Raw genomic sequence first — 72,089 nt, forward strand, 5'->3', positions numbered from 1 at the left:
AGAAGGCATAGTCTAGAAAAGAATGACTTTTAATAAAAAAAATAAAAAGATAAGGGATATTAAATTAAATTTAAAACCAGAAGAATTGAAAAATGAGACATTTATGAGTAAAGTAAATAAGTTAATAAAATCTAAAAATCAAGAAAATGTGCATCTATAGCATTAGAAAAGAAACACCTTATAGAATCAACTTTAACTGAATGAGTATTAAGGATACCTCTAATTAGTAAGGCATTAATAGATGCAAAAATTAATAAGTTACCTTTTAAAGATGAAGTAACATAAATATATATTGTAGGTGTATAATTATTAATAAAAGCTTATTTTCAAGAAGGGAAAAATACACCAATAGAATTATTAATTATAGATGGAAGAATAATAAGTAATGTTGAAGATAGTATCCTAGAAATATTAATAAAAAATTTAATATCTGAAAAATTAAAATTTACAATTAATACTAACTTTTGTATGTCAAGAGCAGATGAAAACATGAATAAGACTTTACTAGTATATCATAAATTAGGGAGAATAAAATTATTATTAGGATCAATAACAATAAGTATTACTATAATGATAGGATTAGTATTTATAAACGAACATAAGATTTATAAAAGAAATAAAGAGAAACTAACAATAGATAAATATTTTATGCTAGTATTACAAAAAATTCCTTTAAATCCTACAAATATTACAATTCCTAAACAATTACAATTAGAATTAGATAATACAATACAATATTATGATAATAATAATTCACAAAGATTAATAACTAACGATAATATAGGATAAAGATCTTTAAGAATAAATACACCAACTTTAAACATAAATATTAATCAACCCAGAAGAAGTTTAAGTTTAGAAGAGAGACCTAAAACTAGTAGAGGAACATCTAGGAGAAAATTATCTAGATTACAAAGTATAAAAACACCACAAAACTATTTAGCAGAAATACCAATAACCTCAAATTTAGCATCTTTAAGACCAAAAACACCTAGAATAGATGTAACTGAAAACAATAATTATATATTAATAGAAAAAAAAAGAAGCTGTATGGAGAGAAGTTATAGAATTAGTAAACCTAGAAATAGAAAAAATAATATACAATTAGAATTAATAGATGATAATTTACAAATAACGGAAGAAGGAAATAAAACATCTATTATGATTAGAATAAATAAGAGAGATGTTGTAAATATAATATTATGGGTAGAAGAAAATAATAATAATAAGTGTAAAATGATATTAGGAAAAGATTTTTTAGATCAAGTAAAACCATATAGAATACAGCGGGATAGAATAATGATAAATATAAATTATCAAGCTATAATAATCTAAAAATAAATTTTTTATAAAATGGTAAAGCTATATTATATATTAATAAAATTTAATTATCAAACATATAGGTCAAGAAAATATTATGCCTTAATAGATATAGGAGCAAATATTTCAATAGCAAAAGCTAATGTATTACCAGATGAACTATGGAAAAGGAAAAATAAAATATTAAGAATACAAGGAGTCAAGAAAGAAATAAATATTATAGAATTAGAAGCAAAAGATATTCCAGTACAAATAGAAGAATATGAGTTAAAAATTAAAGAAAAAAATTAATATAATGAAACTTCATGTGATGTGATTTTAGGAATAAATTTTATAGAACAATATTATCCATTACATATATTTAAAAAAGCCATAGTATTTACAACACCTTGTAATCATGAAGCATGGGGAATAAGAATGACAAAACCTTATAGTAGGAAAAATGAAAATTTTCAAAAAAAAAACACAGAGAAGAACATGATATTCAATTCCTACCTAATAAAAAACTGCTATATTCAAAACAGGTAATAAATACATTAAAAATGATAGGAACTATGAAAATTATAGAAAAGAAAACAATTGAACAAAGATTATTAGATAATTATATTGAAAATTTCTTAATACATTGGGAAAAATCAAAACCTTTAACTAAAATAGAATTAAAAGATTATAGTAAAAAAATAAATTATAAACCTTACCTATGGATAGAAAATGATAAGAAAGAATTTATAATGCATATTAATGAAATGAAACAATATGATTTAATAAGAGAAAATAGATTTAAATATTCATCACCAGCTATGATAGTAGTTAACCATAATGAAGAAAAAAGAGAAAAAATTAGGTTAGTAATAAATTATAAAAATTTAAATGAATTAGCAATAAGAAATATATATCTAATCTAAAAAATAATTTTTTATTTAATTTAATAAGAGGAAAAATATATATTTAATAAATTTGATTGTAAATCATGATTTTTTTTAAATAAAATTAGAAGAAAGTAAAAAATATACTACCTTTAGTACATATGAAGGATTATATGAATGGAATATATTACCTACGGAGATTTTATAATAGCCTTAGTATATTTCAATAATATGTTACAAAACTATTATTACCTATAAAAAATTTTGTTGTAATATATACAGATGATATTTTAATATTTTCAAAAGATGAAAAGGAACATGAAAAATACTTAGAAAAATTTATAACACTAATAAAAAAATGATTAAATATATCACCTAAAAAAGCTGAGTTAAGAAAAGAAAGAATAGAATTTTTAGGACAATATATAACTAGTAATGAAATAGAATTATAAAAACATATTAGTAAAAAGATTTTAGAATTTCTTGAAATAAAAAATAAAAAAGAATTACAGTCATTTCTAAGATTAGTAAATCACGCTAGAAATTATACTCCTAACTTATCAAAATTAATAGTCAAAATTAGTAAATTAGCAAGAGAAAAAATAATATGGAGATGGGATAAAGAGCTAGAAAAAAATAATAAGTGAAATAAAATATTTATGTCAAAATTTACCTAAATTAACTATTCCAACTAATAATGATGTAATTTGGATTACATACACTAATGCTTCAGATAATTATTGGGGTGCAGCATTATATCATGAAAATAAAAAAGGAGAAAATTAATAACCAGATATTCTAGTGAAAAATTTAATAAATCTCAAACTAAATATCATTCTAATTGGAAAGAATTCTTACCAATAGTAAAAGCTGTAGAAAAATTTGAATTATTTATAGTTAATACTAGATTTATTATAAAAACTGATAACACTCAAGTAAAATACTAGTTGGATAAAGGAATAAAAATAAGTAAATTATGTAATAAAATGTTAATTAAATGGCAATATGATATGTCTTATTATGATTACGAAATTGAATATATAAAAGAGAAAAATAATCTTGCTATTGATTACTTGAGCAGATGGAACCAAGTAGTGGCTAAGGATCTCCTAGAGATATGACCCTACTAAAATAAGTAATTATGAAGGTAAATATTATTGAAATAAATATGACCCTTCTGACAAGCCAAGTAAATACAAGTATCCAGAGTTTATCTAGTTCAATAGCTCAACTCACTAATGACTTGAATAATTTGACAAGTAAGGTGGATTCTATGAAGGAACCATCAAAAAGACCAGTAGTTGATGTTTCAACCCAAACATATGAAATTCAACAATATCAAACCCATAGTCCAACTTCTTGATCGAGCCCACTAACACCTTTTACAGAAATAGTAAAGCAGGCCTAAAAAGTTCAAGCCCAAATAGAATTAGAACACTTCAAAATAGTCCTTCTGCTTCTACCTCTTCTATGAGAAGTAGTCTGGTATCACCTTCATCATTTAAAACCCTTGATCAATATAATTTTCTTAAACTTCTCATTTATAAGACCAATCATTTCTTACTTCCAAAATCCAATAACATTAAACATGTTTCTCATTATTCCATCAACAAAGTTATTGTATATCCAAGAACATTTTCAAAACTTGTAAACACCTTATTCAGTTATGGTATGAAATATAAGAATTAATGGAATTAGAAAAAAAGAAAAAAATAAAAGAATTAAAAAAAGAATATGGACATTTATTAAATAAAAATTATGAAGAAGCTATTATAAATATGCAAGATACACAATTAACAAATTTTAATCCCCTAAATATAAATAGTGAAGAATATACAAATATAAATTTAGAAACAAGTAGAATAACACAAGAAAATTTATCTAAGATGAGTAGAACTAGAATAAGAGATGAAGTAATGTTAAAACCAGGTGAAGAAGAAGTAGAAACCTCATTTAATATGAATAAAATATCTTATGAACCTTTTAAAGCAACTTTCAATATACCTGAAAAGAACATACCTACACTCTTAGCACAATATGAAAGTAGAAATATACCAAACACAGAAATATAGTTAGACTTAGACTATAATATAGATAATGAAAGAATATTAGAACCTTCATGTATGTTTGTACCTTTTATATTAGGAGGAGAAGGAGATAGTACTTTTAATCAAGTAAATTGGACTAATATGTATATAATGAAACAAGTAGGATGTTATATAAATGAAAATATAAATAATTTAGAACAAATATTTAGTTTGGATGAATAATAAAAATGTTATATGAGGAAGTACAAATAACAATAGAAAAAGAAAATCCTAAAGAAAAATTAAAAGACTAAGAGAATTAGCAAAACCATTAGAACAAAAAATATATGAAATGAAAAAAGATTGTTATGAAGAAATAAGAAAATTAAAATATGATACAGAAAATATCAAATATAATATTAGTTTAATAAAATATAATACTCAAAAAATAATGGAAGCTTAGGAATAAATTGTAAAACACAAATAGAAGATGAAGTTTCACAATTTATTCCTAAAGCCTTCATATTCATCATATTCACTAGTTTCATCCTAATTATTTTGCTTACTACTTTTGCCTCATCTCTATTCTATTCATCATATATATATAATATTCTTCTTCAGTTTTACTACTTTTTATGTCACTTACTATTTTTTATTTATATATTTATATATCTAAATTTTCAATTTCACTTTCTATTTTTGATAAATTTTCATTAAATTCTAATGGTTCTAAATTAAATTCATAGGCTTCTTGTAATATTTTAAAAGTTCTTTTACTTCTTTTTTTGGACAATTAGTCAAAATATGTCCTATTTTTTCACAATTATAACATTTACATTTTTTAAGTTTTTTATTATAATTTATTCTTCTTTTTCCTTTTTTCTTGAAGAATTTTCGTGGTTTATATTTTTTATATATGTGTATATATATATATATATATATAATTCATTCACCCTATATAACATTCATTGAATTTAAACATATTCCATATTCAATAAACTTGGACATTCATTGGGCTGTTCTTATGTGCGACCCTGTAAGCCATATAAAGTTGGTAATAGGCTAATTACGTTATTAGCCCACAAGTCACTAGTAGCCTCTAATAAGACATTGTAACTACCTAATTCATATGAGGATCAATGATCCAATGTAACCTATGATGCAACCATATCACATCCCTTTTGTCACACGATATTTTGGTCAAGTGTGAGATATGAAATTGTCATTCTCTTTTACCTAACCATTACTTTCTCGATCTCTGAGTGGATTGACTGTAGCATTAAAAAAAATCTTTCCATTGTAGTATGGCCATACATTTTCTCAATCTTACTCATTGAGGGACCTAGTAATATATCTCACTTAATGTAAGGGACAAATTCTATCTTGACCACTCATATTCCTCTGCATGAATACCACTAAACTCAATCATAACCTTTATGATCACTCGGTTAAAGGTGACTTTTGACTAGGTCAAAGTTCAATGGTCATCATGTAAGAATCCATGATGATCTCAAGTCAAAGGGCTTAATGATATGGTTACATATGAGATAAGCTTATGACTTGTACTATGCAGCTTTCTCCTAGTGAGTCGGTCCAACACCTTGTACTCTTTCAAGTGCCTTTGACTTTGATTTGTATCTCTATAATTAATTAAAGTCATATTAGTCTTGTATCATCTATGATCCCTTATAGATGACCGACTAGTGATATTTAGGACAATTACTATAGTTTGTTTAAGGATACAGTTATCATAGTAAACATGCAATTGATATGATAACAAAAGATAAATTCATTAAATAACAATGTGCATCGTACAATGATTGGCCCTAAGACACAATTTCTAATAATATGATGTAGGGTCCCCCTTGACTTCTTAACATACTTTTCAAGTGTAGGGCCAACTAATATCTATTATTAAATACCTTGGAAATCATACTTAGCGAACGCATATTTGCATGTACTTCCATAAATTTGATCTAGGTAATACATTCTTGGATATTTTACTCTATTAGACCTCTCCTCATTTTGCATGCTAAAACACTACACTAGTATAAATCCCTTCCACGACATTAATTGCCTTGACATTTGTGTCTTTACTTTCTGTGCATAATAATAATTATAACTTCTCCTTATTTATGCATGTATTTTTATTCCTTGCATCGTAAATCATACAATAACTCTCTTTTCTCTTCCCTTGATAATTTCTTGCCTTGTAAAGTGATAGGAATTATCGTTTATCCTCAAAATTAAACTAAAGCTAACCCTAATGCAATATAAGGCCAACCGTAGGTCATCTCGCAAGAAATGATTTTAAGTCTAATTTAAACATTATCTAGTGAAATAAATCACCTAAAGTTTGAAGTTGATTAACTAATTGCTAACCTAATTATCTAGTGAATTAAGCTAGAAAACTAATCCTAATTTTAAAAGAAGTGGCTTCTTAATTTAAGTAGGAACTCTAGGGTGTTGCTAATGGAAGAATCCTAGCCTCTAATTAATTATGGCAGCTCACTCAACTTCTCTTCCTTGGCTGAAAAATGTATTTACTTAAGACAACTATCTCAAACAACCTAGCCACACTAATTCAATTCCCTAAGTGCTATTACAAGCCCCTTAGGTAACCTCACTAGCTTAGCTCAAGAATTAACTAAGTTTTTAGTTAAAATTTATTCCCAATTGCCACTAGCCAAAGCTGTACCTAAGCTCAAAACTATGAAAACTCAAGCAACTCATCAAGTATTCACCACACAATTACATGCTAGGCTAATACAAGATATTCACCCATTGAAATCACATATTACCATGCAAATTCATAGAGTAGATGAAATTCCAGCAGCACATAGGTCATGAAATTTAACTCAAAAATCTTGTTTCAATATTACAAACTACAAACAATCATGTAACTAAAGTCAAATTGAACCACAATCAACAATAGTCATAGTATTCTAATGGAATTGAAACAAGATGAAGAAATAGTTGAGCTTAGCCAAGTGAAGACTTCAAAACTCCTCTTCCATCAACTCTCCACTAGGATTCCATGGGGAATTTAGCTAGAAACCATCAAAACCATCTTACTCCTCCAAGAACTAGACATAGCCAAGTAGAGCTCTATGGAAATGGTGGAATCAAGCTTTAAATCTCCTTGCAAGTAGTAGGGATAGGTTCATCCAAGTAAGAGGAATGGAATGGTGGTGGTTTTGTGGAGGTTTGATGGCTAATGTGGAGTTATAGGTGCTAGAAAAATGAATAAAGTAGAGAGAAGGTGGAGAAAAATGAAGAACAAGATGAACTAGAGAGAGAAAATGTGAAAGATGAATGAATGAGTGTTGGATCCGATTTTGGGGCTGAATGGACGTGCTCCCTGTTGTTTCCCATCAGCTGAAGGCTTAATTAAAAAATAAGAAAAGAAATTAAAATAGAAATGGGAGCCTTGTCACACTTACAATGTAGCAACCTCCTATTGATTTGTAGATGATTCCACAGTGTGTGTAATTTCTCATGTATCATCCACATCATTTAAGCTAATTTAATATTCCAAAAATAGCATAAACCACGTGCAAATGCTCAGCCATTGACCTCAAGGAGTGTTGACTTCAATTGCCCAATTGATGCATAAGTCACATGCCACCTATGTCACATAAATCACATAATTCAAGTAAATGGCATGTGATATAATAAAATCTAATTAATGTCCAAAATTAAATTTATAATTAGAAGGGAGAATTTATTAAATTAACCAAGTTTCAGGCTACCAAAATTATATAAAAATTTTCACACAAAGGCAAATCGAAAACTAGATCAAACTAAGACACTTAAGAAAGTGTTGACTTTTTTATTTAATTACTCCCAAACTAAAATTAATTTTAAAAATATAATTTCACCACTTATCAACTGGACATAAAATGCACTTTTTCAATTTTTCTTGTACATTTTCTCAAAATTTTATTTTTTGGACTAAAATGCCCCTAATGCACTGAACCTAGAAACTTAGGCAAAATTTCAAATCTAATACAATGTGTGCACTTGAAGGTGATAAGTCATTAATAAAAGGGTCCTAATTGGTAAATAAAAGTGGGTAACAAATGTGTTCTATCATAAAGCATGTAGTTGGCTATAGGTTTTACAAGGACAGTCATTGACATAAATAGATACCTTTAAGTTCTAAGCTAATGCATGAAATATAGGATATTACAAGGCATACAAAATTATTCAAGATCTACACACATATGCAAACCCAAAATTAGGTCAAATAAATACACTTGAGAAAGTCAATAAAAAATGTTGACTTTTATTTAATTACTCCCAAACTAAAATGAATTTGTAATAGCTAATTTGACCACTCTTCTTCTACACTTGAAATACATTTTGTCAATCTCTCCTATACATTTTCTCAAAAGTTTATTTTTAGACCAAAATACCTCTAATGCACAACACGTAGATACTTAGGCGAATTTCCAATTTCAATGCAATATGTGTACACTTTGAGCTAATAACACATGATTAATACTAAACTTCATAATTAAGTTAATGACTTTAAAGAAAAACACACTTGTACCACAGATAGCTCAATCTGTGGTGTGGTCAATTGACTATTCAACAGAAGCCAAAGTAAATCTTCCTGTTCAATCATCATTGTCTTGTCCTTCTTGCCCATAACCTCCAGATCCATTTCTAAAACTTTTAATTTGAAAGATGAATCATATGTCGTTAAGTCAACGGGCGTTTTATAAGTTTCAGGAGATTCAGTGAGGGAAGCTGCTACATAATGAAAATGCAAGAAATAGTTAACAAAAAACACATGTTAGGAAAAAAAAATATGTAACAAAATGTTAGAAATTTCATACCATAACTTGAATCATATTCACATATCCCTTGGGCCACGGGATAAAACTACCAATAGCTTTAATCATAATCTTCACATCATCAGTAAGGAATGGGAGTAGTGCATATAGCACTTTTGGATCTTCAACCACCACTCTCACTTGATCATCTTGAATTTGCTTGTGGTGAATGGTTGGCCCCAAGTTGTGAACAATACCAAGAGCAACCAAGTGTCTATTAGGGTTTTTTAGAAATATCTCGCATGGTTTACTAATATTGTCACCAAAAGGACCCTTTGACACATGCCTAAGAACATTACTCCTTTTTATGCTATGAAATCTAAGAGACGTATAAACGAGTTCAGTAGTTTTCTCCTATCATGAGCTCATCATTCTTATCATCATTTTCTTTTTCATTTTCTCTTTCATTTGTAAAAGTCAGACTACCAATGAAGCTTGAAACTTTTCTTTAGTATGTTTCCTCATAATAGATCACCATATCAAGCTCCTCTCTAGTCACTACACCTCCTGAGATAGGGGTGTGCAGGTTTTCTAAAGTAGTCTTTGATGCCCACACTATATCCAACAACTGTCACATGACTTAAATGCTTTAGTTTATCTATAGCAACTACTAAGATATTTTTCCTGCCCCTTAGAGTGAAGCTTCCTTAGGCTTATTGCTCCTTAAGAGCATCTAGTTATATAAGCCTACTAGTTTCAACTCTTTTACAAACACAGGCTTCCTAGTATTTGACAAATACCTCGAAGGAACTTTGATTTCATGTAAACACTTATAGAAACCTTTTTCTCATACTTGCACATTATAGAAGAGACTGGGGGACAATAAGTCCATTAACCTTCTGGACTTGTGTGTAAGTCCTCTCATATTCCCATCTCTTTCAAATCCAATCTTATGTTTATGCCATCCTTGGTCCTACCTAGTATGCTCAGAAACGCAACTTTTTTAATTCAAAAATATATTCTACTGGAAAGAGGACGTTTTACATCAATAGTGTTTTACCCAATATAAAAAGTATTTTTTACATTGGTTGTGAGGGCACCCAATGTAGAAAGTTCAATAGTTTGTGGCAAATATTATAAAAATACCACTGCTTGAACTTTCTACATTGTTTGCCTTTCAACCGATGTAGAAAGTCTTTTGTTAAATCATTATTTTGTATTAGTGCTTGATAAATTGGACCATAAAATGAGAAACCCAAGCCCAAGCTAAAAATTAATTAAAATTGGGTTATTTATTTATTTCATTAAATAATTATGGGTGGTGGTTACTAGAGGGGGAGCAGTTGTGTAACTACTTCTTAAAATATCTATCGTGATATACGAGAGGTTACACATTCTAAAAAAACATGATTGATTAAAAAAAATTCTCCCTCTCCCAGAAACTATCTTCATCTCTTTCTCTTTCAAAAGGAATGGTGTATCTACTGTATCTATCACACATCAAAAATTAAACATGAGCGGTATGAGATATATGCACAATCATACATCCTTTAAGCCTTGATCAAGGAAACTCTAATCTAATATTTTAATTCATTTGAAATAGGAATAGTATTCACTGCAACATTTTTATATAAATAAAAGATTTTTAGATTTTTTGAAAAAATGTTGACAGAATCTCCTCTCTTAATAAAGCCTCCAACAAAACAATTTATAACCATCTCACAAAGCAACAACAGCAACAAGGAACTCTATTCCCATCAATAGATGACAAAAACATAAATAATAAGGACAATGACCCTAACTACAGCTTATGTGAAGCATCTGACATAAAAATTTACAAAATATAATACATGAATTTAAGTTTGCATTAAGAGAAGCTTGATCTACAGTTCTTCATTTCAACTGAATACGATAGCCCCTTAATGGTCAATGGAAGGTACAACATTAACTAATGTATTTGAGACTAAAATAATAATTTTCAGTGAATAACATCTCAACATTTATAAAGTTTAAAAGGATAAGATGAATAAATAATAATGACTATACAAATTAAAGAGACAACAACTTCCTATAAAATATTTCATAAACTTTGAATTTAAGAAATTCTATATAGCCATAAATAAAATCTTAACTATGAAATTTATAATATCAAATATTCTCATCATATGATCTCAAGAAGACAAATAAATAGAATAAAAAAAATATAGTAACATTTACTAATTAAACCAATGGAGTATGTAATCACCAAATAATTTAAAAATCATGTTTGTAGGGACTTATCAGAATAATTAATTAACAAATGTGGATACATAGTCCATGAAGGTAACTAACCAGACATGGTTGAAGCAGCAAAACAGACGTAGACACATAGTCTATGAGGATAACTAACCAGACATGGTCGACACCACGAGACAGACACAAGTACAAGACCCACGAATAACAGACATGAGAATATAGCTTATGAAAATCAAACTAGCTAATCTTTGATTGCGGTGTGCTAAGGACTAACAAAACTGCCGTTTGCAACTAATGTTCTGTATAAAATTCTCTCCAAATTCATTTTTAAACATATGAAAACATCATCACTATTCAAATACAGTTTCCATTCTCAAAATCAAACTTGTATGAATAGTTTTTTTTAAGCATTAAAACTTGCTGAAATAAAATTTCATAACTAATTTTCATACTTGCATTTATTCAGAAACTAGAATTACTAAAGTTGAAAAAAATAATTTGCAAGATAAAGAAAATTAAATTACAAAATATCTCATACTTAACATAGTTATTATTAAAATAATCTACATAAAAATATAATATTTTAGAAAAATAATTTTATGGATAAATCAGTTAGGATGCTGTCCACTTATATGAAATATTCTCAAATATATAATTTACCCTTAATTAGCTATTTTGCATTGTCCGTGCCTTAATTACCTAATGCCCAAAGGACATTATTGTTATTTCCTTTATACACAATATAAATCCAAAATCTTCAACCTAAACAAATTTAGAGAATTGAAAAAGAGAATCTCAACATCCATCTTTCACAATTAAAAAGCCATATTGAATTTAATCAATAAATCTTCAACAAACATGTATATAAATAATATTCAAATTTCCAAGTCTACCTATACAAAATTAACAATTATGATTTAATCAATATTATCACTCAAGTATATCTAATTTCATAAACTTCCTTCACCCAAACATTTCATCAAACACTTTATATGGACCAAAAAGCTAATGTAAGAACAACAAACTTGGACATATAATTATTAACCAAATACCTTTTTCCAAAATTTTCTACCTTTATTTTCATTCTTTCATTATATTTACTATAATAATTTAGTTAATAGCAATACATTTCTTATATTAATTTATTATCATATCTAAAATTCTTCTATCAAATAATTTATCAAACACCATGTATGCATTCAAATCAAACTATATAACTACCACCCTACTCTTTAAATATTTCTCCCAAAAATTTTCTAATCATTTTTTAAATTTACTTTGCTTCAATTTATCAAAATTACCATAATACCCTTGTTTAAAAAACCCTCAATATATCTGATTTTTCTCTCCCCCCCAATTTGGATAATCATGTTCAGTAAAGCAGAGAGGGAGAGAGCTTCATATCCTCTTTGATCTTCCTCTTCACCACAATTTTTCTCCCATCCCTCACCGGCGAAGACATATTTGAAGTTTAAGACTATAAGCTAGATTCCATGTGGAAGGAGACTCAAGTCATTAGCAAAGGTATGTTTTCTAGTCTCTGGAACCTTACAAACCTAATGAAAATTCCTTTTTAATCGAAAACCAAAAGGCCTAGTCCTAGTATATTTGCTATCTCTAAATTTGTTTATGCTCCTTACACTAGTATAGATGGGCAAATTTACACCGGTTAAAATAGCTTATTTACATTGGTTATTTAACTGATGTAGATAAGACCAGTGTAGATATGATGAAGACATCTACACCGATTTTTTAACCAATGTAGTTAATGGGAAAATCTATACCAGTTCTTAACTCATTATGGATAACATTAATTATAAATATATTTTTTTAAAAAAAATTGATATCTACATTAGTTCTCGAAATAACTAGCGTAGATTATATATCATCTACATTGGTTGTTTCTAGAGTCGGTGTAGATTAAAACATATCAACACCTATTATTTTTCACAACCGGTATAGGTGACTTATATATCTACACTGGTTATTACCAGAACTGGTGTAGATAATATTATCTACACCGATTATGATCACAACCAGTATAGATGATTTAGATATCTACATTGGTTATTACCAAAACTGGTGTAGATATGGAATTTTGAAAAAAAAATTACTCCCATTTTTTTTTTCATTTACCTCAGTCATAGGTTGCAACTTAAATCCTGCACCAATCAAACACATAATAGCCAGATAATTGCCAGCCAGCCAAACAATCATATTATTCAAATCGAATGAATTGAAATTATGTATAATTCCAAACACTTAAAACATAAATTGTCAACTAAGTAATCCTACACACAACTATATATACCAATATTTACAATTACATAACTCACTCTTCTAAAGGATGATTATTATGAAGATCTAATATGAACAGTCCCCAATGTTGCTGAATTTGATGGATCTCTGAAATTGAAAATGGAGATGGATCATTGAACATCTGAAAAGATTGGGGATAAGGGAATTAAGTTAGCAATTTGAAGAAAAAAATAAATAACACCTAAAATTATATTTACCTCCTTAGTAAACTCAGTCAAGCTGGTGTGATGATATTGTATGCATGTCTCAACATATAAAAGCCGCACAAATAACACAACATTGTAATAATTATACTAAAAGAAAGCCCTATAATCAAAATTACATAAAGTAAAAACATGTACAACTTGTTACCTTTGGTGTTATCCATGTAGGATCCTTGACATTACGTGGGGCCTTGCCCAACCTAACTTTATAACTAATCTTCATAACCCTATCATCAACATAACATAGTTAATAACTTGATTACTAAGCAAAATGTATTATAAGACTCCTTAAGCACACTTACTGCTCACAAGATCTCTTCATTACTGGATTGAGTTTATGATGTATAGAGCATAAAAAGATTATAGAATTGCTCTTCATTGAAAAAACTATCAATTACTAGTGTGTACTGCAAAAAAATAAAGTAACTTAAGAAAATGTTCAATACCATTATGAATAAATTCAAACATATTTACTTACAGATTGAGAAACATGGAAAAGTAACACTTCTTTCCACCTTCACTGAGCCTTTGGTTCATATATTCCTCCTTTGCCTCTTTTATGATCTCCTTATCGTTAGTGTAATGATGGCAAAGAAATCCATATTATTTGTCTTTACCTAAGGAAACTAGCAATTGATGCAAAAACCTATGAAAATGAAAGCAAGTTAGTTTGAAAAGCTGAATTGTTTAATTTCATTTAAATTTACAATAGGACACTTAACATCATCCCAATTTGAATGTTCATCATAGTTAGGTCAGTATCAATGAAAATCCAATAGAGATTCTCATTCTCAATAAATATTTCATAGTTGTTTATGCCAGCAAGATCAAGAATCGCTTTAAAACATTGAGGTAGAAATGATCCACTATATGCCATCAATACAAATCAATCCCACAAACTTAGCTTAAATAATTGTGGCTTTGGACCTACTTTATGGGACAATGGAGTTTCTTATTAAATAAAAAAGTTAGTAACACATTGTTAAATATAAAGAATTCTTAATTAATAAAATTTGTTACCAAATCTTGAGGCTTCCCAACAAGTCTCTTTGGCTATAAGCAAAAAGTGCCCTCAACATCTTTCATTGTCTTGATCTCATCAGTAGGGAACGGGACAAGAGCATCATCAATTTTCACCTCTTCAATAGTGACCTTGACAACATCTTCTTAAACTTCCTAGAAGTGACATTTTGACCCCTCGTGGATGCGACCGTGTGCTACTAAGCATTTATCTGGATCCTCCACATATAAGTAGCATAGTTCATTCTCCGGATTGAGGTTATCCTTTGAAGGAAGTGGAACAATGTTGCTCCTTTTAGTGCTCTGATGGCAAGCAGGGGAGCGGGTCTATGGGCCATTTGGCTCCTTGATTGAGCTCATCATCATCATCATCATCATCATCATCATTTCTTCTTTCATCTTTTACAGCCTGGCTTCAAGAGTAGCCTTAGCCTAAGCCCTTGCCTTAGCCCTTGATTGAGTTAACATGACATCCAACTCCTCCCTAGTCATGAGTCTTGAAGAATGGCATCGATGAGGTGGTCCAAATACATCTCTTATGCTCACCCCTGATCCAAATCCTCAAGCACGTCTAGGATGCTCTCATTTCCCAGTAGCAACGGTCAGGATATCATTTCTTCCTTCTAGGATGAATAGTCCCTCGAATTGCTTATGTTTAAGCTCATCCTATAACATACAAATAATAATTAATTAGTAATATTTCATATTTAAAATAAGATTACAAATGACAATTGTACTTACCAATTTTTTGAGCAACCTTACAAGCATGCCCGCTTGAAAAGGAACCATCCTTCTTCTGGTGAGCGTAGATCCATATCTCATCGCAACGTATTAAAGATGGTGGAAACAATAGAATAGAAGGATCTGATTGAGCTTGTTCTTCTCTCTTCCTCCTCTTAGTGTCTATCAATTCCTTATCGACCAACACATAACCACTATGAGACTTTGTTCAGGGGCAATTATTCTTCCTTCCAACTTCTTGTGCCTTTCTCCTCCTTTCTTGTGAATTAGAATTATAAAATATTCATTATCTAATAAAGATAATGATATATATCTAAAATATATAAAAAATAATATATTATAATAAACTAACTTACTAGAGCATCTGACATAGTGTGAAGTTTAATGAATTCTTCAAAAGTAGCTACATTGAGAAACATGTATTGTGTACAAGGATTAGGCCACAATTGTTCTTTTGGCACCTCAATATACACAAATCTCTCAGCTGGTGATGTCTTGAAACCCCTTTAATGATAACAGGCCCAAGTCATCAACCTATGCTTAAAGTCCATATTGGTAGGGACACTGTATGTGACTTGCAATACATGTCATTGATATAGTTAGTGATATAGTGACAATAATTAGTAATAAATAGTAATAATAAGTGATAAAAGTAAGTTTTTCATACATTGATGGCTTCCCATATCTGTTTCTTCACTCATTCTAACCCATCGTCTTATATGGGTACCAATATACTTAGCTTGCTGCGAGCTTGGAGGCTTAAAAAACTAATAAACTTAGCCCTATTAGGCTCAATTAGCTTCCAATTGTCATCAAAACTAGATCGAAATCTTCTCACCTATACTCCAACTCAGAGCCAACTCTCTTAATCTTGTGCCACTTCTAGGTTTCCTAGATCATGTAGACTAGCTACTACCCACAGTTTGGGAACGAATAGGCACACTATCATCACCACTAGTAGACACAATCAGAGTAGAAGGGTCAAGTTGGTCCTGATTAATGCTCCGATCCTTCATGTTCCTATTTAGACAATAAGTAAAAATCATCAGTGATATAACTAATAAATAAAGCATGTTCTAGTATGAATAAAACACAAGAAATAACCACTTTAATAAATCATACATATTCTAAATAAATAACTAACTTTTAACATATTTTTAAATAGTAATATTCTCCCATATCCCTTCATGGTGATCATCTTTTATGCCATGTTCGTCATTCATTTCATCTTCTAGATCCTACTAAGAAAGAAGGAGTCTCGAAAATGTTAAAATTTGAGCAATCCTTCTCATCAATATTAACCTCCCTTTTTCCTTCAAGAACTACTGTCCATGTTTCACTTCTCGGATCCGCGACATAAAACACTTGTTTCGCTTGGTCTGCCATAAAAAAAGGTTCATCGCTAAAACTTAAAGTATTCAAGTTGACCAATGTAAATCCCATCCTATCTTGATAAAAATCATTTTTAACGTCAACCTGCTTGCATTTGAAAATAAGAATTTTAAATTTAATATAGTCAACCTCTCATATCTCTTCACTAACCCCATAATAAGGCATGGATGTGAATAAAGGATTTAGGTCTTTCGAGCTGGAGAAGTGCATGCCTTGTTGGATAAGGAAGCGCAGTGAAAGATTAAAATTCTAAAGTCCCTATCCTAATATGGACCGAACGAACTCGTTTAAGTCAAGGTGAATAGAAGAGTTAGCTTTTAATTCTTCAAACTTGGCGCACGTTCTCTTTAAGAGTTTGGATCTTAAGAGCTGATAGCATAGATCTGCTCTCTCTATTGGTATCCACACAAACAGCGTACTAACACTCTCAGCGTCCGTTCTTCTTTGAATGTTAGCTTTCCTTTCTATAGGGTGTTTTGTGGCTCTCAGAGTTTTTTTGCCGTCAGAACTTTTCTGACTCTCTCCTCCTTAATCAAGGACACCCTTATCTATATATAGTATATAGATAAGGATTTTCGTCTTCCACTTAAAAGCCCACAAAAATTTAATTAAATTTATCTCATAAATTTAATTCATAATATCACATCATAAATTCAAATTATTAAACTAATATGATATTCTCTCTTATCATGTTAGTGATTAAATTTAATCTATAATATAAAATTAAATTTAAAACTAACATAATATAATATAAGATAATATAATATACTATAATATAATATATATTACATATACATATTATATTTTTTATATATATGAATATATATATATATACACATATATGGATATATACATATATATATATATCTTATATATATACATATATGTATATTTTGAAAATATATATGTAAAAAATTATATTTTGAACTTTATATTTCATATAAATATATTTAAATATTTATCAAATAAATATTCAAATATATATATATATATATAATTAGTTCACCCTATATTACATTCATTGAATCTAGACATATTCCAGATTCAACGAACTTAAACATTATAGCTTGAGTTGGGCTGTTCTTGTGTGCGACCTTGTAGGCCCATATGAAATTGGCAGTGGGCTAATTATGCTATTAGCCCACAAGTTACAAGTGGCCTCTAGCAAGACATTGCAACTACCCAATTTACATGGGGATTGATGATCCAATGTAATCTATCATGCAACCATATCACATCCCCTTTATCACATGATATTTCGATCAAGTATGAGATATGGAATTGTCATTCTCCTTTACCTGACCATTACTTTCTCAATCTTAAAGTAGATTGACAGTAGCAATGGAAAAACCCTTTTCATTGTAGTATGGCTATACATTTTCTCAATCTTACTCATCGAGAGGCCCAATAATATCTCTCACTTAATGTGAAGGGACAAATTCCATTTTGACCACTCATATTCCTCTGTATGAATATCACTAAACTCAATCATAGCCTTTACGATCACTCGGTTAAAGGTGACTTTTGATTAGGTCAAAGTTCAGTGGTCATCATGTAAGAATCCATGATGATCTCAGGTTAAAGGGCTTAGTGATATAGTTACATATGAGATAAGCTTATGACTTGTACCATGCAGCTTTCTCATAAGGGGTCAATCCAGCACCTTGTACTCTTTTAATTGCCTATGACTTTAATTTGTATCGCTATAATTAATCAAAGTCATACTAGTCTTGTTTCATCTATGATCCCTCAAAAATGACCGACCAAGGACATTTAGGACAATCACTATAGTTTGTCCAGGGATACATTTATCATATTGAACATGCAATTGTTATGATAATAAAAGAGAAATTCATTAAATAACAATGTGCATAGTACAATGATTGGCTCTAGGGCACAATTTCCAACATGCCTGAGGCCAGTAGTGTAACACCACTGTTTTACACATTACTCCTGTTGTCTAGGGACCTTGCATAGAACAAATAGCCATTAATATCAAATGCAGTCTAGCATTCCGTTGGGGCTCACATCCTATCTTGAAGGCGTCCCTATGAAAGGTTCCCCTAGTCCTGGCGATGCTGAGTATTTAACGAAATAATTAAACTTGTCAGATGGTTCTCCCAGGCGGTCCCAGACCACTTTAGACTTGTTTGGGCCCTTTATAGGTAACTCCTTCGGACTGATGTCCCACCCTGAGGGTCGATTGCTATCTTGCCTTGTGGTATGCTAGTTTTTGAAATCTAACCTGCCCCTATGTTTTCTTAGGCGGTCCCAAACCACCATAGATTTGTCTGGGCTCTTCATACGCTGTCCTTCTGGACCAATGTCCCATTCCAAAGGTCAATTTTTGTCTTGCCTTATTGTATTGAAGTCTGACAAACCCATAAGTTCTTCCAAGTGGTCCCATACTGTTCTTGTGTTTTCTTGTTTTGCTTCCCCTAAGTCCAAATGTTCCAAGGTTGTGCACCTCTTCATCTATCATTGTTCTTCTTAGTTTGCCATCTATTAGAGTTTATTTCTACCATGTTGACCATGGCAAATGGAGGAAATAAGTCCTCATCTACAACCATGGACTCTGCTTTTGGAAACTTCAAGATACCTTTGTTAATCCTATCTTAGATGACATTCTTAAAGCCCCAACAGGACTTAGTATTATAACTCTAGGAGTGATAGTATTTGTAATATTTTTTCCCTTTCTGTTCTTCTTTGGAAGGGATCTTGTGGTTTTGGGTAGTGAGATGAACTTCTCCTTGAGCAAGAAATCAAAGATTTCCTTTATTTTAAAACTGTCGAAGGTATACTATATTGAGTTAGGCCTTTTAAGGGTCTCCCTAGCCTTCCTTATCAAGGTTAGGCATGTGTAGTTGCCTGTATTTTTTAATTTTGCAACTGCTACGTTAAGGTCACCAAAGTATGTGCCTGCTGTGGTTTGTCAATGATGGTTTTCTTCCCTCAACAACTCCTCATACCCACAGACCTTGGCTGTGAACTCATATAAGTCCTTAAATTCCATCCCTTGGAACTTTTTTCTTAGCTCTATACAAAGACTTGCTCGAGCCAGTTTGATGAACTCAACTTCTAGAAGCGGCACATGTCACCTGCTCCTCAGCTTTTAGAACCTCACCAAATACTGATCTGCTACTTCCCTAGCTCATTGGGTGAGCTTACAGAGTTTTACATACCATCTCCTGAGAACGAGGTAAAATTAGGAATTTTGTAGCCCCAAGGGTATAGGTTATATCTATTTATGTATTTAGCGTAAGGCTTTGAGAAAGTAAGACAGCCAATTAGCCTCAGTCCCAGTCCATATATGTCCTGAATGGTGTCCCTCAAAGCTTCCATATTCACCAATCAATTCAGCGATTTGTTCTGATATTCTGGGACTATTCTCATGCCCCTTAAGTCACTCATGCTAGGCTCCTGTAAATAATATAAGTGAGGGGTTAATATTAGTAAAAATGTGGGGATTAGGATGGTCCCTTATAGTCGTGTGGCCCCAAGGGCCTGCGTTTATATTAACTCCTACTTGTTGTCCTGTATGCTGCCCTGAGTTTGAGCTTGCTTCTAGAGGTGTCCCTCTTAATGATGCTGTTGAATTCCTCATTTCGTTGTACAAAGCCTGCATCATGAGTTGTTGTCTTTCCTTTTCCCTATTTTTGAATTTTTTAAGGAGATAGCAAAGAACTTCTGATTTTCCTCCAATTGTCTATCTATGTGGTCTTGAATTTCTTACAGCACTTCTGCTACTGGACCATTGGATATAATTAGCAGATTTACATGTTCACTTTTTGGTATTGGCTTAGGGCTCGTGCTGCTGCTATTTGTTGACATTGGTACTATGTGCTCACAATGTCTAGTCGTCTCAGCTTTAGGTATTAATGGTTCTAACCCCACAAGAGTAGAGTTTTCTTTTAGTTTATGAGAACTAACACCTATCTCATCAATCTTTATGTCCTTTCTTATTCTCGACATGTTGTTACATAGGTCCCACCAGTTGTGCTAAAAATTGTTCGTCAGGAATAACAAATTACCAAGCACGCCAAAGACGTTGAGTCTCAATTGATGACAAAGGGTTCTTGGGCTCTCTTACCACAGTTTATTCGGATATAAAAGATATGCAAGAATTGATATAACAAGTGTTTAATTAATACTAAAAGGCTATAAAGTGTAAATGATTACAAGTTTAAAATGAAAATAAAAACTAATTGATAAATGTAAGAACTATGGTGCAAAGTGCAAGTCTTTAGAGTGATGTTCATGTGTCCTTTCTACGATTTGGTGCTCTATTTATAATGATAGAGTAATGGTAGTCTCTCCCTTGGAATATGGAACGTTCTTGCAAATAATCAAGGATTCCTTACTCATGATCTGCGAAATTCATGGCATGGTCTTTTATCACTGCATTCCATTTTTGAGCAACTAGCTCGTTCCTTCGAGATACTTGGGCATAACAATTATGTTCCCGCGTGATCCGGGATCGTTTAGGATTGTGACTTTATGTACCAACGGCCTAAGGGGTGGGTTTGCAACAGGTAGGATTTCGACGTGCTTATCTGGCCGAGATTTTCTACTGAGATCGAGGTTGGTCCTTTTATTTAGATTGTTGATTGGGCCTGACTCTTCAATTACTTAACCCATGTGACTTTATGGCCTACTTAGACACTTTAGCAGGCAATGTTTCATATTTAACACAAATAATACCTTAAGGAAAACTAAATAACCCTTAGAGTTGTTTGGTATATTAGAAAAGTTTTAAAACCAATAATATAATATTAAAAACATAAAGCCACCTTCTTTTATGCCATGTCTTGCTGAATTCTAAAACTCCTCTTCCTTACATTCCTCAAGTCACCATAACTCCCTTTGCATAATTCTTCTTCCCATTTCTACATTCTGCTCCCTTTAAACTACTCACACTATTCATCCAAAACCTCCTAACTTTTTTGTTTGTAGTTCTACCTCTGCAAACTATTGGATACATCACTTTCAATAACTGTTGACCTCTAATAAGGGTGCTGTTGCATGCATTATTGAACAAATCTTCCTCCTTGTGACATATATTACTGGTCATTGATTATGAGTGTTGAACGAAATCACGTAGATGGTGAAGGCAAATTGTTCATTATAATGCATTGGCAACTTGTTTTTTAAATTTTAACAAGGAGTATCAATGTTCATATTTAATATTGAGAAATATTAAGTTTAATCGTTCCAAGAATTTGCAAGTTCAGCTCACTATTTTGTAATTTTATTATAATGCATTTGCAACTTGTTTTCCTAATTTTAATAGAAAATGCAAATGTTCATCTTTAATATTAAAAAGTATTAAGTCTAATAGCTCTAGGGATTTGAAAGTTGGGTTTCCAATTTTACAATTTCATTGTAATGAATTTACAACTTATTTTTCAGATTTTAACATAAAACACAAATGATCAAATTTAATATTAAAAAATTTAACTCTATTATTTATTCTTTACCTATCGCCTATTTATTAATAAAATAAATAGATCCTCTATTTCTCCATTTTTTATTATTTATTTTTTAACTTTGCTAAAATTTCTTCAACTTTGTTGTAAATGCATTACAACAAAGTTACAAAATTATGAGTTAAACTTATCAATTTTTGGATATGTTAGACTTATTACTATTAAATGACTAAGATACTTCATTGACATTCTAAAATTGGTTAGGATTTAACATAATTAATTAGTCCTCTTGAGACTTAACTGTCATTCTCTCTTAATTTCTTTTCTAATGAGGGTATAATGGTCAATTGAGTTTTTAGGTCTATGCTTAATTGTAATTTATATGTTTCTTCACAATAAGTCTTAGCACTTATACTGTAGCTTATTCCACAACTTTTTAGATAGAATGACCAATTTGCCATACTACTCATGAGTTATTGGAGGGGGATTTATGTTTTTTTCTTTTTTCTAAAAAAAGTTAACTAGATAATCATTAGTGATATGGCTTTTATTTATAATTTTTTATGCTTGAGAAAGACATCCAATAATAAGTTGTAAGCTTTGTTAGTGCCACCTAAGATACAAGAAGAAAACAAGAACTTTAAAATTCTAAATAATAAATTTTATTAGAATTCAATTGTAATTAATACTATATGACCTTTACACTAGTGCAAAAAACACATTTAACATTATATTTTTGATCATTATATAATTGGTGAAAATATTTATAAATATTTGTAAAAAAATTTAACTTTTTAAATTGGTTATATCATAACTAAGGTGGAAAATCGTTTTTACATTGAGTTAAATAGGAGCTGATCTAGATGAAAAATGAAATTATTTATTATAATTTATGAATTCAAAATAATTTTTTTTAGGATGATCTAAATTGGTTATCAAGCAATTTGGACTAAAAAATTATGGGAAAATATAATTCAAAGACCATCGAGGATATTTAATATCAATCAAAAATTAATAGATTTTAAAATATCACTACATGACTAAGGAATTGATTTAAAAATAATTCTAGATAAGAAAAGATTATAATACCCCCATCTTTCTTTTTTACTTAACAAGCAGTCATTTGTTAAATAACAAGTTTAAAAATTTGAAAGAATATGATTGTGGAAATGAATAAGTGTCTTATGTTTCAACAAGTAGCAGTTCGTTAATTAACAAATATGCATTAGCATTTAACAAGAAATTATTTGCTAATTAACAAATTTTAAAAAATAAAAAAAATAGAAAAGGTATTATAGTTTTTTTCTATAAAAATTATTTTTAGATCAATCCCTTGATTTTGTAGTGAGATTTTAATAATTTTTTGGTCCTTAATTGATATTAATTTGCCTTAGTGACCCTTAAATAATGGGGAGAATTTCAACTAAGGACCAGAGAAGATAAATATTTTCCAATTGGTCTACAAAAATGAAAAATTCTTTTCATTATTGCTGGATTAAATTGAAATAAAATTGATGACTAAAAAGACTAAAATGCCCTTCTACAAAATTAACAAGTACTTGTTTACTACCTAACTTTATTTGTTAATTGCTTACTTATACTTGTTAATTTTGTTACAATACTTGTTAAATAGTTAACTAGTTAATTACGTGATCTCATAATATTAAGAATGTCACTTATTAATTTCATAACTTTATTTATTAATTTGTCAACATGACTTATTAATACTAATTGACTTAAATTGTGAATCCTTTATAAGATTTGTTTACTCAATTTGATCACAAAATATTATCATTAATTGTTAATTTTCTTATTTTACTTGTTAATTTATCAATATCAGTCGTAAATTACATGACTTTACCTGTTAATAATCATATTAATATTAATTGTTAATTATCTAACTTTTACTTATTAATTTACCAATATTAATTATAAATTACATGACCTATCAATTATCATATTAATTCAATCATTTTATTCTAAATGCAAAATTATTAATTATTAATTTTTTAATTTTATTTATTAATTTATTAATATCGCTTGTCTTATTTTTTTCTTTCTTTTGCTGGGAACTTTTGAATCTTTTCACTTTCAGTTATATATTTTGTTTTAATTCTATCCAAAAATCCTGATATTTTTTAAATTTTTTGAGGAGTCACCAGTTTCTCCAAGGATAATTCAATTCATTCGCATCGCCCCAGTTCTCCACTTTTTTCTTTGCACTGCACGTTCGCGCAGTCGCTCTTCTCACCTTCACCTTCTTCGCTCTCCTTCAACCTCCATTAACCTCCATCGATTTCAGTCAACGGAGCCTTGTCTTGTCTTCAATCAACTTCAGTCACTGTAGCTCTGCTTTCGGTTCTTGTTGCCGCCTTCAATCTTTCACTGTTGAAGAGTTCTCAAACTCGCCGGATTCTGGAGAAGCTGCTGGTTGAAGCCGATTCCAGGCTGCTTCTCTCAAGATCGTTATATACATCTTTCAAATACTGCGTCGCAGGGCACGACGATGAATCTATTTGAAGGCATCATCGGTTTATTCTGGTATGGAAATGATCTGAGCGAATACGAGTAGGATACTAAAGCATGCTTGTTATTTGGCTGCTACGGCGCTAGCAGATGTGGTTAGGTGATTTGTGCAGGAGAAATATTGCACATTTTATTTTGTAACAAGCTCATATTTAATTCAATTTGAGCAGGAGAAATGTAGGCTTAGGAAGCAAAACAAATATGCACCAAAGGCATTATTGAGGCTTCCTGTTAATTGAAGGTGATTTTGAACATTATCCGTTTTTATTACATATTACTAAACTCACAATCCTTTGCTCCCTGAATATCTTGACCTAGAACTTTCTCTTGAATCTCAAAGATGTATGTAAAAGAACGCTGCCTTGTATTTTTGGTCTCTAGAATCTGTCAAATAATCGATATTTTTCACTACTTTTTAAGTATATGCGAGGCCTACTTTAAGAAGTATCCAGCAAAAAATGGGTGAGATTTATCTTGTGTTTGACTGTACTTTGTTATTCATTTTTATCCTATTTATCATTTCCATTAATTTTGGTATGATGTGATACTGTGACAGTTTGATTGTCTTCTTTCTGCTGTAAGTATTTTTTTTCTAGCATCTATATAAGACGCATGCATGAGCCCTGATGTTGATTTGTACAACTTTTTGTGTCATAAGTTGGATTTAAATAATTTTTATCTTTCTTTTATGTGGTATGTTTTTACGGTTAGTATGTCCTTTGGAACATTTGATTATTTTTTCTATAATGACTATTTGTCTTAGAGAAATGGTGGGGAAATGAATTTATATCAAGTTGATCATGGGGAAGCACTAATTCTTCTGAAATAAACTTGTTGCCAAACATGCATCAATTATGAGTTTATGACACTAAACTGTGATGTACCAAAACCTCACTTGATTATCCAATTTCCAACTTCAGTATTTTTATGGTCTTTCTTGATTTTACTGTCTAGCGAACTGCATTGCACATCATATGGTGGAACTACTGGATATTATCATAATCAATGCATCTTTTTGGATTGATCCTGTTTTTCATTTGTCTAAGTGACAACTAATGTGGTGCCATTGCAGGTTTACTTTGCTCTTGTTGCCGATGTTTTGCTTGTTTGACTCGTGCTGAGTGGCTGGTTGAGGGAATATATGTAAAGGTTGATTCAACATCTTTCCGCTGAACCTTACGTAATCAAGATGTCTGGGGTCAATTCATCTGCTGCACCTACTGGTGGCCAAAAGCTTTCCATGCTTGCTGCCAAATCTGGATTTGTTATCCCTAAAAACAAATTATCAGGCTCGTTAGTTCCAATCTTCAAGGGGGCTAAGAATCATGGGGCCACTGGAACTACCAAAGAAGAAAGTTCTAAACAAATGCATAGGAAAACAAAATGGGGACCTGATCTGACACAGGATGCAGCTGTCAGAAGGGGAAGAACTTTAGCTTTAAAGGTCCTTTTAGGAATTCTTAAAATCAATTTTTATTGGCATTCCTGTTCTAATTTTACATTTGGTATATCGGTTTTCTTACATATATTCCATTATTAGTTTCTTTAATATATTATTTTTGAAAGGTTTAGATTTCATTTTGTTGCTTTATGGATTTGAGTGAAACAGTCACATGTTTGTGTGCCACCGCTTTCATTTGTTTTTCATCATCATTTACTTTTGTTATAAAAAATGGTTTGATTAAGATTGGTACGGATGGGTTCATTGCTAAATGTGCTTCAATGTGGAATGTACAATACTTGTCTGCTAGTTTCTAAAATTTCCTTACAAGTTGGAGCCAATGGGTAAATAATCAGCTGAGCGTGGGTTCTTTCTTACGCTGTCAATAATTGATACCGCTTCTCTGTTTTCTAGATTCGAGTGGATCAAATTACACATCAGCTAAAATCACAAAAGTCAGAGGTTGAGGATACTGAAGACTCATCATTAGAAGCTAAAAATCTAGTTCATAGCTACGCTGATACTGAAATTGACAGCAAGGTTACCATTGACACTGTTCTCTTCTGCATGTAATTTTTGTTGCTACCTGTTTACTTCTTATTTAAGTTACTGATGTGTAATTTTTTTTTTATATGGATAAACTATCTAAGAAGTCAGAAATGCTTGAGCATGAAAAGCAGGCAGCAATAGGTTTGTGTTCCTTGAAATGTATCTTTTCTTTGCACATGCACGCGCAGACACCCATTGACAAAAAGATCCTTTTTTTTTTTTGGTCATTCCTTAAATTCATATGCTGTACATTTGGGATAATCTTGATCTAAATAATATCCAGGTGAAATACTAAGATTAGATCCAAGTTACAAGCCTCCACTTGGTTTTAAACTATTGTTGAAAGAAGCCAGTGTCCCACTGCCTGTAAGTATCAATTCCAGAAATTCTGTTGGATCTCCTTTCTATTTAAATGCCATTGTTGATTCCTTGTACTTTTGATGGAAAATAAAGGTGCATTTCCAAAATCTTAATTTATTGTCTGCGTGCCTGTCATGGGTGTATAATTCTATTTCTCCTTTAATTGATGAACCAAGAAATTTTGAGTATTTCTCTTTATTTTAAAATTTATGTCGTCTGTGATCATTCAGGGTAAGGTTGAGGTTCCTTGGGCCTTATTTTATTGTTTCACGAGATCGCAGTTGATGTGATGATTTTCAAGAAAAAGATTAGGATTGTTTTCAATGCCTATGAGATTGTTAATTGGTTTGACCTTACTTTATTGTCTGCGTGCCTGTCATATTGATGAACTAGAAATTTTGAGTATTTCTCTTTATTTTTAAATTTATGTCATCTATGATCATTCAGGGCAAGGTTGATGTTCCTTGGGCCTTATTTTATTGTTTCACGAGATCTCAGTTGATGTGATGATTTTCAAGAAAAGTATTAGGATGAGATTGTTTTCAATGCCTATGAGATTGTTAATTGGTTTGATCTTAACTTTAACATCGATTGTTAATTTGTTTGATCCTAACTTAAACATTGATGGCTTGGTGCATTTGATTTGAGCAATGTCACAACAATTGAAATGTGACAAGTATGTCATAATAAATTTGTTCCTATAATCTTTTTTAAACCATGCATGTTCTATTTTGGCTGTGACAAGTATTGGAAAGAGCATTAATTTACTGAAAACATCACCTTTCTCAAATTTGGATTCTAAGAAAGAATGTGGAGGAAAGAATTTTCTTCTGAAAGAAAATCAACTGCACAATTTTATCATTAGAAATATGAAGGTCAATGAGAAACAATAATTTTGTTCTTGAAATACTTGATATTTCTTATTTTTTCTAGTTTAGTCCACGGATGTGTGTCGCATTCATTTTTCTCTTATCTACAATAAATAATCCGTGGTTGCTTTCTTGAAGGTTCATGTCTTTGCACGTTATAGTCTTGAGAGTTGAGATGATATTGGAAACTTCTTGTATTCATGATATGCATGTGTGATTGAGCTGGACTCTTAAATAGAGTAGAAACTCTGTAGAATTAGTCATTATCTGCATGGTAATAATATCTCAAAAGAGCTAGGACTGTCCCTTGACTTGATCTTTGCTTACTGTATGCATCTGTGTTATAACTTTGACATCCTTCTTGACAATTGCAATATTAGTAGTAGGATATAGTTATTGCACTAAAGAGTAGATACTATTAAACGACATCTCTCACTTCTGACTTATGCTTTCACATTCCTTTGGTGCTTCAATTAATATCAATATATTAATATAAATTTGAATCCTATTACTATTCATGTAAGTTTAAATATTTTATTAAATTTTTCTTAAGCTACATGCTACACTTTTATTTTTTCCAATATCAAGTGCCTTCTACACTTCAAAACTTCTATGTAATTGGGATGCATTTCTCTAGTTTAATGTGAAAACGATCTGTTGTAATTTGTCAAATGATGTCCAAGTTATCTGAGTGTGAAGCTCTAATGCTCTAGTTATTCATGATTCTATGTGCAATATGATTTATACAGGTAAAAGAATATCCTAGATTCAATTTTATCGGCCTAATATATGGGCCTGAAGGTGATAATCATAAGCGTCTAGAAAAGGTAATAGTCTTCAGTTCTTTTTTCTTATTATTCATTCTAGCTTGTGTTAAAGGTAATATTAATGATCTTGTGAGAATATTGTGTATGTATTAGTTATTGTTGTATAGCATTTATCAGGAGATATTGCATATTTTTGGCTGTACATCATATGTTCACCTTCACCAAAGTCCTAAACTCGAACCTTATGCAGTTAAATGTCTTTTCTTGGGTTACTAACCTACTCAAAAGGGATACAAATGTTATGATCCTGTTTCTAAATGCCTCTTTGTATTGATGTTGTTATTATTATTTTTTTTTTGCCCCGAGGATACCCCATCTAAATGCCTCTTTGTATTGACGTTAGTTTTTTTTCCCCCCCTTGAGGATGCCCCATTTTATTCCAAGCCTTCAATTAAGGATGAAAGTTTGGGTGAATTTTAGACTTGGGAGAGTGATGAACTGATAACAATCCACTGTTATTGTACAGCAGGAAGAAGCAACCTAGACTTGAAACACCTTCATTGGATAAGGAAGTTATTTATTTAACTAAATATGTTGTGTTGTCAGTATTTTAGACTTGCAGTGTATTTTAAGTGTTGTGCTATCATCTTAGTGTTGTGCTGTTAATTCATTAGGATTAGCAAGTGTCATATAGCAGTTATTGTAACTACTATGCGTTTTCTAATATAAACATGTACGATCAGTATTATGAATGACAAGTTGATATTCTGATAATATTTGGAAATTCTCCAAACTGTTAGTTAGTTTATTGTAGTAAGATTCTTACAACCTAAATTAATTAACTTTATTCCCTTACTGTATTTTCTCATTTGGATTCCAATAGGAACCTAAGACAGATATCACTTCAAACTTCCTTGAATCTTGTTCAATTATGCTTGATCCTAGTTCACAGTGCATGATCTCAATCTTCCATTATTAGTCCATTCTCTTGTGCCAGAAATTGAGGAAAACAAGAAAACAGGGAGAGATGTAGGAAGATTGGAACAAGGAGAGTTGTCTCTTTATACTCGAAAGAAAATAAAATAAAAAAATGGTGAGCCACTGGTACTTGAAGCACCAAGAGAATGAACACTAGAGGTAATTCCTAAAGCTAGGTGCCTTAAAACCTCAGATTATTGTTGAACTCCCAAAGACCACTTTATCTAATGAGTAAGATGTTCTAGAACTTGAAAATGAATCTACTAATCTTGATCTACCTATTGCTCTCAGGAAGCAACCTTGATCTTGTACCTTGTATCCAATACAGTAGCATTTGTCCTTCAAGGTTTCTCTCCTAGATATTGGGCCTTGATCACCAACTTGGATAAAGATAGCATTCCCAACAACATCTAAGAGGCATTGGAAATACTAGAATGGAGAAATGTAGTTATGGAGGCAATGAAAGCTTTATAGATGAATGGAGCATTGGAGATTGTTGAAAGGCCTAGAGGCAAGAAACTTGTTAGCTACAAATAGGTCATTACCCCAAAATATAACGCTAATGGTACTCTTGCAAGTTAAAGGCGCTTTTGGTAGCCAGTGTTTACTTAGACATATGGCCTTGATTGCAATGATACTTTTGCACTAGTGGCAAAACCGAACGCCATTAGAGTTCTATTATACGTGGAAGCCAACCTAAAATAGCTACTTTATCAACTTGATATCAAGAATGCATTTCTTCATGGAGAACTAAAAGAAGTCTACATGACTCTACCTGGGGTTTGATAAAAAAAACTAACCAAGTATGCGGGATGAAGAAATCCCTAAATAGCTTGAAACAATTTCCTTGGGCATGGTTTGGTAGGTTCTTGAAAGTTCTTAAGACAGAAGGCTCTAAATAGGGATTGCCAGGCCATATGATGTATGTTAAGGCTGAAGGAGATAAGAACTTCATTCTTATTGTGTATGTTGACAACACAACCCTAAGAAGAGATCATATTGAAGAAATAGCAAGAATAAAGACCCCTCTTGGAAAAGAATTTGAAGTCAAGAATTTTGGGAACTTGAAATACTTTCTTGGGGTGGAAGTTGCAAGGTCAAAGTAAGATATCTATGTATCTAAGAGGAAGAATATTTGATCTTCTAAAAGAGATAGGCATGCTAGGTTGTAGATCCAAGGAAATTCTTCTTGTGGTCTTGAGAAAGAAGAAAATGAAGCCTAAGAAGAATGGTAAGGAAGAGTCAAAAGAAGAGGAAGATAACTTTGATGGTGATGCTGAAGGAGAAAATGAGAAGGAAGAGACTACTGATAAACAAAGATATCAAAGACTTGTTGGGAAACTAATTTATTTTTCTCACACAAGACTTGATATAGCCTTCACAATAAGTGTAGCTAGTTGATACATGAGTAAGCTAAAGGAGAAGCATATGGATGTAGCTTATAGAAACGAGTTAGGGGATAATGGAAGAGCTATGGTTGAAATGAGTCTTGATTGAGACACAAGTTACAATGATAACAAGGTTGTTATTGGTATGTTCTTAAATCCTATTTAGCATGCAAGATATAAAAATGTGGAGGTGGAAAGACATTTCATTAGAGAAAAAGTGGAAAAGGGAATCATACATCTGAATTCTTTGCCTACCAATCTTCAAGTTGCTGATGTATTAACTATGGGGCTACTTAAGCTTGCTTTTGAGAATTTTATAAGCAAGTTGGAAATGATTAGCATACATTATCTAGAGTTATTAGGCTTTACTTGATTTTATTGTTTTTTCCTCTAATGTGTTTATATATACGGTTGTATCTTGATATTGAGATGAAAAGCATTTTTCTCTTCCAAAATTCCATGGATCTGCAGTATGCAGGCTGTATGTTTTGCTAATTGAGATAATTGAATTGATATATATATATATATATATATGAATTAAAAGATTACTTTTTTTTTTCTTCTATGTGGATCAGGAAACTGGAGCCAAGATTGAAGTTCATGGAATCAAAGCAGGAGAGAAGGTTAGTTTGCTAATCGATAGCTTGTTTTAGACAATATTTTGATAAGAATCATTTTTTACTGTTATGCCTTTCAATTTTCTTTTTGAATAATGTGATGCCATGATTAGTTGCTTTCATTTATCGATATGTACAGGTATACAAGGACCTTTTGTGTCAGATTACAATATCAGAAAGAAAACTACTAAATCTAATCAAATCTTCTAAAATCATAAACTGATTTACCCTAGATGTGTTGCAACTGAGGTCCTAGGAATTGATTAAACCCTAAAAACATAAATAATGAAAGTAATAGGGCTTGGGCCTAATAAGCCCATGCAATGTTAATTGTAAATATTTACTGAATAATTCCTTGTATTTTACTGAATTGAATCGAGGTACATATATAGATGAGGGAAGGAGAGGATAATCTGATTCGGATCCCTCAAATCATTGCTATAGTATCTAATCTAATAAAGATAAAACTAATTACAGAATATAAAAGGAAAAAAAAACGTTATTATCTTAAAAAAGGAAAAAAACCCTTGGTTTTGTGTCGTGTGGGTCTAAGCCCAATAAGACTGAAGGCCCACATCTAACACTCCCCCTCAAGCTGGTGAGTAGATGTTGATCATTCCCAGCTTGCTCCTAAATGCTTCAAATTTCTCTTGAGTTGGTGCTTTAGTCATCACATTTGCAATTTGTTTTCCTAAAGGGATGTATGACAATCAAGCAACTTTGTGTCCAACTTTTCTTTGATGAAGTGTCAATCGATTTCCATGTGCTTTGTGCGATCATGATGTATAGGATTGTTTGCGATCTTGATTGTTGACATATTGTCACACCATGCTTTGATTGGTCCAATTGTCTCAATTTTAAGTTCTTTTAGAAGTCTAATAATCCACATTCTTTCACAAGTTCCTAGGGCAAGCGCTCTATGTTCGAACTCAGTGGAGCTTCTCAAAACCACTGGTCGTTTCTTACTTCTCAAGTTACCAGATAACCCCAAATGTATGAGCAATATCTTGTAGTTGATCATCTGTCTATTTTTGAACCAGCCCAATTTGCATCTGTGAATAATTCTATGCCCCTAGTATCACCTTTTGCGAAGAATAAGCCCAAACTTGGGGTCTTCATTAGGTATCTGAGTATCCGATAGAGAGCAGCCATGTGTTCTTTTTGTGGACAGTTGGCAAATTGACTTACCACACTCACAAGAAAATAGATATCAGGTCGCGTGTGAGATAAGTAAATTCAGCTTTCCTACCAGCTTTGGATATTTTTCTTTATTCACTGCTACACCATCAGATCTGATAGTTAACTTTTGATTCTGCTCCATGTGCAAGTGTTACACGTTATTGTTATTTGAGGGCTTTATTGTCTTTTATGCCATATTATTGTTGTCTTTTATGGGTTGTTGAATTCTAGGGTAGTTATTGATAGACTAGTACTATTACCTATTGGGGCACGTGTCTAGGATAGGATGTATGCTGTATCTTGCTCCCTGACCAATTTTGTGAAATGAATTAGCCTTTTTTCTTCTATCTTCTTCTCTCTAACATTAAGGTATAAGAGCTGTCTCTTTGGCCATTGTTTTGCTGGAGATGCAGTCCTTTATTAAAGGCGTTGGTGATATCGAACATCGTCGGGAGATGCAATTTTCCTTGGTCCAAAGCACTCAACAAGTTTTGGACAAACACACCTAGGAGATTTTTGAAATGAAACAGACCATGACTTAGTTTTCTACATAGTTGAATGACATTTCGGCGAAGTTTTCTATGCTCATCAATCAGCTTGTTCGTTATCGTACATTTGAGGTTGGTGAGCCTTCCAACAATCCATCTGTCCCACCCTCACCACCTCGACCAATGACCTCTTCTCCTCTACCACCTACATTGCCCCTCCTCCACAATTTTCACGACTAGTGACCCTTCAGCAGCAACCCCTTACCCTCGTATACTCACCCGTCCACCTTAGTTTGGCTCTTTCCAAGGATTGTGTCCAACACCAACATCCTCTTGCTCTGTTTTGACCAAGCATAGCAGGGTAGAGTTTTCTAAGTTTGATGGTATTGATTTTAGATGATGGGCTTATCGTTGTCGTTAGTTTTTTGATGTTGATGAACCCTTGTTGAACATCGAATTCGTCTCTTGAGCATACATCTGGAAAAGTGTGCTTTGCATTGGCACCTAACCTTTATCAAGTAGGGACGCTTATTTGAGCTCTCTTGGGATGCTTATTTTTGAGATGGAAGCTAAATTTGGGGACATCGAGGATGAGAATCTGATGATTGTCGTTAAAAAACTTTAGATTGAAGGATTCTGTTGAGCATTATGAGGAAAAGTTTGATGAGTTGCTCACAAAGTGAATTTATCTAAAGAAGTCGTTATGAATTGCTTCATTGGGAGGATATGTAACGACGTTCAGCAGAGTGTTTTGAGTCTCCAACCAACTTCCTTAGCCAGCATGATGGTTAGATGGTGATAATTGGTGCCATCCACAACTATGCCTTAAGCTTGACGGTGACTTGCAGATTCAATCCTATCAAAGTTGCTTTGTCTTTAGTGTTGCAACTTGGGTATTCTTTTTCTTCAAGTCATAAACCCGACCTAAGTGCTAAACCTACCCCAACTCCAACCCCATTACTCTATAGGCTCAAAATGAACCTTTCAACCATTATGATGAGTGTAGTGTTGTCCAAGCCCTCAAGACCATTATCCATGCGCTAGACAAAGGACATAGCCAAGGGTTATGCTATTGGTGCGGAGACAAATAAAGTAGCATGCATCATTGTAAAGAATCACAAGTGTTTGCTCTGTTGGTGGAAGGCGACTGTGAATAATTCGTAGATGCTCAAGAAATGTTGAGCTAGAGGAACCCATTGGGATGATTAATGTGATGGAGGGAAAAGAAGGCATGTCTACCTTAAGATTACTCAATCATTTTAAGAGATAGAGGGTAATTATCTCAATCGATACGGGAAGTAGTCATAATGTGATTGATGATAGGTTGGCTAAAAGACTAAAGTTAAAAATTCAAGAGGAGGGCATTCGATTTCAGTCATGCCCCTATATTGCTTAGACTTGAAATGGATCATGGGAGATTCTTTCTTCTATTTTGATTTTATGGTCATGAAAATTGGGGCATATGACATGATTTTTGGAGCATAGCGGTTGGAGACTATGGGTCACTTCACTAAGGATATGGATGAACAATTATTTGAATTCAAGAAGAATGACAAGCTGATCGTGTTGAAAGGCAATGGATATAAGGATCAATTTTTTTTCCCCAGCCTCTCTATCTAGTCAAGATATGTTTTCGGGCAATCATCTTTACTTGATTCATGAGCCACACCACTTTTAGCTACAATTACCACTTTCTTTCTATTGATCAACAGTTGCAATTACAATGTCTCTTAGATTCTTTCATGGATGTATTTACTGAGCCCTCTACACTTCCTTCTTCTAGTGCATTTGATCATTCAATCCCATTAAAGGGGATCAACCTATCAGTTGTAGGCCTTATCGTTATGGGCTTGTACAAAAGTTTGAGATTGAGAAACAAGTTCAGTAGATGCTCCATAATGGACTTATTAGAGAGAGCAATAGCTCCTTTGCAGCCCTTGTGTTTAGTTCAAAGGCAAGTCATGTCATGTCATTTTTGTGTGGATTATAAAAAGCTAAATGAGGCCACTTTTAAGAATAAGTTTTCAATTCCAGTTATAGAGGAACTCTTAGACGAACTTATAGGGACCTGATTCTTCTCTGAACTAGATTTAAGGGTTGGGTATCATCAAATCCAGATGAAAGATAAATATTGCTAAAACAATTTTTTACTCATGAATACTATGAGTTTATGGTTATGCCTTTTGGTCTCATGAATGTATCATCCCCCTTCTAAGGGCTTATGAATTTGGCATTCAAGCATTTCTTATGGAAATTCATTATGGTATTTTTTGATGACATTTTGGTGTACTGTACTAGTTGGGTAGCCTATTTAGATCATTTAAGGGAAACATTATTAGCCTTGTGGAAGCACTACCTTGTGGCTAAGTTCTCTAAATGTACCTTGGCTACAACTTAGATTAATTATCTTGGCCATTTGATCATAGCCAAGGGAGTTGAGGTAGACCCAAAGAAGTTAGAGGCAATTGCTTCTTGGCCAGTTCCTTCTACTGTTAAGGAGTTGAGAGGGTTTTTGTGGCTTACTTGTTACTGTTAGCATTTTGTTTAAAGCTATGGTTCTATTAGCAGCCCCTTAACTAAATTGTTGAGGAAAAATGAACCTTTGTATGGTTTGAACAGGCCTAAGCTGCTTTTGACTCTCTTAAGTGCGTTATGGTCTCTCCTCTAGTTCTTGCTCTACCTAACTTGGAAGCTTTGGGATGTGTTAGGAGCTATATTATCCTGAAATGGTCATCCCTTGGCTTTTGCTAGTAATGCTTTGTCTCCACTCAAGAGGCAACAATCCATATAAGCATGAGCTTATGGCCATTGTTTTCATGTCAAACAATGGCATCTTACTTTTGGGGATGTAATTTTTTCATAAAAAATGATCATTTGCCCTTGAAACATCTCCTCGAATGGTGTGATTTGAGTCAAGAACAATGCAAGTGGCTTCATAAGTTGTAGGGATTGGATTATGAGATTTTTGTATTGTAAGGATAGTGACGATGCAGCAACTAGCTTTATGTTGGTGCTCTGATGGAGTTTCTTTGGCCCTTTCAACACCTATCTTGCCTCTTTATGATAGAGTAAATGATTCTTGGCTCCTTGATGAGCGTTTATAGCAACTAGTTAAGACTCTTGAAAGTGACCCCTCTTTTAATCCCATATACACTTGGGAGCATCAATTTTTGAAGCAAAAAGGTAAGCTTGTGGCTGGGGTTGAACGTGGAGTTACGAAGGAATTACTTGAGTTTTTTTCATGCAAATAGCATAGGAGGGCAATTTGGTAAGACTTCAACATATATAAGACTAGCTTCTTTCTTTTATTAGAAGGGAATGGAGAAGGATGTTCATAACTTTGTGCGCCAATCCAATGAACCACATGCCTATGCTTTAAGCCTGAGCTAGTGGCTTCTCCGAGACTTCTTCAACCCTTGCCCATCCCTAAGCTTATTTGGTTGGAGCTTTCGATGGACTTTATTAGCAAGCTCCCAAGTCTTACTCTAAGACCACTATTCTAGCAGTAGCTGATCGTCTTTCTAAGGCTACTTACTTTATGGCTCTTAAGCATCTTTATTGCTGCAGATATGGCCAATGTTTTTATGGATAATGTTAAGTTACATGACTTTCCTAAGTCTAGTGTGTCCGGTAGGTAGAGCCGGGAATAAGGGTTGGGCCTGAAGGGCTAGGCTTGGAAGCCTTATTTAAATAAGTGTTCGGACTTTGAAAATAATTTTTTTTTAAAGTAATCGGGCTTGAGGGCTTGGCCTTAATAAGTCTTGTAAAATAGGGCTCGGGCCTGGGCAGCCCTTCAAGCCTTGTTATATTATTATTATTATTATTATTATTATTTCCTTTAGTGAAACACATATTTGAAACTAATGACCTGCTCACCTAATCCTACACGCATTATATTATTATTAATTAATTTATTCTAAAATTAATTTAATATAATTTAATAAATATCAGTGTATAGTATAAAATTTATGATATTTTTTATTTTTCTATAATTATTATGTTTGTGTATTTATAAAAAAAATAAAGTGTTTTTTAATCAAAATTTAAATTTTATTACTAGACTTCTAAATGTGTGTTATTTAATTTCTAAAAAATTATGAGGATTTTAATTTTTTTAATTTTAAAATATTTTAATTAATTTATAATGTTTAATTTTATTTTAATTTTTTTATTTTTTGAAAAAGGGCTTGTGGGCCTGACCCTGAGCCTTAAGCATAAGGGTCGAGCTTGAGAAATGAGATTCAAAATGGGAAACCGGGCTTTAGGGCTCAGGCCCTTAAGGGCCGGGCCCACCCGTATTCTCAGCTCTACCGGTAGGACTCGATTTTTTGTGGCAAATTTTGGAAGGAACTCGCTCGGTTGTATGGAGTCAATTGCAGTTCTCTTCAGCCTATCATCCCCAAATCGACAACTAGACTGAGGTACTCAATCGATGCTTGAATTGCTATTTTTGTCGCATGACTGGTGACTTCCTAAAGCAATGGGTTAAAATGGCTTCCGCTAGCTAAGTTGTGGTATGACACCACTTGTCACTCTTCAATTAGGCTGCCTCCCTTTGAAGCTATGTATGGAGTTTCTCTCCCTACTCATCTACCTTATATTGTGGGTGACTCACCTAATGAAGTAGTTGACCAGACTTGCTTTCTCATGAGCTCAATGTGTAGATTTTGAAACAACACCTATTAAAGGCTCAACACCAAATGATTCAACTAGTTAATAAGCACAGATCTAAATGCCAATTTGTTGAAGATGACATGGTTTTCTTGAAGATGCACCCCTTCAAGAATAATATCTTGAACAATTCTTCCTTACATAAGGTAGTTGCTTGCTACTTTGGTCCCTTCAAGGTTGTGAAGCGTATAGGGATAGTTGCATATGAGTTGGATCTCCTTCTTGACGCTAGGGTGCATCTAGTTTTCCATGTTTCCTTGTTGAAGAGGTATGTCAATCTAATTGCTCCCACTAATGCCGCCTTACTTCCAGTGGACGATCAGGGTCAATTTTTGTTGGAATCAGAAGAAATATTGGGAAGGAAAATTATGAAGCATCATAGTTTTCCTGTTACTCAATTCCATACTAACGTTCCAACTTCTATAGCTATCCTTATGGATACGAATGTTTTTTGGTTGCCTCAGGGGGGAGTATTGTTACACATTATTATTTTAAGGGCTTTATTGTCTTTTATGTCATCATGTTGTTGTTGTTTTTTTATGTGTTGCTGAGTTCTAGGGTAGTTGTTAACATACTATGACCCTTACTTATTGAGGCATGTGTTTAGGTTAGGATATATTTTGCATCCTGCTCTTTCACCAATTCTGTGAAATGAATTAGCTTTTTCTATCATCTTCTCTCTAACAACAATAGCTCTAAGTTCTACTTGTGGACTGTTTCTAGATACAATTGTTTGCTTTTTGCTCCTCTAGGTTACTAGATTTCCCTAAACAAGAGTGCAATATCTAGAGGTAGATCTTCTATTTGGTAGGAATCCTACATGATCAATATTTATAAATACTTTGACCCTTCTTGAACTTTCCTTTATAGAGTAGAGTCCTCTACTTGGTGTCATTTTTAAGTAGTGCAAAATACTATAAACCGCCTCCATATGCACCTCAAGTGGTTCATTTGTAAATTTGTTGACCACCCTTACAGCATGGCTTATGTTCGGGCGTGTGTGGGATAAATAAAGAAGTTTACCCACTAGTCTTTTAGATCTTTTTGCATCAATGGGAACTTGTTTTGGTTTTTCCCTTTGTTCTTTCTTTAGATTCTGTCTCCTTTCCATCTTCTCTTTCCTCTTCCTCCTTATCAACTAGCTCGCATGAATGTTCCAGAGGAGTTGCTGCTGGTTTGGTGCCCAAAATATCTATTCCTTTAAATAAGTCAAGGGTGTATTTATGTTGTGATACCATTATTCCCTTCTTGGATTGGATCTAGTCACTTCCATTACAAGGAAGCGGCTTCCTAAATCCCTCATCTCAAATTTAGTTTCTAAAGGCTGCATCATCACCGGTTAGAATAATATCATCAAAGGTAACATTCATGGTGATAGAGAATTTCTTGAGGGTAGGAGAATAGCACTTGTAACCCTTCTGAGTGAAGGAGTGTCCTTGGAAGATGCATTTAAAGGCTTTAGGATCAAGTTTCCCTCCATGATCATTGTGGACATAGGCAATACAATCAAAACTTCTCTTGGGTATGTTATCATATGTGAGGTAGGATAGTTTGGGAAAGAATCTAAAGTAGGGTCTAAAAGTTGATAGTTTAGGGTGGTAGTCTATTGATTAAGGAAGTTGCTGTCAAAATGGCCTCCCCTATTAGTATTTTGGTACATTGTAAGTGAACATTATGGCATGGGCAATGTCTAAGAGGTGTCTATTTTTTTTCTTTCAGCTATCCTATTTTGTTAGGATGTATTTACACAACTTGTTTGGCAGATGATACCCTATTTGAGGAGGATTGTGGGGTAGAACTTGTGTACTCCCTTCCATTATCACTCCTGAGCACTTTAATGGTTGTTGAAACTGATTTTGGATCATGGTGTGAAAATTTGTGAAAATTTTAAACAAATTAGACTTGTCTTGCATAAGATACGATATGTGATAGTCAATGAATGTAACAAACCAGTTTGCATGGGATAAAGATGCGATATGGGCTGGCCCCCAAATATCACTATTGTGAGAATATTTGGTATAGTCTTTATTAGGTTTTATTAGACATTATTAATAAATATTTCCTCTTTGTGTATATATAGTGAGCTTGTACTTAGTATTCAAATCAATGAGAAACATTGTTTTCTCTCAAATGCACATGGTATAGAGTCTGGGTTCATTAGAGACCTGTAAGCCCATTATTGCATACTCGTTCGAAGTTCAAAAATGGGATTGGCCCTAGCTGTAATAGGGACCTGTCTGCGCCACACTGTTTGAAGCCCAAAAATTGGGTTGGCTTGAAAAAATAGGGACTTGGTATTTGGGAGGAGATTGTTAGGTTGTTTAAATGTGAGGGTATGAGAGCAAATGATTCGAAATCATCATTAGGGTTTTTTTGCTTATGTATCATGTAAGGTATTCTGTAAAGCATCCTATGGCTGTAGTGTAGGTGCTGTTTGAGACCGTTATGGCTATCATCGCCCCCTAGGTGTGTTCGGATAGCTTCGATTGGTGCAACCCCCAGAGGACATGATGATTGTTGGCGCGTGTAGGCCACACGTGCCACCTGAAGGTTCAACATTAGTGCTTGCCTAGTGGCGCGTAGGAGCACATGCAACCTTTATTTTGGCTACGACTCCCCTTTCCGTCAATGTAGACCCTTTTCTGGCAAGATCTAGGCCTCGTTCACGACTAGGTACTCCTTGCTCGACATTCATTTATCCCTACGGTGTGTTTGAGGGTTCGTTTGAGGAAGTTTGGAGTGCTCTTGGGATGTGGCTATTGATTCTTCTATGCTATATGGATTTTGTCTCATGGAAAGCCTTAGGAGTGGTTATTTGGACTTCTAAATATTAAGGTGACCAGAGATGAGACCCTAGTTTTAGTGGCAAAATATGGGCCTAAAGCAACAATTGCCAAAAGAGAATGTTTCTTTAGGCCTTAAAAGACATCTCGCAATGCCATAGTTTGATTGTTGATTTGGGAGCCTCTGACGATATGACTTGTTCTCATGAGTTGTTTACAACTTACACTCCATGTGTTGAAAATGTTGAAGTCAAATTTGTAGATGGCTCCGTAGCACCTCTAGCGGGAAAGGGGAGTATTCGGATTTCTAATTTTATAGTGTTGGCATCTGTTCTTCATGTACCTAAACTTGATTGCAACTTTCTTTCAATCACTCAATTGACTACCCAGTCAAATTGTTATGCTAAATTCCTTCTATCCCATTGTGTGTTTCAGGATCTATCATCTAGAATGACAATAAGAAGTGCTAAGGAGTATGAGGAGTACTTCTACTTCGAAGCCATCACCAGAGTGGGTAACTCTCCGATTGTTGGTAACTTTGCATCTATCTCTAAAGTTAATGATTTTCTATTATGGCATAAAAGGATGAGTTATCCCAATTTTCATTGCCTTCAACGTTTGTTCCTAACTCTATGTCCAAACCTAAATATAAATGACTTTCAGTGTGAGGTGTATGTATTGGCCAAACACCACAAAACATCCTTTCCTAGAACCAAATACATGCCCACCAAATCTTTCATAACCATTCATAGTGACTTGTGGGGACCATCCTGTACACCTAATTGTACTAAAGCCACATGGTTCATTTCCTTCATTAATGACCACACTCGTCTTAGTTGGGTTTTTTTTTTACGAAACAAGGCTGAGACTGCATCCATGTTGATGACTTTCTTCAATATGATCAAAACCTAGTTTAATACCACCATCCAAGTCTTGTACACCGATAATGGCACCAAATACTTTAACCAATTTTTGAGTACTTTTCTCCACATGCACGGTATTGTCTGTATTAGTTCTTGTGCCCATACACTCTTAACAGAATGGGGTTGTGGAAAGGAAACATCATCATATGCTTGATGTTGCTAGAGCACTCATGTTTACCTATAATGTGCCAAAATTTTATTGGGGGGATGCTATTTTGATCGCAACTTGCCTCATCAATCATATGTCCAGTCAAATTTTATCCTTTGAAACTCCTCTCCATAAATTGCAAAGTATTTTTTTCACATCCCATATTGAAAGCAATCTTCCACTTCATGTAATTGTACAACCTTTGTCCATAACCACCAAAGCACCTAACTTGAACCTCAAGCCATCAAATGCATATTCCTTGGCTATTCTCTTACCCAAAAAGGATATAAATGCTTTGATCTTGTCACAAAACACAAATTTGTTAGCCTTGATGTCACCTTTCATAAAGCTACTCCATTCCATCTCAATTCTTCAATTCAGGGGTAGAGCATAGGTCAATTTTAGACTTGGGAACAAGAATCTAACAGAGAACTAATGCTTCTTAAGCCATGGTTTGTACCAGCTAAACCTGAGTATGACCTTCATCTACCCTTCCAACATCCCTTCTAGCACCATCTCCTCTTATGCCACAATTTGAGGAACACAGGAAAACAGGAGGAGATGTAGAAAGACCACAAAAGGGAGAATTTTTAGTTTACAATGGAAAAAAGAAATGAAAAGATAGTGAGCAACTTGTACCTGAAGCATCAAGAGAGTCGACACTAGAGGTAGCTCCTGAAGGAGAAACTCATGGTGACTTAGAATTTAGGGTAACTCTTGAAACCCCAACGCTTGATGGTACAAAACAAGTAAGTGAATCTATTGATCTTGATCTTCCTATTGCTTTGCGGAAGCAACCTCACTCATGTACTTTCCATTTGATAGAGAGATTTGTTTCATACAACGCATTCTCTCCTCAATATCAGGCTTTTGTTACTAATCTTGATAAATTGAAGGTACCTGAGACTATGCAAGAAGTTCTAAGCGTCCTTGAATGGCAAAGTGTTGTCATGGAGAAAATGAGGGATTTAGAAAAGAATGTGATGGGACTCTACTGCAGAACAGATAAATATGCAGTAATAATAGAGATTAATGACCAATAAATCAGGAGAAATACTGGGGTTCGATAATAATAATTCCAAAAGGCTGAATCAATGTTACAAAAGACACTTCATTGATTCAGACAAACCCTATTCTCAAGTTACAGCCGGAACTCACAACAACCACTATGGAACCCAAACACATCCAATGCTATCTAAGCATGCCCTCTGGTTTTTGAGAGCCAGTCTCTCCCTTGAACAAAACCCAACAGTAATGACTAACTCCCCAAGTGAAACTAACGGCTATTATAACCTAAAAGCAAAGTGCACAGTCTCCCACACCAAGTTCTGCTAAAGCAACCTAAAACCACCATGAATCAATACTAGGTTTGACTAGCTTCCTCCTTAAGAGTAAGGAGAGCAAGGTCAACGTTCTACCCCTTAGAAAGATGCTTTCCCTTTTCTTGTATTTTTCTGAACCTCCTCTTATAGGTTTTTCCAGCAAAACAGAGTCTATCAGAATGAGACAGGGAAACTTGTTCAACTACCAAAAGGAAAGAAAACCGTGAGTTGTAAGTGGGTGTTCGCCCCAAAAAACAAGGCAGATGAAGCCCTTGACAAGTTCAAAGCATGCTTGGTTGCAAGTGGGTGTATCTAAACATATGGCTTGGACTATGAAGAAAGTTTTGCTTCGATGGCAAAATTGAACACTATTAGAGTCTTATTGTCTGTAGCAGCTAATCTTGAGTGGCCTTTTCACCAACGTGACATAAAAAATGCTTTTCTAAATGGAGAGTTGTAGGACAAAGTCTACATGACTCTACCTCCTGGGTTTGATAAAGACAGGGCAAATTAAGTTTGTAAATTGAAAAATCTATATATGGCTTGAAACAGTCACCAAGAGCTTGGTTTGACAGGTTCTCAAGAGTCTTAAAGTCTGAAAGTTGCAAGCAAGCCCTATCGGATTATACAATGTTTGTTAAGTTTGAGGGAAGCAAGAAATATATCCTTATTGTCTATGTTGATGACATAATACTCACCGGAGGTCACCTTGAGGAGATAGAAGGAGTAAAGGCTGCCCTTGGCAAGGAAATTGAAGTCAAAGATCTCGGGAAGCTAAAATACTTTCTTGAGATGGAAGTTGTCAGGTCAAGGAGAGGAATCTAGGTTTTTTAGAGAAAATATATACTTGATCTTCTTACTGAGATAGGTATGTGGGGTTGTAGATCTATTGAAACTCTTATTGAGGTAAAGAAATTGAAAAAGAAACCTAAGGACAAGAATGGAAAAGATAAAGAATTTGAGGAGGAAGAAAACTCAGATGAGGAGTATGAAGAAGAAAAGGAAAAAGCTACTAACAAGGAGAGATATTAGAAACTTGTTGGAAAACTAATATATCTTTTCCATACAAGGCCAAATATAGCATTCCCCGTTAGTGTAGCTAGTCAATATATGAGCTGCCCAATGAAGAGTCATATGGAAGTAGTCTATAGGATTTTGAGATATCTAAAAGGTGCTCTTAATAAATGGCTGTTCTTTAGAAAACATGAGCAAAGATCTGTAGAAGTTTACACTATTGCAAATTGGGGTGGAACTTGTACAGATCAAAGGTCAACCTCTTGCTATTGCTCATTTGTGTGGGGTAATCTAGTCACATGGAGAAGCTAGAAGCTAAGAGTTGTTTCAAGATGTAGTGCTGAATCTAAGTTGAGAGCTTTAGCTAAAGGAATAACACAGGAGTTCTGGCTGGTACGAGTCTTGAATGAAATACAAGTTAAAGCAACTTCACCATTGAAAGCTCTATTGTGATAATAAAGCTGCCATAAGCATGGCTTTAAATCCAGTATAACATGACAGGTTGAAACATATAAAGATAGACTGACATTTCATAAGAAAAAAGGTGGAATAAGGAATTATATGTTTGACATATTTGCCTACAAAGTTGCAATCAGCTGATGTTTTGACTAAAGGGTTACTTGGCCCTGCATTTGAGAATTGTATAAGCAAATTGGACATGATTAGCATCTATCATCCAACTTGAGGGGGAGTGTGGGGAACATTTGGTATTTTTTTTTTAATATTGTATAATTTTTGTTAGGTTTTATTAGACATTATTAGTAATTATTTCCTCCTTATGTTTATATAGTCAGCTCATACTCAGCATTCAAATCAATGAGAAATATTATTTTCTCTCAAATTCCACAAGGAAAAGGGTTGAGAAAACTGATGAGGATGGGAGATGTAAGAATTTTTCGTGTGCTTCAAAATTTGACAAATGTCCCGAGAGAAAGGAAAATTCTTATTAGAATTGGGAAACAATCTAGACATATATTTAAAATTTGAATGGCCTAACCTATGGTGCTATAACATGACATCTTTATTAATAAACTCAACTGGAGATTTCTTTGTTGCTACAAAGCGGGAGGTGCATGGAAAATTTTGTCCGTCTGGTTGAACCTCCAAACAGTAAAGTCCCTCTTAACAACTCAACAATGCCAATCACCTTCCTTGACTCCAAAGCCTTGAAATAAACTATTAGTGGCAGGGAAGTCAATATGGCACTGTTGATCCTTAGTAGCTTTGGGAACTGATAGGAGACTACATTTTTAATCAGGATCACATAACACATTTTTAAGTACTAAGACCTCCAAATACACATGCTTCACTAATTCTTAGAACCTTAATAAATTTTCCATCTGCACCGCCTATAAACATGGGGTGAGGACATAGTTTTACGTTTTTCAAGAGACTTCTTACCCCTCACATGATCAGTAGCTCTAGAATCAACCACTCACATTCTTTTATGATGGACAGGAGTTTTTAGTGTATAGATTGCATTACCTTTGAAAGCCACGTTACTGGAAGCAACCAATTGGCCATTCGTGCTGTACTTGTCAAGCAATTTCCGGAGAAAATCAACGTTCTCCTTGTTGAATTTGTCATCAGATTCTTATTTGTTATTTGGGGTTGTAGCAAATCCCCTACTATTGTGATTTTTGCCTTTTCCTTTGAAGTTAGGAGGCTTACCATGAATTTTCCAAAATTCATCATTTGTGTGGCCCCCTTTTTTTTATAGTGATCACACCATTTGTTGCTTTTTGTCGCTCGGTTATCACTGTTTTGAGGACCCTTGGACACAAGGGCACTAGCAGCAAGATCATCCGTTACCAAGGGTATGCTTGAGGTCAGTTTCTTCCTACTTTCTTCATGTTTCACAGTGAATTGGGTAACACATCAAGACTCATAATTCTCCCTCGAACTCCATCAAAGATTCCGTCAAGTCCCAACAGAAACTTGTAGATACACTTTTCTTCTTTGATTTTTTAGTAGTGGGTGGCATCTTGATTGCAAAACCACTCATGGGTTTCACATCCAGCTATCGCCAAAGAACAACTAGGTTAGTATAATACTAAGTAACATTTTGTGTACTTTTTTTCATATCTTGTAGTGCACCCTCAATCTCCAGAGTGGCGGCTTGGTTTTTCAGCAAAGCAAACACGTCCCTTGCTGCCTCTCAGACTTCTTGAGCAAAATGAAATGGTGCAAAACTTGCACTAGTGTCTGGTGTCACTGAATTCAAGAGCCAAGACTGCACAATCAAGTCATCAGCTTCCCATTCAGAGAACCTGGTGTCATTTTTGGCTAGTCTTGGCTTTGCTCCCATTCAGATGCTTGAACTTCCTTTTACCTGTAATGTAGAGACGTACCCCAGCTACCCATTCAATGTAGTTTTGACCATTCAATCAATGAATGGTGATGGTTGAGGAGTTGGCATCGTTTGGTGCTTGATGTTTCATGGCTGTCATCATCGAAGAAATAGGGTTTGTGTTCTTTGATGAACCATATCCATCCTAGGCTACAGTGTTGAGACGGAATCCAAATCGGATCATTTCTGCTCTGATCCCATGAATAATTTGATGCCAGAATTACATGCTTTCATTTATCAATATGTACAGGCGTATAAGGGCCTTTTATATAAGATTACAATATCAGAAAGAGAACTGCTAAATCTAATCAAATCTTCTAAAATCATAAACTGATTTACCCTACATGTGTTGCCACTTAGGTTCTAGGTTATTCTAACGTATTAAACCCTAGAAACATAAGTCATGAAAGCAATAGGGCTTCGGCCCATAAAGCCCATATGACGTCAACTATTTTGATGTCATTTGTAATTTAACTTGACAAGAAATAACTATTAAATTTGCATGTGCTCCCACTTTTCCAGTCATTTAATTGTTTCAATTTCAGGTTGAGATTAGACCAGGAAGTGATTGCAAAACTTACGAAGAAATGAATGTGTTGGTATCAGCTGATTGTTTGGAAAAAGTGGATGCGGCAGTGTCCATCATTGAACTGCTAATCACCTCCGTTACTGTAAGTTACACAATTTTACATGATAAGCTTTCTGCTTTATGGTTGTCATAGCTTTGGTTTAACATGTATTTTTACCTTTTCAACATGGTTATGTTATTTTTTGATTGTTGTAACTTGGAATAACAGTTGTTGTCAATTGTGCAGGGGAATTTGACTTCTGCTTCCACAACTGCAATGTCAGTTTCTGCGGACAACACTAATATTCCTAGTGAAAATGTGAACCATCGCCCTTCTCTCCCCGTTTCAGTATCAATGGAAAACCAGGCCATGACATACCCAATAGCTGGAGTTGCACAAATGGTTGGAGATCATTTTCAACACTCCGGTCAATGGTTTTCAGCCATGTCATCTCAAAACCCAGTATTTGCTTCTGGCAATACAGCTCCTTCAAATCCTAGGGGCCTCTCTAGACCTCTCCGTTTTCCATCACAATCAATGAATTCGTCAAATGTCACCTCAACTTTTACCGCTCAGCATGCATCTGTCACTGGATTCGACTCAGTTATTCCAAATCGACCTGCTGTGCAATCACAACTAACAAGAGAACATTTCCAGTATTCACATATAACACAGACAAGTCCTGTGGGACTCACTGGACTACCAGGAAATCCTTCTATGTTATCTATGCAGACTTCATCGATTCTAACAAATATTTCAGTTTCATTTCCAGCAAATATTCCAACAAATATTTCAGTTTCAGGACATCAGACATCAGTGCCTTTGATGCCTCAATCTATGTCTGGTATTTTGTCTGCATCAGTACCTGACAAGTCATTGACATCTTTTGGTGCCTCTTCAGGACCAGGTGGAGCGTCTCCTGGTCCTGGCAATATGGAGCAACTTGCTCCATCAATGGTTCCTCCTCCTCATAGACCTGTCTCTCTGCACGGACAACCTGATGTTGCATTTAAGCCACCAGCGTCCAATGCATCACATTCTGCCACTTTTCCACCCCATCATGCAAGTACTCTCCCTAGATTGCCCTCTTCTTTGGGGCCTATGCAGCCACAAAGACCAACTTATTCATCTATAAATCATTTATCAGGATCTAGTTCATTTCCTTCACCTAAACTACCAAATTCACTTCCGTTATCTCAGCAGTCTGGTATCCCTAACTTTGCATCTGGAGCCACTTATCATAACGGTGGAAATCCACCATCTTTGTCTGCTCAAAATTCTGGAAATTTTACTTTCCGACCACAGCAGCCCAATGCAAACTTTCAAGTGGTTTCCAGACACAACGCTGCTACCCCAAGTGGTGTAAGAGAGCAATCTTTTGATCCTCGGCTACCATCTTTCGGGCTCCCTGTTCCTGATCAACCTGTCAATCAAATCTTTCCGAGACCACAAATCCACAACCAGGTGGATCAAACTAAAAGTGTTCCATATGCTGCTCCCTTTGGAGGTGGACCTGGTGCCATCCCAATACCATCCAGACACGCTGCATTACCATTAGCCAGTCAGCCTGATCCTAGGTCTGCAGTGCCACAAATGGGCATGAGGAATTTTTTTCCATTCCCCCAAATGTCAAATTTTCCCAGTCCTGGACCTCTAAGGGCAGGAACCATGCAGATTCGACAGAATCATCCTGCTCAGAGATGGCCGGAAATCCCCTTGCCTCCAAATCAGAAGTTTGGCAGCGGTCAACTGGTGGCTTCTGGTAAGCCGTTATGTCCTTCTGACCAGATTTATGATCCCTTTTCACCCACTTCTGTTGCAGCTCCACAGCAAAAAAAGAATCCAGCAAAGTGAGGAAAATGAACAGTGCTGACCTATAGTTCGAAGTTATTGTTAGTTTTTGGCTTTTATTTTAGCATCCTAACTAGAAAATGGCCCGTCGTGATGCACGACAATTCACTTGTTTTTTATGTTTCTCGACTTTAAGTTCATGTGAATATGTATTTTATATATTTCATGTTGAGGGGTTAATCTCTTGATAACGTGGCAAAGTAAGGTTTAAATGCCTATTGGGAAGGTGCCCACATTTAGCATTCTACCATTACTTCTAATTAAAAAAAAAAATACTTGTGAAGAATGAAAAGATAATTTGAAAATTATATAAATATAAAATATGATTATATGATATCTTAAAAATATAATATAAAAATAATGTTTCAATATGTTTTGACTTTTTAACAAAATAAAAAAATAAGCATAAAAAAAAAGGGAATTGGTGGGTTCATGGTGCTGTTAATTTCACTGTCCCACAAACAGTGAATTTTGTTAATATTTTATTATATTTAAGATTTCAATACTACAAAAAATGGGCAACAAGCATGCTTTCTATAGTCCCGTAACTACTAGTGAAAGTGCTTAGTTGATATGATGTTAAAAGATCCTTTTAATGTTGCTTGTATTCCTTGTTGATCTCCGTTTCCCAAGCTTTATTAAATTTTAGTTTTCTCGAATGTCCCATAACGCATGATTCCTTTTTTTTTAAATGAAAAATGAGCTATCATATTACGTCAAAAATAAATCAATACACACGAGATCTACATCAAAATTTAAAAAAGGCAGAAACCTTTTAACATTCACCTCTCCCTAATTGCCAATTGGTAGATGTTGAAAGGTGTCCAAAGACTCAGAAGGAGTGCCGTCATTTCTGAAAAAATTCCTAACAGTGGCTAATGTTACCAAAAGAAAAACTCACAGATGCAATCCAATCTTTCATAAGTCAGCGTCTTGCTTGCATGAGGGAACTATACAGTTGATAAATAAGGTTAATGAAATAGAATTAATGATGTGACATATTAAGTAATTGTTATTGAGTGACTTGTTAATAAAAAATGTATTCAGAGACACTTTCCTATAAAAACCAGCAATCCATGGATTATCTTTGTTCCAGATTGCAGCAGACCATATATAATTCCCTTCCTTCAAGCAACCTCATGCTATTTCCAACTTCAAAGACTTGTTTTCTTGTTGATTCTGAACATTGTCTCTCCTCTCTTTGCTCCGGTTACACATACAATTAAGAAACTTTCTATCTTGGATGGCTTTAAATAGGCTAGTTTCCACATTAAAGTGAAAATCATTAACCTCTTTCTCCAGCAGAAATTTACAGCCAGCCGTCTGAAGATCCCAGCAAACATACGAGAACAGAATTTTCCAAGGAACCTTACTAGTGACACATCTTTCCTTTATATACTCTAAGTATGCCATTAAATAGTAAGAGGTTAATAAAAGAGCACTTATAAAGCATATGTAGTGGAACTTTTAAAATAAACTTCTTTGTTAACTGCTTTTTAAAACCATACCCTTTTTTGTTTATTGATTAATTAAACTTATCTTTATCTCTTTTGTAGTATGGCATATACAGGGAAGATAGACCAGGAGAATCAATCACTGTCTAATTCAGGACAATTTTTTTCAAAAAGAACTCTTTTTTTACACTTAACCATGTCTTTTGAGCCTTAATGAGATTTCCATCCTTATTTTTTTATATCTTTCTTTCTTAATTTAGTGCAGCCTCTTGCTCTCTTTTTCTCGCCATACACCTTTAACCACTTATAACATTATGATGTACTTATGTACACGATACGGATATCACTAAAAATCATAACATCTTTATGCCATAACTTATATGGCAACTTAGTGTCTAAAGGATAGGTGGACTAACTGTCCTCCTAATATGTACAAACTTAGCTAGCAGTAAACTTCTATCTACTTGTAAGCCACCTGACTTATACCTCAGCATTTCCTTTATTAGTCCTAGTGGTGCCTGAAAGTTTAGTCAGAAGGGATGAGATTTGGGGAAATCTCAGTAGCAAAATTATTTAACTCAAGTACTTAAAGCATGGTATACTTTTTGTAGACATTCAAAGCCATGTAGATAAACATCATAATCATAGCATGGAAAATCATATTGGCCAAGAAATCCAGCATAACATCATCATCATCATAAACATTTATGAATTTAACATTCATAAATCATACATGGCAAGTATATCATCTTATAACATACTCATGTAATAAATACAAGAGTTTCGTAATAGTTTACTACTTGTCTCAGCTACTTCCTCTTAAGCCTCTAACCTTAGGGTACGTTCACAAGTATTAAATCCTATAATAGGAATTTAATATTAGGGTTCACGTTAACATAAAAATTCTTTAATAATTAAAGAAGGCACCCTAGTCTACTCCTAGTTTAACTTAACATAGGGACTAAATTAAGTGATCTACACTGGTATATGGATGTTTGACTATATTATAAGATAAACATGACATTACAACTTTAACTCTAAATAGCATTTGATTTGGAATCACATGTCTTTAAGAAAGACTTCTCTCTCAACCCCTAATTTCGTTAAAATTCTCTTGCATGCCTTTCAAGCTTGTAATGCTCTAGGTGATTGGATTGGGTATCATTCATTAATACATAAGCAATATATATACATTCTTTAACATAGACAAAGCTTGAAAAATCATAAACTTGCCCTCATGCTCTTAGCCAAGTGTTTGTTCCTTAGGCCTCTTAGAGTTCTCACATACAATAATTTGCATGCATTACATAAATTTCTAAGCCATGAAAAGATAAACTTTAACCTCAAGTCAATGCTAGCACATATCATATACTAATCTCTTATACTTGGTGAGCATACTTGCACAACTTCCCTAGGAATAAGATTAAATAACTTAATTTTATTGTAGAACCTTCATGGCTCAGAGTCCTTGGGTTATTGGCCATAAAGAAAAATTAACTATATCTTGACTTCTTTGGCCTATCAAGACTAGCTTTAGGTGGTAGCAAGTGCCTTATAACACCCATAGTCTAGGCCCAAATATAGAACATATATCTAGTAACTTAGGTAATTCTCAAGTTTCTGCCCCATACATAAATTTTCCAGAATTTTGTATTAAATTTGAAAAACCATAACTAATTCTAAAAAAATCAATTGGGCGTGATATTAGCCTCTAAATAAATCTTGGGACGTCCTCTGTAAATGAAAAATCATTTATAAAAGCCCCCTTTGCTACAGAAACCACTTATAGGCTTGAGATTCTCACTGTTCCAAATTAAAACATAGCTATTTTCCGTTTTCACACCCTTACTTTAAAAATTCATAACTCATTCAATACTAATCGTAAGAGGATGATTTTGGTGTCCATATCCATATTAAACCCAATTTTAATATAAATATATCATGTGTGTCATTCTGTAAACTCATAATTCCAGAATCACAAGCAAAATTCACTTTAGCTAAACTTACTTCCAGTAACTTCCAGATTTCTGGCCTTAACTTAGATAGATCATAAATTTTTCTATACTTTTTTGTTTAACACTAAATAGGACTCATTTTAAAGCTTATCATGTCTACTAAAACATATCCAAATTTCGTAGCCAGAAAAGAATTACACAATCTGGAAAGTATCACGCAACCAACCAGACTCTAAACTGGACAGTGTCAAACTTGTGCTTGTATCTCACATATTATCCTTTGGGTTTAAAACTATAACTTGTTTTCAAACACTTCCAGCATTTAATACACATATAAATCAACATTAAACAACATTTCTGAAGCTTTTTAGGACTTCATTCATGTCCAGAAACTTAATAGAAGCTTCAGACAGAACAACACCTTGAAGAAAAATCACATGCATGCTTCCTACTTGATGCTTTCTATCAAGTGGAGAAGAGAATGATCCAGCCATTAAAACACACATGCAATGGAAGAACCAAAGAAAGAATGGAAGGAAACCTAAGGGTGTGTTTAGTTCGAGGGGGGGAAGGTTTTAATGTTACCTTGTTTGATTTTGTTGGAGGAAAGGAGAGGAGAGGGGAGGGATTTTTAATAATCCTTTGTTTGGTGTAGGAAGGGAGGAGAGGGGAGGTAATAACTAATTTACTATTATATCCTTATATATTAGTTTAAAATTTTTTAAATTTTTTTTGTAGAAAATAATTTTACACCTCAATTTAAATTGCATAATTTTCTAAACATTCACTCTCATCCTATCATATTGTTAATATGTGAAAAAAAAATTAAGCCAATAATTATAATGATAAAATTTTTTTTATAAAAAATAACTAAATATATAATAAAATATGATGAAATATAACTTTTTTTAAAAAAATCCAACAAGGTCAGTCGAAGTCTGGGAGTAAAGCATAATTTGATATGAAAGATAATTTTTTTAGTAGTGGGGAATGTTACAACTAGTAGGGGAAGCTCCCACATAATTCCTTCGAAATAAATATAATGGTGAATTTTACAAGTCCGTGGCTATTCTATCTTGCGTTCAACTGGACTTAGGGTCGTGTTTTAGTTTTAAGTTTGTTGCGTTGTTTATGATATATGAAAAGTGCAACTACCTATAGATGTTATACGAAGTTAAATATTGTTTTTACTTATTTAGTACTCCCTCCATTCAAAAATATAAGATATTTTTTAAGGAATTAAATATTAAAAAATATAAAATATTTTTAGTATTTCGAGGTGTAATTATTGCTCTTTTTTTTTAAGTGCTCATATTAATAGTGACTTTATATTTATTATAAGATATTTAATAGGAATAAATATGAAAAGATAAGGTTAGTTTAAAAGTAGGTAATTACTTTATTGGGAATGAGATTCAGTTAAAAATGCCTTACATTTTTAAATGAAGGGAGTAGTAATTTGATTCTTGTATGCCATTTTTCTTTACAAATTAAATGTATCTTACCAAATGGCAATGTGTTTGAGGATCATGATGTGTGTAAGAACTAACACTTGCTATCTTTTGGATGTTCTCTGATTGTCTCACCATTGGCATATTCGTAAAAATAGTTTGTCCAAAATGCATCATGTTATTGACCTAAAATGCATGGTATGTAGCATTACAAGTTTTATAATAATTCGATAAAACTTCTCTTTCAACTTATTTGGTATATTCCGATTGTAAAAAACCTCTAATGCCCTTCTCCATAAACATCTAACTTGTATTTTATGAGTGACATCTCTATCAATTTTCTCATCATTTTATATAATCGATCCTAAATAACTGAACTTTATTACTTGTGATATGATCTGATTTTCAATTTTCACCTACAAATCATTTCGAGCTTGTCTTATTGATAGAGATGTCACTCATAAAATATAAGTAGTTTCCTAGAGTCTCATATGGTTGTCCTCTCAATGCTCCAAGATTTCAAATACACTCAAAATTACTCTCCACGATGAAGAATCTTTGTTCCTGGAATAAAAATTGTATTGACAATCTTTCTTGGAGGATACAAAGTTTGGAAAAGCAACTGGAGATTGAGCAAGCAAATCTAGATCTTGAGAAAAACTAAATAAGGGGAGGGGAGCACTCCCCTCCAAATCCCCGCAATCAAACATAAAATCACATTTACCTTTGGCTTTTGACCTTGGATCTTCAAAACATCTCTTCCAACTTCAACTTCTCTCTCAAAGCTCTACAATTTTCTCTCCTCTCTCTCTCTCTCTTGCTTGACCAAAATGTGCAAATGACGAAGACAAGGAAGAGCTTGTCTTATATAAAAAAAAAAGTAATGGCACTCTAATAAATATGGTCTTGTATGGTGACGAATTCTTAAGCTATTTTCCCTTTGCATTAATTAAATAATTAAATTCAAGTCATCTTATCCCATTAAATGACAAGTGGCTTTGTGCATGTGAAATGATGCGAGACCACTTTTACTATTAACACACTTTTTAAGGTAGGACTGAGTGTCATCTATTTTTGAATACTTTAAAAATTGTACTTATTATATATATGTTTTTGCACTTACTTTCATAAATTTGATTTAGATAATTTTCCCAAACATTTTCTTTAAACTGGACCTTGCCTTGTTTTATGTGCCAAAATGCTGTACTTGTGTTAGTCCCTATCGGAATGTTTGGCCGCCTTGTAAAATTTGTCCTCAATTTATGTGCATTAAAATAATATTTATTTCTCTTTACTCATGCACATAATACTAATCTCTTTACATAGTAAAATGTGTATTAAATTCTCTTTTCTCATTTCTCATTGATTTCATGCCTCATAAAGCGTGTACTCTAACTTCACTCATCTTTTTATGCACCAAAGGCTCCTCATAAGGCGTGTAGTCACTTGCAGCTTACTTTATGGAGCAGACTGTGCTTATTCAAGGGGACAGAAATATGAAGTTCTTTCACTCTCTTGTCAAATCAAATCGAGCAGCACACGTAATTTATAGGATTCAAGATGAGCAAAATACATGGACATCTGATTTAATGACGATTGAATCTCTTACTGCCAAACACTTTACAGATATCTTTTGTCCTCAGGTCTATGTTGCATGGGAGGATAGTGCTAATTTTGTTTCAAATCTAAACTTACCAAAGCTGAATCAGAACCATATAAATTTCTTGATGGAAAAGTTTAAGTCGGATTAAATCAAAAAAGCAACTTTTGAGTTGCAAAGTGATAGTGCACTTGGTTTTGAGGGTTTCCATGCTAAATTCTTTCAACAATTCTGGGATATTGTAGGGGTTGATGTCTGCAGTATGACCTATACTTTCAGAGAAAGGGGTTTTCTATTTAAAGGCTTGAATAAGACTCTCACTCATCTGATCCCAAAGTGCGATGTGCAACAAAGATTCAAAAACTCCAGGCCTACTAGTCTTTGTAGTGTGGTCTACAAAATGTTTCTATGATTCTTGCTAATAGGCTTAAGTGCATTCTTGATAATTGTATCTCTCCCTATCAAAGTTCTTTTGTTAAAGGAATATTGATTTCTCAATTTGAAAAATATTTTTATCTATGTTTATTATACATAGATAAGTTCCTGAATTAGATAATTTTTAGAGAGTAATGGAAAATTTCAAGGAGACGTGATTTTTTTTAGTGTGGGGGCAATTGAAAATTTTTGGGAGGCTAATTGAAATTGTTGGGGTATAATTTTTAATTTTTTTTCCTTATCTATTGGGGAATAATGCCCCCTTTATGATGTATGTAGGTTTGTCCTTGCTTCACCTTGTCCTTCTTTGTCAGCTAATAACTTCATCTTCCTTATTGTTGTACTGCCCATGATATCCACTCCACTGACTTCAATCCCTTCCAAATACTTGATCTTCCTATCATCCAAGATTTTGGAGATAAGAGATCCATATAACATATACTTCGCTGCCCTTTGATGATCTAGAGTCACCAAATTTCGCATCATTATTTAAAGTCCTTCAATAGTGCAGTCATATAGATAAGCTCCTTTTGATTCAATGCATTCAAGCCAAATTGCTTACTGAAGATGGCTTTGGTCAGGATATGATGGTGATCCTGTGAGTAGGAGGCATTAAGGTAGACTTGGTTACTAGCTTGTCAGAAGGCTCCCATGTTACCAATGTCATTTGCATAATAGTCTTTGTGAAATTGAAGTCAGTTAGCTTCAGCATAGACTCATCCAAAGGCAATTCCAGTAGCTTGATTAGGTATTTATTTTTGCATGAAATAATGATTTTAAATTAAGCAAATAACATAATCCGCATCAATATTATAGTATTATTTATCAGGCATATGTATACCTATAACAAGAAAAGCAATGATTAGGAGAAGTTTATAAAATGCGTAGTAGAAGATAAGTTCATCAACATTATATAATTAATTCAAAAGTACATAATTACGATAATACTTCCCAGTGGCAGAGCCACATGTATTTGAGGGGGGCATATGTCCCCTCTCAAATGAGAAAAATTACTTACATAAGAATGAAGGTATAAGTATTTATATTTTATAATCCTCTTTTTTGTAGTTTGCATTTTAAACCATTTCATATTATTTTTTAACTTAGATCCAAAATTAATTTTTTTTTAACTCAAAAGCCCAATAAATTTTAGCCCACAATTTCAATACACCCAAATAGTAATATTATTTTATAAAAAATTAACATTTATTAAACCTTTAAGAAAATAAGAAAAAAAAAATCTTGCCCGTGTTATTTGAAATCTCAAAACAAATTTATGAAAAAATTAGTTAAAACTGGAAGACACATTGTTTATTATAAAGTTTGCAAAAATTCAGTTGCACAATCAAATGGAGAATCCATGAATGAATGATTATCTTGTGACTTATATTAAAAAAGATATATTTGAAAGCATTGGCAATTAGCCGACTGTTAAACGATTCCAAAACATGAAATCATGTAGAGAAAATTTATAAGGTATATAATTATTAAATAATTTTGTTATTTTTTAAATTATGAATATGTAAATGATTTCACCCCTCCTGACACAAGATCCTGGCTCTGCCACTGATACTTCCTATAGGCTTTAGGTCATATTTCTACTTGTATATTAAAAATAAATAATAGATTTTCTACCTCATGCATATTAATTAAAAGTATAGCCAATAATTCTATTCCTACAAAAATTATTTTACAATTTGTTACCCTGTGCAAGTAACAAATATAAAGAACAATTTGTTTTTCTAGAATGTATTATTCCCACATAAATTAAAATTAATGTTTGTTCTACTTTATAATTAAAGCTAATGTATTATTACCCCAAAAAAAATTAATTCTTGTTCTATCTTATTCTCTTTTATAATTTTTGGCCCATGCATCACCTAAGAAAAATGAGACAGGTACTATGATAAATCATCTACTATTTTATAATTTATTATTAGTTTTGTATTTTATTCTATAATTTATCATCTTACACACACACACAAATACAAGGAAAAAAAAAAAAGATAGGCCTCATATCCATTATTATTAGGCTAAAATATATAAAATCTCATTGAATTTTGAGATAGTTGCATATGATCTTCTTTCACCTATAAACTTTAAAATTAATTCCCCTAATTTTTAATTTTGAGGGAGTTGCATATGTTTGTTAACTAACTCTGTTATGTTATTAATAGAATTTTCCATGTCAGGTTAATGAAATATACTGTAGATGAACAGTAAAATGATGAATAAGATTGAAGGATAATATGACCAAATAAAATATCCAAAAAATGAGTAAATTCAGGCTGAAGTCTTACGAGATCAAATGTTATGAACTCTACCAGATAACCCACACTAAGATAGATCTAATAAAGCCCTTTCTATAGAGCACAGCAGATGAACCAGTGAAAGAAAGAAAGGCAGAGTAGAATATTGAGAGGAGATATTCATTCTAGGATGAGTTATCCTTGAGCCACTTTTCAGTATTTATAGTGTGAGAGATTGTCAAATAAAGAGAAATTTCAATCGTTATAATTAAATTTGTCTCATAATAGAGAATTATTGCAATAGAATGTTTCACGTTGATGTGAAGATAAACTTTTTGAATTGGATTAATTCCGAATTTCTGGTCAATTTTTATTAAACCTTAATTCACATAAATATGACTAATCAATAAGATATAATTTCTCAATAATATATCGATTCCCACTAATGGAGTATGTATAACATCTTAGATTTCAAACTTTAAAATTTTAAGTGTTTAGGAGGGCAAATTTGTCAAAATAAGAGAATTTTGAATTAATTATGTTTTTGAATGATTAATATGATTTTTGGATTATTGAACAGCTTTAGAAGAGGATTAAGCTAAAGTTCGAGCTGACCAAGGCACAAAAAGGGCTCAAAATCATGCTGGGCCAACCTATGCCATGCATCGTAACGGACAGGCATGTTCGTGTTTGATTTCAAAGGGAAGAAAAAGAAAGAACAAGAGGAGCGACGAAGGAAGGACCTGTGGGTGCTAAGGCTTGCTTTCAATGTCACATTGAGAGTGTGTTGAGCTTGAAATCCACATTAGTAAGCTTCCTATTCTTCTCCCTTCTCTGCTATGTGAATATTTGGTAGATTTAGGTGTAGTTGAGGCTTGATTCATGTTTCCTTGGGTTTTGACCGAATCTATTACCTTAGTTAAGATCTTGGGAAGTTAAATTAAGTTTTTAAACCTAGGTTTATGGATTGTGTAGTAATTTGAAGTTTTTGGTTAAGGTTTAGACGAACCTTAAGGTGGAACTTGGAAATTTTAGAACAATGTGGGTAAAAGAATGGGGATATTAGTGTGCTTGAGTGATAAATGGGATTAGTGGAGTGTGTTGGAAGAGTTGATAGGGATAAAATGAAATTTTGGTTATAGTGGGTACCTGAAATTTAGTGATTTTAGGGTTTAATTAGAGTGATAATTGATAATTATTGCTTAATTGCGTATATTAAATATTGCTTGAGTATTGTTGCATATGTGGATTGTGTGGAGCAAATGTTAGACCATGATAACCTTTTTTGTGACAAAATGGTTAAGGTAATGGAATAATTTACTCTATTTGATTAAGTGCTTAATTGTTTATAAGTAAATATGTAGTTTGCATATGTGTGTTTTAAAAGCATTGCATATTGTGAAAGAAGGATTTTGTGCATTTGAAATGATTTAAAAACAATGAATTTGTGAAAGTTTCTATGTGAGTAATTTGTTGTTTTGATACAAGTATGTGATAATTATGACAACGGTGAGTATGATTATGATAGAAGGTAGGAGTACCCGTAGAAAGAAAGTAGTGAAAGTCCATATGGCATGTATCTTCTTAGTATCTAGTAAGGTACGGCATTGGAGATTATCTCCTTAGTACTTATGTGGGGTATGATGCTGGTGATTTATGCTCTTTAGCATTAGTGTGATGTTGTGTTAGAATAATGACACCTCGAATCGTCTATGATAGAGGGAAACTATAGTTTAAAAGTGAGATAAGACACTTTTGGTTGGGTGATCGTACCACTGAAGGTGAGCTCAAGCTATTGTATATGTGCGCTTGGTCTAATTGAGACTTTGGTTTCAGTCAGAGTGATATGAAGGCTCAGATAGTAGAATGATCATACTAGAGTGGAAATGACCTATGATTATGGAAAAGATTATGTTGAATATGCTAAATGGGTGTTTGTACATATATGAGCTTTATTTGCTTATTGTTATGCATGTTAATTAATAGTTGTGAATTATTTTGTTATTGAGATGTTTATCTCATTTCGTGGTTATATTTTACAGGTAAAGGCTTCGGTAAGGGCAAAGGGAAGAAAGGGACAATTGAGGGTTGACAGCTTTGTCTATATAGCTCTTTCCCTTTCTATTTTGGTATTGTAATGAATGCTATGAATTCTATGCCAACTTAGGATTTCATGCATATTTTGAGCCGCTTGGATGGGGATTTGTGTAATGTATGTATCTTGGCCTACAATTTATGTATTTGTAATTAAATGATTGTGAGTGATTGAGATATCAGTACAAGTGATGATTTTGTAATGGTTTGCACGTGTGATTGGCCAAAGTGTGTTATTTGAGATTATATTACTACCCCTTGATATTGTTGTGAAATTGGAGTTTTGGTGGTCAAATTGTATATATATGGTTGTTGTTGTAATATAATTTATTTATTAGGTTGCGTGTGGTCCATTTAAGTTGATCCAAGTTGTTCCAAAACTATTGGCACTAAGTTGTGAGTTTCAGACACCTATGTGTGTGATATGAGTTGAAAACGAACCATTTTGGGTTGAAGTGTCAAACTTTTAAATGGTTCAATATTTAGGTGTGAGACTGGTGCCAATTGTTAGAGGGCTCAAGAAACTATGTGTGGAGGCTTAAACAACTCAAATCAAATGTCGGATAGAGTGCTATCGTTGTCATGACAACAGTAATGTGCCGCGACACATTGCACAATGAGAACACTAGGTTCTCTATGTCATCCATCAATGTGCCGTGGCGGATGGAGCATTTTGTGGGCAATCAGAATTGCCTCTTTTAGTACTTGTTTGATAGGTTATTTGGCTTTTTTGCTTCTGCTACCTTATTTGATTTGTTTTAAATTATGATTTGAACTCAAACATATTTTCAAAAAGGGTTTTCTTGAAATCTTAATATTTTAAACTATCTATTTCTAAACCATTGGATTATAATGACTTTATTTAAGAATTTTAATAAATCTTAATTATCATAACAGTGTGTTAGAGTGTTGTTTTGATAATATCAAAGTGAACATTACAATATGTGTAATTCCAATGATAATGTTAACCAACATGTCAGAAAGCTCATTGCAATATTGTCATATTATTATTTTTCTATTTTATTATTTTTCTCTTATTTACCTATAAAGACAAGTAAACTGAGCACTCAAAAGGGCATGGCTTTCCTAAACATATTTTTTCCATTCACATTGCCTTAGGGTTTGAACCCAATACTTAATGTTTAAGAAAATTCAGACCTCTTACCACCTGAGTCAACATTGTAGGTAAGAGATGTTGACTCACCCGAGAGTTGAGAGGCTAAAGCCCAAAAGAATCAATATACCTATATCAATTTGGTATCTTTTTGTAAACAGTGAATGAACAATAACGCCTCACTTGATTTGCCCTTTTTGCCCATTTCATTTCATTTTATACTCTTCATTTTCCCCTCAATAGCCCTGTCTTATGTGGGTCATCATCTACAGTGTGCTTTCCTAAATGCCTTTTCTCATATGGGTCCTATTATTTTTTAAAACAAAATACCTCTCTTCCTCCCTCTCACCTTCCAAATCTTTCCATCCCTAAAAAAAAAAAATCATTGTCCTGCATCCTCTCCCTTTGAATGCCTACTACTAACCAAGCTTCTTCATCATTGTCGCACCATCTCTCCGTCTTCACTCTAAGCTGCCTATCGAGCTTCTTCCTTCCCTTCCAAAGAACCTCCTCTTCTACTTCATCTCACTCATGGCCTCACCGCATTTTCTTCCGTGGATGCCAACTGAGGGGTCTAATTCCAAAATCCCTCTTGCTCTATTTTTTTTTCCTCTCATAGTGTTGACAATTCTAAGTTTGGTGATGATGATTTTAGAAGGCAAATAGCAAAGAGGATGGTGCCATTGAAGCCATGGATGATAAAAAGCAGTAGACCAGCCACTAGTGATCGTCATCATTCTGTGATTTTTTGGCCTTCAAGTTTTACCGTCATCCTTTTTTTTAGATTTTGTTCCATTCCTACTGGTCCTTCTTCTTTGATCTTTATTGTTGTTCTTTATGTCAGAAGTGTTTTTCTCTTTGAGCTTTGGTTGTTTTGATTTGGCTATCCCCTTCAAGGAAAAGGCAAGCCAAGGCCTCTCTATCTTACCTCTATTTTGCTTCTTTCGTGGAATATTCTTAATTATTTTTTTTGGTTGAGGGGGTACAATAGATGATTGGCGTATATCACTGAAGACTATGCAGGAATTTTTGTTGACTCACTTTCATGGCTTTGGGTGGATACAAGAGGATGAAATTTTTAGCAAACAAGTAAAGTTTGTAGTGCAATAGTAATGAAATTTTTAGAAGACGAGCAAAGTTCCTGAATCAGTCAAGAAAGTTTGTCCTATTAAGTTTGTCCTTCTCAAGGACTGATCACAACGATAATGTAGCAATGTTACAAGTCAACATAATTTTACAATAAAATACACAAAGTTAATTTTATATCTCCCACTACAACTAACAACCCTCAAATTTGATTAGTGGGCTAAGACCCATATTTCACTTAAATTTAAGTCCGCTTTGGCAGGACACTTAAAATCAAGTTATTTAGGTAGGTAATTCATTTACCAATTACATCACATGTAACTCTTAGATCTTTATGGGATTCAATCATCATATGATCCGGCATTTTCAATCCCATCTAATGCCTTGAGATCCAAAACCATTTTGATAATATTAATTAAGTCAGACAATAATGAATCGTTGTGAGGAGCACAATTACTTACACTTGTCTCACCACAATAACCCAAATGTATATCCACTTTGGTGGATCCTACATTTGAGTGATCTAGGTTTTGATAAGTATTCATTAATTGTGACTTAAGATTTTGATTAGAGGGTTTGATTTATTAATTTAATAATCGTGTAAAGTAAAAAAAATTGTATTTCATACAAAATCATGCATATTATGATCTAATCAAAAGCATAATTAAACGTGACACAATATGGCTCATCTAACCTATGTCCATCCCAAGCCAATAAGAGGACCTCTCTAAGAAGATAAATTACATCAATAAACCTCACTTATTTATATGAGGAGATTGAGATGAGAAGAGAATGTATATTCAAAGTTTATAAAGAGAGGCATGACACGCAGGTCATATTTAAAATTTATAACCCTTGTAAAACTAGAGCGATATGTGTCACCATACCCAAACAACTTCAAGGCAAAGAAAACACAACAAATAAACAATTCATATATAATGAAAGGATATAAATTATGAATTAGATTGCATTACACAGAGTTAGCCACAGCAGTCCTGCTAACATGTTAGCGGGCAGGGTCAAGGGGCAACACCCCTTGTGGGGGGTGTAGGGGGCAACACACCTGAAGCTTTCGAAAAGCTTATTCTCTTTGAATGAGTTACTGCCTCAGACCCTTTGGATTCATCAATCATATTAACAATCCAGCCTAAACCATATGAGAACACGAATGAACAACAATGATATTAAAAACACACATTATATGGACAAACATTAGTCATATTAAGAATGCACATCATATAGCTAAATATTAATCATATTAATTTATTTAAATTCATATAAATTTAAATTTATATAAAATGAGTTTATAGATATATATGTTTCGAAAACATCACATGAAAAACATATATATATATATATATATATTTCAAAAATATCACATATAAGTTTCAAAAATATTAAAGCAACGATCATCCAAAGAAGTTCATAACATGAAGATTTAAGAATGTAATCAATCAAAATCCAACTTAAATAAGAATTTGACTTGGCTTTGGTACCACTGTTGGATAGGGAGGCGTAGTGGAAGATTAAAATTTTAAAGTTCCTATCCTGATATGGACCGAACAAACTCATTTAAGTCAAGGTGGATAGAAGAGTTACCTTTCAATTCTTTGAAGTTGGCGCATATTTGGATCTCAAGAGTTGACAATGTAGATCTGCTCCTTTTACCGGTATCCACATGAACAGCTCTTTAACTCAAACAGCGTGCTAGCACTCTCAGCATCCATTCTTCTTTGAACGTTAATTTTCCTTTCTATATGGTGTTTCGTGGCTCTCAGAATGTTTTTACTGTTAGAACTTTTCTAACTCTCTCTTCCTTCATAAGGACGTCCCTATCTATATATAGTATATAGCTAACGGTTTTCGTTTTCTACTTAAAAGCTCACGAAAATTTAATTAAATTTATCTCATAAATTTAATCCATAATATTATATCTAATTCAAATTTATCTTATAAATTCAAATTATAAAACTGACATGATATTATCTCTTATCATGTTAGTTATTAAATTTAATCTATCATATAAAATTAAATTTAAAACTAACATAATATAATAAAAGATAATATAATATAATATATATCACATATAAATATTACATTATATGTATACGAATATATATATACATATATATTTCAAAATATATATATATATATATGTATGTATGTATGTATGTATGTATGTATTATATTATTTATATTTAATTTCACATATCATATACATATATCATATATATATATATATATATATATCTTATAGATATATATATATATATACATATATGGATATATATATATATGTATATTTCGAAATATATATACATAATTATATTTTATATTTTATATTTCACATATATATATATATATCAAATAAATATTCAAATATATATGTATAAAATTCATTCATCCTATATTACATTCATTAAATCTAGACATATTCCAGATTTAACGAGCTTAGACATTATAGCTCAAGTTGGGTTGTTATTGTGTGAGACCCTGTAGGCCCATATGAAATTGGCAGTGGGCTAATTATGCAATTAGCTCATAAGTTACAAGTGACATCTAGCAAGACATTGCAACTACCCAATTCACATGGGGATCGATGATCCAATGTAACCTATCATGCAACCATATCATATCCCTTTTGTCACGTGATATTTTGGTCAAGTATGAGACATGAAATTGTTATTCTCATTTACTTGACCATTACTTTCTCGATCTCTGAGTAGATTGACAGTAGCAATGGAAAAAAAATCCTTTCCATTGTAGTATGGCCATACATTTTCTCAGTCTTACTCATCGAGGGGCCTAGTAATATCTCTCACTTACTGTGAGGGACAAATTTCATCTTAACCACTCATATTTCTCTACATAAATATTACTAAACTCAATTATAGCTTTTATGATCACCCGATCAAAGGTGACTTTGACTAGGTCCAAGTTTAGTAGTCATCACACAATAAATAATCCATGATGATCTCAAGTCAAAAGGCTTAGTGATATAGTTACATATGAGATAAGCTCATAACTTGTACCATACAGCTTTCTCATAGCGGGTCGGTTCAGCACCTCGTACTCTTTTAAGTGCTTATGACTTTAATTTGTATCTCTATAATTAATCAAAGTCATACTAGTCTTATTTCATCTATGATCCTCAAAGATGACCGACCAGGGACATTTAAGACAATCACTATAGCTTGTTCAAGGATACAGTTATCATATTGAACATGCAATTATTATGATAACAAAAGAGAAATTCATTAAATAACAATGTGCATAGTACAATGATTGGCCCTAGGGCACAATTTCCAACACCATTGTCACTATGAAGTATTTTAATAGAAGTCTAAAATTGATTTTTAACAAAATTGTAAATTTTTTTTAAAAGAGTAACAACTTCAGACTTGTCTTTCATTAAAAAATAGCCACATAAGACGAGTATAATCATCAATAAAAGTAACAAACCACCTGGCTTTAGAGTGAGTTTCAATTTTAGAGGGACCCCACACATCACTGTGTACAAGAGTGAAAGGTTTAGTAGGTGTATAACTAGAGATCGGATAAGGATTGCGAGTTTGTTTGGCAAACTGACAAATATCACAATGAAAATTGACTTTATTCATGGAGTTTGGGGACAAAATTTTCATATAATCAAAACTTGGGTGACGTAACTGAAAATGTCATAACAAAGTGTCTTCTTGGGACATAACGGTGGAAGCAAAAATATGTTTGGAAATAGAACTAGAATTAGCTAAGAGGTCTTTATCTTTGGGTTTTCCTTTAAGGTAGCAAAGTCCATTGTGTTCCTTAGCATTGACAATCATCTTTCTCGACTCTAAATCCTAAAAAACACAATGAAATTTGTCAAAGATAGCAAGGCAATTTAAATGACAAGTCATGCACTTAACAGACAGCAAATTACACTGAATATTAGGCACATATAACACATTCCTCAACATAACAGACTCTAAAATAACAACTGTTTTAGATCCCATAACTTGTGCATAAGTATTATTAGCTACTTGTACAAGTGTACTCTAAATAAGGGCAAAACTCAAAAAACAACTCTTGAAAACTAGTAATATGATATGTGGCACCAGAATCAACAATCCAAATATTTTTACATCCAATAACAGCACTTAAGACAGTCAATAGAGTTGTACTTGCATGCACCAATGTAACTGAGGGAGAGAGTTTCTCACTTCGTTTTTCTTGAGCATACCTCTCTAGGATTCATTTTAGTATAAGTTCTTCATTATTTAGTGAATTTCCTTTAATTTGATTGACTGCAAAACTTTTTCTCTCAACTTTATTCTTTTGTTTCAAGTAGGTGGGTCTACCATGTATTTGCCAACAAGCCTCTCAAGTGTGACCATTCTTGTTGCATTGATCACAACAAAGAGATTTCTTCCCTTTTGAACCTCCCTTTTGATTGCCTTAGGTCACCATAGCCAAGGATTCAGTAGATGATAAAGAAGGATTAGAGGAAGGAATCTGAACAAGGGCCTTGTGGCTTTCCTTATATTTTATCATATTAAATGTTTCATTTAGTGAAGGAAGAGGTTTCATACCCATTATTCAACCACTAACATCCTTAAATGAGTCATGAAGACCAAGAAGAAATTCATAACATCTTTCACGTTCAACAACCCTTTTGTAATACACCTTATCAGCATGACATGACCACTGATGAACTTCATATAGGTCTACATGTTGCCACAACTGCATCAAGGAGGTGTAATACAGTGTAATTGATTTCTCCCCCAGTGTTAAAGTTCGAAGAGCCCGTTTTGCGTGAAAGTTAGTTGTTGTATTTTGTTGAACATAGTAGGTACACCGTGTAGGTTCCCAAATTTCCTAAGCAGTGTTAGCAAGAAGGTAGTTCTCGCTGATTTTAGTGTTCATAGAGTGAACTAACTAGGTCATGACCAAATTGTTTTCTGCATACCACAATTCATATTTAGGATCACCAAACTCTGGTGCCTTCAGATGGCCAGTCAAGTAACACTCATTGCAACCTCGCACAAGCATCAACACATTTCTGGACCATTGTAAGTAATTATTGCCATTGAGTCGATGGCTGATGATAAGTTGAGAGGAGTCCGTATGTGAATTCATAAAAGAACCCACACCAGTCCCTCCTGAATTCACAGTCCCGTTTAAGCCTCCACCTTGCGCTGAGGAGTTTAGGGAAGTTTCTCTATCTGTGGCAAATGTTTTAGGACTAATTAGTACTGCCTTATATAACATAAGAGGTGTTGCTCCGATACCATGTGAGTTTGCAGTGCAAAAAGTCTGTCTTTATTCAAAAGTCTAAAGCGTACATATAAAGAGGAAGAGATACGATAGAATCACACTAAATTTGCCTTAATAACTAATAAAGATAATAACAAATATTTTGATTCTAAAAATCCCTACAGATCTATAAAATATCTTGAATAAAATAAATATGCTAATAATAAAACTAATTAGGACTGAGGAAAATTGGTAATGGGCTAGGTTAAGTTGGCCCACTTACCATTACCAACAAGTTTTATGCTCATAATTCGGCCTCTGAGATCCTTGAAAGAATCATTAAGGCCTAACAAAAAATCATAACATCTTTCTCTATCAATTAATTTCTTAAAATAAATTTCGTCTATGTGGCAAGACCATTCATGGACCTCATAGATATCTATTTGTTGCCAAAACTTCATAAGGCTAGTATAATATTGGGTAACAGATTTTTCATTCTAAAGAAGGCTTCTGAGGGAACATTTTACCTGGAAAATAGCAACTGTGTGGTCTCTGACAAAGTAAGTGGTCTTTGCTGATTCCTAAATATCCTTAGCAATGGTTGCAAGCAAATAATTTTCACTTATCTCAACTATCATTAAGTTCATCAACCAAGCCATCACCATATTATCCTCAACTACCCAAGTTTCAAATTCTGCGTCTCTAATTGGTGGTGGAAGAGGAATACCCGTGTGGTATTTCTCTCTGTTCCTTTCTCAGCTACCCATATTACCATCAAGACGTTTCGAGACCACTGTAGATAGTTGTTCCCGTTCATGCGGTGAGTTATGACAATCTGCGAAAATGATTCAAGTGTGGGTGTGAGCATCTGGGCTATGGGCCTCTAATGTGCCCTTCTCTAATGCCATTTGTAATACCCCAATGTCCCAATTTCATTTTTCATTTTTCTTTAGATCATTGGCTTCTACATAAAATAAGAGATATTTGGATATCTTGATATCCCAAAATGATGACAATTTGTATTTTTTATGATTTTTCAAAAAATCATAAAAAATACAAATCTTCACTATTTTGGGACATCAAGATATCCAAATGTCTCTTATTTTATGTAGAAGCCAATGATCCAAAGAAAAATAAAAAAAAATTAACATGTTGGGGCATTACAAGGGACATTAAAGAAGGACACATTAAAGGCCCCTAATCCGTGAGCATCCTACTCAGACCTAATGACCCATGTCCTCTAGTTGAGCCTTGCGACCCATCTTCTCCAGTCGAGTTCTTTGAACTCTGGTTACCAGACGTAGCTTGATTAATGCCATTAGATGTCTGGAGTGCTTGTGGTTTTTGGTTTGTGCTTATGAACGACATGTGAGTTCGAGAGAAGAAGACGAAGGAGAAGAAAAAGAAGGAGTCGAGACGTGTGCTTTGATAAAATGTAATATTCTCTGAATAATCTGATACTTATTCGATCTGAAATGAAGGTACATATAGAAGAAAGTTGCCCAAAAGAATCCCTAAAATCCCTACAGATTTTCTGAGAATAGAACTAATGAATGGGTAGATAACAATACGTAAGTAGAAAAGGAAAAAAGACATTGGAAGAGAATGATGAAATAAAAATTAGGTTAAGTAAGATAATAAGCCCAAGCCCAATGTTGAACGTGAGCCCATATCCAACACTCACTATTCCCTTTTTATCATCTTATTTTGCGACCTTCAATTAATGCGTTGATCTATTTTTGTGTGTTAGTCATTTAAGTGTGGAGACGAGAAATTTAGAGAGCTCTAGCATGAGCAATTATATCTTTTGATTTTAGCTTTCTTATTTCTCAAGAGGATGCCTTTAGTTCCTGTTTACATAATATATAGTTGATAAGCAAATCAATTAAATGAGCAAGGTCATAACACAGCAAATCTTTAAGCTAAGTGATAATCAAAGCAAATCTTAATTGTAGCATTACCACTTAACTTGTAGCATTACTATAATGTGTGCGATGCATTTTATAGAACCTATCTTTTCTAATTTGGAATATGCGACCCACTTAAGAGTTCATATTGATGATCACAAGCACACACAACTTAATGACATCATTTCCAAATGCAGGCTCTTAAGGAGATTGATGCCCAATTAACTCTTGTCTTCTAGATGTCCCTCACGTTCAGCATGTGAATTGTTACGATGCACACATTAGTTAGGCTCCCTCTATGTTTTCTTCAATAACTTTGTACGACATATTTTACTCTTCTAATGGTTTCTGGAGGTTACTGCTGGCCATCTATATGTCTGTACGATATTCGGCAATTCAATGTGCCAAAAATCTATTCATCATAATTTGCACCTTTTTGTCTAATCTGTGTGGCAGAATGGGTAGACACCATTTTCTTCTATTTAAAAAAAAAAAATATTTGCTGGATTGTTTCTGTATCAGTTTGCAGCTGGGTAGCAGAGTTACGGCTGCTTGTATTTCAGCTACATGTGTATCTTTAGAGTAGTTTGTAGGTAAGGGCTTCTATTCTTGTATCAGGGTTGCATGTGTTGTTATAAGGTCACCGTTGGGGTATGAGTTTCGTATAAGGTAGTCTTGCACTTGTCAATGTGAACTGTGCGAGCCTGCTGCTTCATGTGGGTGAGTTTGCCTAGATTTGCGGCTTGTCCTCTATATTTGCTCTTTCAAATGATTAATTTATCTTCAGCTGATTTGTACTTTAATATATAAAAAAATATGGTTAGTTTTTACCGTTCCTACCTAGAGCCAGGAAAACGGGACGAGCCCGTCGGGCTAGCCCGTTTAAACCCGTATAAGAGTTGGGCCGGATTTGAAAATAGGATTCAAAATGATAAATCGGGCTTAAACGGGTTCCATTTAATTTAGGGCTTAAAAGGGCCGGCCCTGCAGGGTCGAGGGTCAGCCCGTTTAAGCTCGCATATACATTTTTTTTAATTAATTCTCATAATTTTTACTCTTTTTAGATTTGAAAAAAAATAAACTAAATCTTACTTCACATCACATATTAGCCCATATTTACTGAGGATGGAAGGCAAAAAAAAAAGAAGGAAAAATAGCAATGAAGAATCACTGATAAAAAATTATATCAGTCAATGATCACTTGTTAAAATTTGAGTAGATACTTGTGGATTCGAGTTACGAGTTAGCCTATCAATCATTTAGGTTTTAATAACAACTTATTTTAAATTAACAATAGTTCATTGTAGCTTGTTTTTCATTCAGGTTTTGACAACAATTGATTCTTAATTAATATAAATTTCATACAGAAATCCTTGGCTACTATTTTCTAAAAAAATACAACCTTAAATCCCCTAATTCATCTAGATCCATGATAATGATTCATTCAGTTTAACATTTACTCTTCTAATTTTGATTGGGTGTTTGTCGGCTTAGCTGATCTATTGCTTATTGCATTACCATCATTTTATTTGTGTTTTTAGTTCATTTAGATGTTATTTAGTTAGTTTTTTTTGTACCTTTCTTGATTAAGTATTATATTAGAATGAAATAATTTTTTATTTGATTAAAAAATTAAAAAAAATAGTTAAAAGGGCCTAAAGCCTGCAGGGCCGGCCCTGAGCCCGCTATGTCAAGGGCCGGGCTTCAAATATCAGGGTTCTAAAGGAAACTCGGACTTAAAAGGGCTAGCCCTTTTAGGCCCGAGCCCTTCAAGGGGCCGGCCCGACCTTATAGGGCCGGCCCTTTTTACCAGCTCTATTCCTACCCATCTTTCTACTTTAATATAATAGCATGTGAATTGCATGTTATTTAATAATTTTTTAAAATAATTACCATTAATTATTACTAGCTTCAAGTCACCTCCATTCCCACGAAACACACGATTCATTGATAGGCAACTTCCCCGTGCGATATCTAGTTCCTAAAGCTATAGGCAACCGCTTCCCTTCATGTAAGTTTGAAATTGGAATACACATTTATAAAATATTTTGATACCCATTTCAGTTGCAGGTTGTGAAAGGTGGGCACTAAATTATCAAAAATCAATTTCAAATAAAATTATAGAATCAGTATCTCAAAAGTTGTATGTACATATATTCTTTTAATCTTATTTATAAGATAAAGAAAGAATATTTGTTTTAGCCTATTATTTATAGAGCACCTTCATGATTTTTGTATTACTTTTTATTCTTTTACCTTATTAAATGTTGAGAATGTTATTAAATGTTAAAGTAGTTTATTTTTAAATTATATATATTTAATAGAAGAAAAGTTAAAAAATTGTTGAATTTTTAAATAGAGTTAATAAAATTTAAAATTTTTTTAAATT

The 72,089-nt window shown here is 33.2% G+C and overlaps 1 protein-coding gene across 3 annotated transcripts; it reads left to right on the forward strand.

Moving 5' to 3' along the window:
• The first annotated feature begins 24,514 nt into the window (after positions 1 to 24,514).
• LOC129286703 (branchpoint-bridging protein) lies at positions 24,515 to 49,314 on the forward strand. Of its 3 annotated transcripts, none has more exons than XM_054922700.1 (11): positions 24,515 to 24,871; positions 25,027 to 25,097; positions 25,929 to 26,300; positions 26,712 to 26,837; positions 26,948 to 26,987; positions 27,130 to 27,212; positions 28,825 to 28,902; positions 31,784 to 31,831; positions 41,382 to 41,456; positions 47,249 to 47,374; positions 47,519 to 49,314. In XM_054922700.1, the coding sequence occupies exons 3-11, from the start codon at positions 26,046 to 26,048 to the stop codon at positions 49,124 to 49,126; spliced, it is 2,439 nt and encodes an 812-aa protein (XP_054778675.1). In that variant the 5' UTR covers positions 24,515 to 24,871; positions 25,027 to 25,097; positions 25,929 to 26,045; the 3' UTR covers positions 49,127 to 49,314. The 3 variants fall into 3 exon arrangements, with proteins under 3 accessions (XP_054778675.1, XP_054778676.1, XP_054778677.1); XM_054922701.1 differs by having other exon boundaries at positions 26,951 to 26,987; XM_054922702.1 differs by lacking the exon at positions 41,382 to 41,456 and having other exon boundaries at positions 24,516 to 24,871.
• The last annotated feature ends 22,775 nt before the right edge of the window (positions 49,315 to 72,089 follow it).

The sequence above is a fragment of the Prosopis cineraria genome, unplaced genomic scaffold (genome assembly GCF_029017545.1).
Source record: "Prosopis cineraria cultivar Desert tree isolate PC_DT_omini unplaced genomic scaffold, ASM2901754v1 PC11, whole genome shotgun sequence".
Classification (NCBI taxonomy): Eukaryota; Viridiplantae; Streptophyta; class Magnoliopsida; order Fabales; family Fabaceae; genus Prosopis; species Prosopis cineraria.

Excerpts from the sequence above, each read along its gene's own strand:
- LOC129286703 (XM_054922700.1), top strand. The coding sequence starts at position 26,046 with ATGTCTGGGGTCAATTCATCTGCTGCACCTACTGGTGGCCAAAAGCTT. Across the intron at positions 28,903-31,783 it reads ATCATAAGCGTCTAGAAAAG|GAAACTGGAGCCAAGATTGA; the intron begins GTAATAGTCTTC and ends TATGTGGATCAG. Across the intron at positions 31,832-41,381 it reads GAATCAAAGCAGGAGAGAAG|GATCTATCATCTAGAATGAC; the intron begins GTTAGTTTGCTA and ends TGTGTGTTTCAG.